General features: G+C 32.9%; 1 protein-coding gene and 1 long non-coding RNA gene across 2 annotated transcripts; both read right to left on the bottom strand.

Annotated features, from left to right (window-relative positions):
* Positions 1-36,229: 36,229 nt before the first annotated feature.
* On the bottom strand, positions 36,230-50,608 carry LOC134719839 (uncharacterized). Its single transcript, XR_010107719.1, has 3 exons — positions 50,508-50,608; positions 46,074-46,161; positions 36,230-36,623 (listed from the first exon to the last, which is right to left on the bottom strand). It is a non-coding gene; the product is annotated as an uncharacterized LOC134719839 (long non-coding RNA).
* Positions 50,609-57,977: 7,369 nt separating this feature from the next.
* On the bottom strand, positions 57,978-61,860 carry LOC134719127 (uncharacterized). The gene is made up of 2 exons (XM_063582096.1): positions 60,987-61,860; positions 57,978-58,398 (listed from the first exon to the last, which is right to left on the bottom strand). The coding sequence occupies exon 1, from the start codon at positions 61,588-61,590 to the stop codon at positions 60,997-60,999; it is 594 nt and encodes a 197-aa protein (XP_063438166.1). The 5' UTR covers positions 61,591-61,860; the 3' UTR covers positions 57,978-58,398; positions 60,987-60,996.
* Positions 61,861-72,089: the final 10,229 nt, after the last annotated feature.

The raw sequence follows: 72,089 nt of genomic DNA, 5'->3' as shown, positions 1-72,089 counted from the left end.
CCTCAACACCACTTGTGGTTGTACCAAGATTTTCATACTAGTAGTCATAAAAAGAGGTCAAAATAATAAGGATATCGAATAATGTGCAGAATAGAGAATACTGAGCAAAATTTATATAAAGATTATAGAAAAATTATTCAACCAAGTCAATAATACAGATAACAAGATAACCACAACCCTGTTATGTTCTTGATATCTCATTTTAGAGTAACAATGAATTCACGAGCATAGCGCAATCGTAAAGAAATTGAGACAAAAGGGTATGCATCAGCGGGATTTAAGACTCTCCCTTTATATATACACAAATAAAAATATTAGTCATGAACCAAATTAATAAGTAATTTGGGCCGTAAAATTACAAGCCCCAGATACAAAACAAAATAATAAAAAAAACGTAGACATGTATGCTTTTACACAAGCTCATGGTTTTCTCTGACTGTTTATGACGTCTTTGCACGAAATTCATTGGACGTTGGATGTGTACGTATTGATAATTTAGTCTTAGATGCGTGATTTTTGTATTAGATGTTGAAGACTTTGAACAGCTGCCACTTAACTGCGAGTATTCTCAGATCTGTACCTTGTGTCTTTTTGTTGTTGGGATGTGCAAGTACCCATCCACGTCCACTTGTATTTTTGTCCATCTGACGAGTTAATCCTTTTTCAACTGATTTGTATAGTTCGTTCTTATGTTGTGCTATTATATCACTGTCCCATGTTAGGGGGGGGGGGGGGGGCGGGATCCCGCTGACATGTTTAACCCGCCACATTCTGTATGTAAATGTATGTGCCTGTCCCAAATTAGGAGCCTGTATTTCAGTGGTCGTCGTTTGTTTAAGTGTTGCATAATTGTTTTTCGTTCATTTTTTTACATAAATGAGGCCGTTAGTTTTCTCGTTTGAATTGTTTTACGTTATCATTTCGGGGCCTTTTATAGCGGTATGGGCATTGCTCATTTTTGCAGGCCTTACGGTGACCTATGATTGTTAATTTCTATGTTATTTTGGTCTCGTTATGAGAGTTTTCTCATTGGCAATCATACCACATTTTTTTTTATATATATAAATTTATATTAACATCTTGTGATCAATTTTATTTGGCAATCGTCAATGGCAGTCAGCAGGGTTAAAGAACATCAGTTGTTTGACCTACTAGTCAAATGCGTTTTGTTTAAATATACTTTTTCACGCTTTTGTCTTTTGGAAAATGTTGTTTGTGCTGTTTTTAGACCCTTCTACAACGAAATTTGTTTGACATGCACACGTATAAAAATTGCGGTTTTTATCCAACGCAGTCATATGTTTGAACGTAGTTTTCAATTTAGACTCGTTTATATTTTTTGTTTTGGGCATGTATCATATTTTCCCTCCGGTTTATATGATCCGTTCATCCTATATATTGACTCTTAAAATTCAAGAGTTAATCTAAAAATGAGGGTACTTTCTCTAAAAAATGAGGGTACTTTTTATATGGCCTTCCAAATACCGTTTCGATCCCTAACATCACTGAAGAGACATTTATTGTCGAAATCCGGATATGGTGTACTAAAGAAATATTGACACCGAATGTTTGTGGCACAACATCCTGTCCACAAGTTAACAAATTTTTTTTTCCTGTGACGTATTAAATTTATATTAACATCTTGTGATCAATTTTATTTGGCAATCGTCAATGGCAGTCAGCAGGGTTAAAGAACATCAGTTGTTCGACCTACTAGTCAAATGCGTTTTGTTTAAATATACTTTTTCACGCTTTTGGTCTTTTGGAAAATGTTGTTTGTGCTGTTTTTAGACCCTTCTACAACGAAATTTGTTTGACATGCATACGTATAAAAATTGCGGTTTTTATCCAACGCAGTCATAGGTTTGAACGTAGTTTTCAATTTATACTCGTTTATATATATATATATATATATATATTATGCTTTTTTAATCTCCTGATGACTATTATATTTGTTGGATGATACAGTAACAAATGCACCTCATAGCGTTATAAAATATGGGGAAAAATATGCATATTCTTTTTACATTTCCATAATTGATTGTTGTCAGTCTTGCCAGTGGGTTACTCCTTGACAAAAAAAGTCTAGACACGCATCAGAAACTATCACAATGCTTAACACATTTTATACCTGTTCATAAATAACATTCAAAGATACTTCTAATTTCTAGTAAAAAAAAAGTCCCAATGAATTTCACTGTTTTTTCTTTGTATGAGTGACTTCATTATTCTTCAACAATAGCAAAAACAGACCGCCGGTGCATGAAAAAAAACAACTCCACCTGTCAATTTTTCTAATAAACATGATAAAACCAAAGACCAAAAAATTCTTAAAACTAGATTAGACACTTATTATGCTTACCTCACTAAATCTCATTACTATACTAACACAAAAACTGATAACTATTTCAAAATACGATGGCATGAATTTTCTTCCTGGTTTTGAAAGAACGATTCTTTTTATAGACATAAACGCGGCTGTCAAAGAGAGCACCCTTTTTTCAGAATAATCGTAAGTTTACGTTGACGTTACGTTTGCGATCACCTTTATGAAACACTCGTAGGTAAAATCTTACGCTGAACGTAAGTTTAATCGTAAACGTAAGTCGTACGATTCTATGTGAAACGATAGCCTGTAATTCAGTGGTTGTCGTTTGTTGATATGGCTTCATCATAAATTTGTTTTCCTTTCATTTTTGTGTACATGAACTCGGCCTGGATAATAATTAATTTCTCTTCGTAATTTCAGGGTCTTTTATAGTTTATTGTGAGGTACCGGATTTATTCATTGTTGAAGGACATACAGTGACCTGAATTTGTAATTTCTGTGTCATTTTGTCTCTTGTGGAGAGTTGTCCCATTTGCAATCAGACATGTACCACATCTTTTTTTTTTTAATAAAAAATGGGAAGGTTTAAATCTAACAGTTTTAAACTCAGTTTAAAGGGAAACTTCGCAAAAAAATCAAAAATTGATATTATGTCCATTCTGTATAAAAATGCTCAAATTTATAGATATTAAAGTTTTATTCCGCTAAATAAGAGATCACCATCAATTTTAAATTTTGAGTATCAGTTCTCTGCTCTCCGCCATCTTGTCACCTTCTCCGATGAAAAATCCCGATATGTCTATAAACCACAAAGGAACAAAACTACAGTAAAAGATGTAGTCGTAATTGCGTGTCGATATCTTGTCAATCGTACGGTTGTTTTATCTGACTGACTAACTTGATACGGAAAATGGTCTTATATTTTTAAATAACCATATAGTCTGTTATTTTTAAACTGATAATATTGTAATTAGTTAAAAAGTCAAACTTCAAATCATAAATAAGTGTTCCGTGGAAATTGATTTGGAAAATCTAATTCGTTCATAATTCTTTCAAGTAATAAACTTTATTTAAATAAATTCGGATCTTCCCTCATCTGATCACCAGCATGGCTATTAAAAGGTATTACTCCCAAAGGTATTGGAAGGGGTGTAAGGTGACACGTCCAGGTATTCAATAGATTTCCTGTCCAGCGGGCTTGCAAGTTATTGCATCGTTTCACTTCTGTAGGTATTGATCAGTGTACACGACCGTTACTTATAACTTTCCATTTTCAATTTTTGAACTATCAGGTGCATGTATAATATACATTTTTGTCCTGCGTGTCCGAAAGGGATATAATATACTAGTCATTACTGAACTCATACCCTTGTTTATAAATAACATTTCTGGTGTAAAGAATATTATTTATAAAAAAATTAAAAAAATAAATAATACAAAAAAAAAAATTGAAGAAATACAAATCTATTTACATATTTTTCAAGGGTTAATTTGGGAAAATGTAATATATACTCGTTGTCAATAGTTTAGGACAGATTGGAACATACCAGAATTATTGATTTAAAAAATGTGCGCACTTGTTGACGATTCGTGTATACATACGCCTGGGTAGAAAGTTACGGAACTATAGTCAGTAGCGCAATTTAAAATATGTATACATGTATACATTGAACATAAGAAAGAAACATACATTTTGTGTAAATTGTGGTAAAAGTTTTGTTAATAGACTAGTCCACGTATGCCAACAGTATGTAATCAACGAATTCGATAGACTATTGTATACCAAAAGAAGAAGAAGAAAAAAAAGAAACAATTTGATTTAAATACAGGTCAATTTATAACTTGCTTTGGTTCATCGAAGTTAAGAACATAGTAAACTCACAGATTTATATATCAATCAGATTGTTCTCGAATAAAGGACAAAATTCGTCATCATCACAATTGTTCCAACATTCATGTAAAATATATGCAACTGGACGTACACTAATAATCCCCAAGGGATGTAAATATTTTCTAGGAAAACTATTGAGTATCAATTTCGGGATTTATTTTCTTTCTTGATATTCAATGACAGCAATTTAAAGAATAAACTGCTTGTCGGATATTTGTCCGCTTTAGGGGTATTCTTGCAAGTTGAACAGACTTATAATAACATTCAAAAATAAGGAAAGATAACATTAAATTCGTTGTCTTTTAATTTTAAACATCGTTGGTCAAATGGTTATTTAAGTATATATATACGTTGGGAGACGACGATTATTATAGTAGTCTCATATTTTAATAAGGACGTTCCCGATTATGAATAAATTTGGTTGACGTTTTTCACACTTGAAAAGAATATCTATTCGTAATTTTTCGATTCCATTCCAATACAAAAGTATTTTTTCTTTATTCGTACATATTATATTCCGCTTCGGTAGAGTTATCTTCAGATAGTTTCATATATTAATTAATACATGGCTTTCAAAAGTCTAAATGTAAGTGTTCTCGTACATTTTTTCGCCTAATAAAGACAAATAAAAATGATTTAGTAAAGCTATTTCTAATTCCCCCTTTTTTATGAGACATAAATCAAGGACAAGACTTGTATATCATTTCATTCTGACATATGAATTAAGTTTCCCGTCTTTAACCGAAAATTGTGTATTTCTTAGTAAATTAACTTATTTGAATTCAAATAAATAATAGCACCAAATATAATTAAATAATTCCACGGCGACCAATTTTTATTTGTCACCAACTTGAATATGTATTTTTAATGTGTGTATTAAATGCTCCCACTGATCCGAATAGACAGTCACACCTGGCAAGGTGTGCCGTAGAGGCATGGTTAAATACTGAAGTGCAAATAACAATTTACCTTTCAACAAGCCATCTACGAGTATTGCCACAGAACCGTGAGTACACACATCGTATAAACCTAGTCATAGCAGAGATAGTAAAAGGTCAATAATAGTACACCAACAAATTGTCTTTACAGATTATTGTACTTTAATTTGTTCACCTTATCAGTCCGAAAATGCATTTATTTAAAATAAATTTATAACTTTTTGTGTTGTCTACAAAAATAATTCGAATATATACGTTTAACATAGATAATTTATCTCACGAATGAGTACAATTGAATGTCTTCTTATCTTCTTATTATCTGATGGTTATTAGATAAAGCATAAGTCATTGGCGCGCTTACGATTACGTTAAAATATGATAAAAAACCAAGACTTTTAATGATTGTATTTTAAATCCCGGCATGCAAAAATTAGGAGAAAACGTCACGACCTACAGGAAGTAGTTGATATTTTTTCATTAATTATTGAATTTCTCCTTTATTACTGCACATATAGCGATAAAACTTTGTGAATATTTATATTATGTCATAATGAACATATTTAAACCATAAGTAAAAAATCGTGAATTTTCCCTTTAAACTCATTGCAATTATTTGTGCTTGTCTTAAGTCAGAATTGGTGTGGTTATAAGTGTTTTTGTATTATTAAACCTTTTAGATTTAAAATTAGATGTTTGGACGGATGAAAATATCTGGAATTCCCAATAATGGTTCATACATATATGTAGTTACTTGTGCAATTAAAATTATGATTCATATACATGTGCATGGACATTTATATAGAACTTATTAATGCCCAAATAGCAAATATGAAGCTATTATAAATGGTCAACTTGCCTTCTTTTTACATCATATCTACATGTACATGTACATGATTGGATGACTAAATCCCCAAGATTGGTGAACCCTTATACTAGCTAGTCTGCTTACTTGATACTTATCGAGTAAATTTTTATCAAAGACCAGCTATGTGTAGCAAAATCATAATCTTTCAGAGACTGAAGCCCCATATTTATGTATGTACATGTACATGAAGGCATTTTATTTTGTTAAACGTACTTATCATTTAGACTAAAGTTTTAAATAATTTAAACTACTGTAAATTCAGAAATTACTTTGAACATTCATTATAATTGCAATTTTGTTTTTTTAGACTTAAACAGTATTTAAATGTTCAGTTCATGATTGTGAGAAAGATCATGTTTTAATTCATGTAAATATTTCAAAATACAAGTTTAAATTATTTACAACTCTGTCACATTTTTTCAAAATAATTTCTGAATTTACAGTAAACATTTTGCTAGGGAAGCAACAAATTTAATCAAATTCAAAGGGGGTGACATTGTTATGGCTGTTTGTCCAAGTCAGATTTTTTTCTGTGTAAAATTATTTTAAGTTTTCAATCAAATTATTATGTTTATCAAAATGAACACTACACAGGCTCGGATCCAGGGGGGGGGGGGGGGGGGGGGGGGGGGTTCAGGGGTTGGACCCCCCTTTTTTTTTGACGATCATTGCATTTGAATGGGGACATGTACATGATGTAGTTCACTGAACCCTCCCCCCTTTTGTCTTGGGTTAGGAACACACCCTTTTTTAATGGCTGGATCCGCCCCTGCAACATGTTACCTGTATAAGGCATGGGGAAAGAAAGATTCTGAATGTTTTTTTTGTCATCTATTTGACTGCAATATTTTTTTTTATCAAATATGGCATGTTTGGGATCAGAATTTTTTTAAAGAAAAAAAAACATGATTGTCAGAGGGAATAAGGATTAGATATACATGTATATCAGATATGAAGTTTAACAGTCACTACAATGTACACGCTCAGTCAAAAATATCCATACATGTAATATGATATGTTACACATATTTGAGAGATAAAAAAAAGGGGATTGTACATATACATTATAGCTACTGGTGAACATGCAACGCACATAAATTTTTTTCTTTCAGCCTGATTATCAATTTATATAGATATAGGAACATGTGGTGTAAGTGCCAATGAGACATATCTCCCTCCAAATAACAATTTTAAAAAAGGTAAACCATTATAGGTCAATGTGCGGCCTTCAACACAGAACATTGGCTCACACCGAACAACAAGCTATAAAGGTCCCCCAAATTATTAGTGTACATGTACATGTCATGCATGTAAAACCATTCAATAAAAGTGAAACACTTGAGTCCAGGGGGATGTTATCTTAAAGACATGTTTGGTTTAACCAAGGATAAGTCTTACTATACTATACAATTCCTTGGTTCAACTTATCAAGAATTTATAAAGTAAGACATCTTTGAATGAATGCAATGATTATATTTACCTGCTGTTAACTTTGTATTTACATCCCATATTCTGTTGTGCTGTTTTCCTGTTGGTATGACATTGATGTTTCTACAACTTTGGTTGACACATAAAACTTTCAAGACAGCAGCCAGGCCACATGAAAACATCAACAAACATACCAGGTATTTCTGACCATGCAATCATCATAACTGATACGGACATCAAACCTTTCTACTACAAATCTAATCCTCGGAAAGTCTACACCTGGGCAAGAGCCAACTGGGATGAAGTGAATAAAGATCTAGAATCACTATTATCACAGATAAGTAACAGTATCCAAAACAACCAAAATGTCAACGAAGCATGGCTGATGTTCAAGAAACACCTATTTGCCAGCCTTGATAAAAACATACCATCAAAAATAGTCAAGTCCAACAACAGACTACCATGGATAACACAAAAGATCAAAAAGATGCTGAAGAAAAAACAAAACTTGTATAACCAGGCCAAAAGAACAAAATCATGGACAAACTACCGCCATTTCCAAAAAACATGCAAAAGAGAAATTAGGAAAGCAGAAAACAATTATATTAACAACGCTATAATTGAAGGAATGAATAAGAACAACACAAAACCCTTCTGGAAGTATGTTAAGTCAAGGAAACAGGACAATATAGGGGTTGCACCACTAAAGAAACATGGACAGCTCATAAATGACAGTAAGGAGAAGGCGCAAATTCTACTGGAGCAATTTGCGTCTGTCTTCACAAAAGGAACAACTAAAACACTACCCAAAACAAACATCAGGGTAAAAGACTCCATACATCAAATTACCATCAGATCAGAAGGAGTTAAAAAGCTGCTACAGAGAGTAAACCCATCCAAAGCATCTGGTCCTGACAACATACCAAACAGAGTACTAAAACAATGCGCCGAACATCTGGCACCAATCATAACACTCATATTCCAGCTCTCACTAGACAGTGGTACACTACCAGAGGATTGGAGAAATGCAAACATCTCTAGCATATTTAAGAAAGGAGACCGACACGCGGCCGAAAACTACAGGCCAGTCTCATTGACATCAGTACCATGTAAACTTCTCGAGCACATCATATGCCGTCATATACTCAAACATCTGGAAAAGCATAATGTATTAACATCACTAAACCACGGCTTTAGATCTGGATATTCCTGTGAGACCCAACTTGCCATTACAATCCATGATATGCTACAATCCTACGATAAAGGAAACCAAGTAGATATTGCGATTCTGGATTTTTCAAAAGCGTTCGACACAGTACCTCATGATAGACTCTTGCACAAAATAGACCAATATGGGATTAGAGGAAATATCCACAAATGGCTAACTTCATTCCTAACCGAAAGAAAAATGCGAGTACAACTTGATGGAGAAAACTCGAGCAATGCTTCAGTTGAATCCGGAGTCCCCCAAGGAACGGTACTAGGACCCATCCTCTTTCTGTGTCATATAAATGATCTCCCAGATGCATACTCATCAGTACGACTATTTGCAGACGACTATTTGCTCTACCGGGAAATCAAAAACCAAAATGACCATAACAAACTACAAGAGGATCTCAAATCACTAGAAAAATGGGCCGACGACTGGGGTATGCGCTTCAACGCCAAAAAATGTTATATGCTTAGCCTGAAAAGTAAAAGTCAGCGTTTTTACAACCTCAACAACCACACGCTTGAACAAGTGTCATCCAACCCATACCTAGGACTACAAATACAAGAAGATCTTAAATGGAAAGAACAAATAACAAATACGTGTAACAAAGCCAGTTCTACCCTAGGCTTCCTTAGAAGGAACCTACAACACTGTCCTATGGAATGCCGTAAAACTGCATATATAGCTCTCATACGATCAATAATGGAGTATGGATCAATTATTTGGGACCCATATACCCAAAAAGACATCGACAAACTAGAATCCATACAAAAGAGAGGTGCAAGATTCATTACCAAAGACTACAAATCAAGAGAGGAAGGATGTATGACAAAAATGCTAAAAGAACTTCAGCTCCCGTCATTACAATCAAGACGCCAACAACAACGACTGATCTTCTTTTTCAAAGTGGTTGAGGGGAAGATACCAGCGCTTCCTCCCGACGATTTAATCCAATTTCATAGACCAAAGAGACAAATCAAAGCAACAACATATACTAACTTTGTAACAAAAAACATTATAGACCACCAAGTCCGTAACAACAAACGTGCGGTCATAGTTCCAACTAGTAAAACAGAACAGTACAAGAACTCTATTTTTGTGCGCACTGCAATAAACTGGAACCATCTGGAAGACTCAGTAGTGTGCGCCACTACTGCCGAGGAGTTTAAATCAGCACTCCTCAGCAAGCGCGACTAATTGTGCGCAGACCAACCCGTCACATAATAGCCGAAAGGAATCTGTGACGTACCCATCCTAATTACAGAAGTGGGAAATACAGATACAGATACATGTTGTTATATTTAAACAATTTTGTAAAGAGAGTGGAAGACCACATTGTTTACACGTAGCGAGATTATCTGCCAATACCCCAAGTTCTACAACCCTTCTTCCATTTGTCCAACTATTGTCTGATGTTATGTTTACATTGTTTTCATCTACGACTTCCTCATGCATAAAATTTGACAAGTCTGGTTGTTTATATGAAGATGAGGAATATGAAGTTGTATATGCATGATCTAGTAATACAGTGCGAGCCATTTGTCTGATGTTCTGACCCTTTCTTATTGACTCGATTTTCTGTTTCTGTTTACAAGACAGAAATCCCCGTCTAAACCTTCCCATTGAATAAAGATCTTATAAAAATAGCTACGATGTATATTAAAAGTAAATTAGATATAAAAGTTTGACGTAAAATGGTTAAAAAATGTTCAAATATACTGGTAAACGATCTGTTGACAGGTCTTCTGATGTCGTCTGGTGTCAATGTAAACACTTGCCAGAATTAGGCGAAATGCCACGTAAATATTATTGTCGTATATTCTGGATTAATTTGACATTTAAAATTGTTTTAAAATTAAACTTTCACTAAAAATAAGGTAAGATATAATATCTGATAACTTTGAGTCAAATACATTGTTTTAAATTTATGAAAAATAAAAAATATATTACGGCATTCGTTCTCAACTACGGTGTGCAAACTGTGTCAAAATAATGAGTAGCGAACATCCTTAATTACCTTGTATTCTATTTTGAGGTACTGCTTCCCCAAGGTTAAGGATTTCTGGATAGACTCTTGCCATGGTGCTCCCTTCCCCAGTTTTCCAAGTAATTCTGCAACTTTTTTTAGATCTTCAAATGCTTTGGCTCCATCAGCAGCATAGTTGTCCAACCCCTTCATGCACTTTCTAATGTTTGGTTCAACTGCCTCCATTATTCTCAAATAGGATCTTGAACTTTCTGTGGCATCAAAATGTGTGTCTTTACAATAGGATTCATATTGTTCAATAACACGGGTTCTTACACTGTTCAATATTATTTTTGGCACATGAAACACTTCCCCTGATGAAATCTTGAGATGTGTCTCTCCATATGGTGCATCTGTCATTATGGATGGACTCATAATGAAGTTCATGAAATGGCTTATCTGCTCATTTGTCAAACCCTCTCGACTATATGATGTTTTACTAACAGGTTGTCCAGTACCAATCATTGAAGAATGTTTTCTAGCTGTGGTGTACTTGTATTTTGACAAGTGAGGAATAAATTCCTAAATTGTGTTCAAGGAGTAATTTCCCCCAAACAGAGATAAAATCTGTCTTTGTGTTCCCCAATCTGTGGCTTGGTTATATGCAGCAGATAAAACTTCAAGCATATTATTGTCATCTGATTGTGTAATCTTTGTAGCACAGCATTTGATAAAGAAGACACTTGTCCAGGAGCAATAACATTCAAAACTTCTTGAAAGATTGAAGTTGCTGTATTTGTGTGATTTCTTCTAGTGCGCTCAGACGCTTCCTCCCAATTACCTTGTAGCTGGCTGACTGGATCTAGGCCACAAACAGTCAAAAAATAATCTAGGGCTTTTCTTTTTAAGTCATTTTCAGGCACAGACTCTTGGCTGTCAGGCCGCCAAACACTACCCTGAGATTCATCATCTGTAAAATCTGTCTGGGAAAATTCCTACAAAGAATATGTTTATATCAAATTTAATAAAAAAAATCTTGCACTGATTATAAATATTTTAAAAAATTAAGTGTTATAACATTTAGTGCTGAACTTAAAATTTGATCGAGGTATAGCTAATATACACATTTAATGAATTTATACCTATGAGAGTGTTAACAAGGTAATTTTCCATAATATTAATATTTCCAAGCAGGCAACTCTTTTTTTAAAAAGTTGATTTTAGAACTTGTCCGAGATATTGCTGATATTAACCTTTAGTACTAGTATAAATTACATACAAAAAACCTTACAAGAATTCCTCCTTTGGGAGCACTAACAAAACTGGACACCCAGTATTTCTATGTCCCCGCATAAGTGCAAGGAGGATTAAAAATAACATTAGATGTGAGTTTCCATCTGATGATATAAGCCTTTTTCAACTGATTTTTATAGTTCGTTCTTATGTTGTACTGTTACTGTGGATTCATTTATTTTCGTGGGTATCAATTTTCGTTGATAGAGAAAAAAAGACGTTTTGTGGTATACGTAAATTTGTGGATCGCTGATTACAAAAAAAATTCAGATAGTTTACGTAATTCATGATTTTCTTTTCGATTTAGGAGATCATATAACATCCTTGGTTTGAAAAAAAAAGAAGGAATCCATTGAAAACGTTTTGAATTGTCAAAATCCTCGTTCCGTCATTTTAGGTTAAAGTGTTCATTGAAAACTTTTATTGCAATAATGGACAAAGACAACTAATTATTTGTTTGTTGTACAATTTATAAATGCTTGTCAGAATTCTATAGGGCAATCAAAACTTTATGATTGAAAGTTCATTTCCCTAATCACGATATAATAAACAGTCCTATAAGTAAAAGGTATGAAAATAAATGTTCCTGTCATAAACAATATTACTTACGGGCAATATCCCCGTACTTAATCCTATTGATTTTCAATCACTATAAACCAAACTATGACACGGTAATTAACAATTTGCAGTTATTTTCCATGAACAGTTTTAATTAATTTTAAAAAGTAAATTATCACTGATTTTCGATATATTTATTATTGATTTGATTAAAATACTTGTATCTTCTTTCAATAAAAAACATGTGTTATGTTACAATGTTCATCGCTATTCAACACTATACTAGAACTGCATGACATAACCGAAAATACACATCCGACTTCATACATATTTATCGGGATTATACTTCGTTGAATTCTTAAATTCGTGGTTCGCTGTGACCCACGAAACCCAGGAAAATTGGTATACCACGAATAAAAATGAATCCACAGTATACCACTGTCCCAGGTTAGGGGAGGGTTGGGATCCTGCTAACATGTTTAACCCCCCCCCCCCCCCAAATTATTTATGTATGTGCCTGTCCCAAGTCAGGAGCCTGTAATTCAGTGGTTGTTGTTTGTTTATTTTTTTCTTGTTCATTTTTTTACATAAATATGGACATTAGTTTTATCGTTTGAATTGTTTTACATTGTCTTATCAAGGCCTTTTATAGCTGACTATGTGTTATGAGCTTTGCTCATGTTGAAGACTGTATGGTTACCTATAGTTGTTAATGTCTGTTTCATTTTAGTCTTTTGTGGATAATTTTCTCATTGGTAATCATACCACATCTTTCTTTTTTTATATTTCCATGGAAAACATATGTTGCCAAGAAGTGACAAGTTTCAACAGAAAGTTGAAAGGCAATGAAATAAATACACACACTATAACACAATGTTAAAGCTTTAAGCCATATATAAAGATTGTGCCCAATGTTATGTTTATGAGAAAAGTGTGAGAAAAGTTTTTGTGACTCCACCGATGAAGACACTGATGCAGGCAACATATAAATCACTAACAACGGATGATAGAGTAAATAAGTCATATATATCATCTTGAATTTAATGTAACAATATCAAAGTGTTTTAGTTTTAAACTTACTGTAATTTCAGTTGTCTCACTTTCTTTTACTGATTCATTTTCTACAAATTTGTCAAATTCTGCAAGGTAACCAGGACTGCTGCATTCCACTTTCTGATTGTTTTTCACATACATTTCATTCTATAAAAAAAGAGATTTGTTTTTATTTTATTTTATTCTTAAATTAAAAACAAATAGAAACAAGAATAACACAATGAGGGTAATTAAACCAGTCTTGTTCTTTCTTTTTTTGTATCACACCATTTTTAAATCTATAACCATGACAGTGGAATTTGCTAATATCAAACTTTACCTTCATTGTTCCATCAGTAACAATATGTTAAATTCAAAAAGCTTTTATGAAAAATATAAGCAACAGTTCAAAGGTTATCATTATACATAGACACTGGACCAGAGCTGCTGGCTTACCAACTAACCTGCCTGTGTGCCATACAATACATACAACCAAAATATCAATTACATGATCTTTTTTTGAAAATCTTGTTAAAAAAATAAAGATTCTATAAGATTTATTTTTTTATTATTACAAGATAATTGAATTAAAACGATGTTGATTACGATAGTAAATTGTACTAAGATGATTATTATGTTCCGCAAACATGTTGTTTACGTTTTTATGTACTTAATTCTAGCTATCGGGGATTCTTTTCGTACTTGTCAGGCCAGTTCCCCGTTACCCGTTCGTTCCCCCGTTAAGAACCCTTCGTTACCCCGTTAAGAACCATTCGTTACCCCGTTAAGAACCGTTCGTTACCCCGATAGCTTCTTCTGGTATATAAAGCTTGCACCCGTTTGTCGGGGGCTCTTCCTACTTTTGTCAGACCTACAGATATGTTGCCAGATTTTCGGTCAGTTGATAGCTGAAGTTTATCATATTTCTATCATGATTTTCATGTAGTTTAAGCAGTTTTACTGCAGTTTAGAACGTTTTGGACGTTTTCTGTTCATTATAAGTCTTTGTATTCTAAGACTTAGATCAGAATCAAAAATTAATTTAATATAATTGTACATGTACATATAAATAGCTGGTCTATTTATTCAGGCTAGATTTTATTTTCTAACCTGTTTCTTTAAGGTGAAAGGATTAAAGTTACATACCTTCCCCATTCCCACTCCCATTGTGTTAAGGACATTTTGTTAAGTATCCTGTTTGCTGAGTTTTCCAGCATTCAGAGAGAATATTTGTAAATCCTGAATATTTGTTAGGTTAGGAATTGTAAGAAGCTAGAATAATTAAACTGCTTTTTAAACAATCTCAATCTCAGCGATTGATGTGGAGCAGGATCTGCTTACCCTTCCGGAGCACCTGAGATCACCCCTAGTTTTTGGTGGGGTATGTGTTGTTTATTCTTTATGAGACTAAAGTAAATCTGAGAGTAAATCCTGACATGATTACAGAGTGAAAAGTAAGGCCCCACATGGGGGGTTCCCATAATCACATTTATCATTAACTATTTCTTAAACTTCAGAGCCTGTAAGAAAAAAATCATGTAATATTTGGTTTAGTAATCAAATAATCAATCACAAATGGCCAAATAATCACATTTATAATCAAAGGTTTGTTATTCATAGTTTGAATATTGGTTCATTAGACTTATTCTTTAAATAGATTGTTACCTGATCCAATCTGTATTAATTGGTGTCTTTGTTTCCACAGATAATGGGACTGACACAAAGCAATAGTTCCTTTCAAAAGAGGTTTCTTTCTTTTTTGTGTTTCTTTTCCCCTTGAACAATATTTCAGCATGCATAACTGACTGCTTCTCCATCCTAAGCCTAATCTGTACCTATGGTTTGGACAAATTGTGTATTGCTTTGTTGGTATATCAAACAATCCTCCACGATATTTTAATAAGTCAGCTTCATTATCATCTTTAAAGTTAATATGAAAACGTCTGCAGTGAGATTCAATGGATTTGTTGCATGATACATTGTATCAGTGTTACAATCAGCTTTAGCATTTGACTCACAAAATATATTATTTACACTAATAAATTCTCCAAAGCTACAGCATAAAGGATTTCAGCTGCAAAAAAATAGAATCATTTATCAATAAAGTTAGTAAAAAATCAATAGTGAACTATCGCTTTTTCAGCAAACATATCTAACACATGTCTTATATCAAAAGTTTAATTAATTTTCCAAAACCAAAAAAATATTTCTGACCTCAAAATTTAAATTACTGTAAAAGGTTTATTATCATAAATAACATACAAAAAATAAAATAATTCCCATGACCATATTTTTAAGTTATTGGATGGATAATTGTTTAAAAACAGTACAGTGGCAGGTTAAAGTAAATGCATATTCAGGAAAAGAAAATGATATTATGCATACTGTGGATTCATTTATTTTCGTGGGTATCAATTTTCGTGGTTTGAGGTACACTTACATATTCGTGGATATTTAAATTCGTGGTTTTGGCAAAGTCTACACTCATTCCTTTACAAAATTTGTATTTCGTTGAACATTTGAATTCGTGGTTCTCCTGTACCCACAAAATCCACTAAAATTGGTATCCAATGAATATTAATGAATCCACAGTATTCAGTGACTCTTATTTGCACAAAACTCTTAACATTGAAATGGACTTGTTGGAGCCAAAACTTTAAAATTGGGAAACTTAAGCAAGAATATAAAAAAAAACTTTTTCTGGTAATTCAAGCATCAAATTCAAATGTGAAGTTATATTGAATAACTGCCCCTCCCCCTTTTTGTATGTATGTGCCTGTACCAAGTCAAGAGCCATTAATTCAGTGGTTGTCGTTTGTTTATGTGTTACATATTTGTTTTTCGTTCATTTTTTTATATAAATATAAGGCCATTAGTTGTCTCATTTGAATTGTTTTACATTGTCATATAGGGGCCATATATAACTGACTAGTCACTATGTGGTATGTGCTTTGCTCATTGTTAAAGACCGTATGGTTACCTGTTATTGTAATTTCTGTTTCATGTTGGTCTCTTAAGGTGGTATGGGAGTCTAAAATAAAAATGATAGAATTTGTTCATACTTTGTCAAAATGTAGTTGTAGTATCTATTGATACATGATCAAAAATATTATAAAAATGATAGGTCACCGTGCATTTTCTCAAGCTACAGGTTGTGACAAAATGACAAATTTTGTATGGATTATACAGGAAAAAAACACCATTTTGTGAATAAAAACTAAACAAAATGATAGAATTGTAAAATAAATTAGGAAAAGATTGCTTTCACACAATGGTTTGAGAATACATGTATCAAAAGAAAAGAAAGGGGCACCGTACGTTTTTTCCGGCTAAAAGACAAAATAGGAAAATTTCCTATAGAGTCCTTCAGAAAATGCACTGTTATAGAGTTACCTCCCCTTAAAATGCCAATTTGAAAAATATTCAAAAACAACCAAAATTAATCTACACTTGTAAAAATATTAATATCTCTAAGTTATATTCTTATAAATTGGTTCTTTTAAATGAAAATTCACATTAAATTCTGCATTCCTGCATCAAATTTTGATAACTTGATAGAAAATATGGACCTTAGATTCTCTGTTTTTTACAATCCAAGATGGCGAAAGACACCCATACCACCTTAAAGAAAGTAATGCCTCATTGGCAATCATACCACATCTTCTTTTTTATACATATAGGACTCAAAGGTGTGATGGGGAAGTGCAATGGTGTTGCTGTTGTGTTTTGGTCTGACGTTTTCAAATACATCATTAAATAACACTTTCAAAAACAATTTTAAAAACTTCACCTTCTTGAAATACAACTAAAGGATTGGTAGGTAGGAATAGAAGATTTTTGATTAAGGAAAGAATTCAAATAAATGTTTTGTAAATAGATTAGACCATTGGTTTTCCGGTTTGAATTGTGTTCCACTGGTCATTTAGGGATCCTCATATTGCACGCTGTTTGGTGTGAGCTAATTCTCTGTGTCAAAGGCCGATCTATAATTGTTACTTTTTATACATTGTGACTTGGATGAAGCTAAATGATGAATTTACACAGACCTTCAAAACAAAAATTGTTTACTATTTATCTAAATATTCAAGTCAATATTTTTTGCGCCTGTCCCAAGTCAGACGCCTCTGGCCTTTGTTAGTCTTGTAATTATTTTAATTTTAGTTTCTTGTGTACAATTTGGAAATTAGTATGGCGTTCATTATCACTGAACTAGTACGCCTCTGGATGCGGGAATTTGAATTTCTCGCTACATTAAAGACCTGTTGGTGACCTTCTGCTGTTGTTTTTTCTATGGTCAGGTTTTTGTCTCTTTGACACATTCCCAATTTCCATTCTCAATTTCAAATATGCTCCATTTAACTTTTAAATAAAAATTGGTGTACTTTTTTTTACTTAATAATTCTGCGTCCAAATCAAATTAAAATTTTAAAGTTCATAATTTGACCCTAATAAAATATTTCATAGATTTCCCGAATGCATGACAAGCATGCTAAAACTACTGCACCATCAAATTAAATGGTGTTTTTTTTACATGATAGACTATTGCATTTTACATTTGTATATCTGATGGACACAGTCAGATTTAGGTTTAACTGATATTTTATGTTTACATATCCTTTTGAATATATATGCAGTATGCATAAATATGCAGCAACTTTTGATTTGATAAAAGAAGGACGTAATTTAAACATGTTGGCTCATTTAGAAATTGTGACGAACACTCAACATATAATAAACCATTGCAAGAACACTTCGAGTTTGACGGGTCTGTAGGTGATGTGTTTCAAGGGGAAATATTGTTCCTATATGTTGAACATCATAATAACATATATATATATATCACATTTTTTTTCAGTAGAAGTATAAAATGCAGAGGACCCTTTCAACTGCAGTCCAGCCCTTTTAATCAATTAACTTTTTTGTTTTAGTTCTAAATAATAACTTGTATGATGCCAACCCTACAGGAACGTACGCACACAGCTTATATTGCCAGTGTATAGTTTACACTTTGATTTGAAATTTCTGCCTCTGTTGTAACTTCATATATAATATTCAACATGTTCAAATATTAGATATACATATCAACGTGTGTTGTGTTTTATATTTATAAAAATGGCCAAATTATGGATGATTTTTTATAGGCATGTTCTGTTCTGTTCTGTTCAGGTAGATTCCTCCGTTACATATTGGAGCACTCCCACTTGGGGATATAATCGATAAATGGCATGTGTTGTGTTTTAAATTAAAAATTGCCAAATATAAATACTTTATTAAACAGTATACATGTAGTATGTGTTTTATGCCGTGTCCACAAATGAAGACAATGTTTAAAGACTGCAAACTGAATATACACTATGTACACTCCAAGTGGGATTGCAGTACCTGTTACATACAATATGTACCATAACACCTTTAGTGTCTCATTAAGTATTTTTACATGCTTTGTAAAGGGACAAACATTTGATATTCTAGGGGGAAGGAGAGAGAGGGGACAGAAATAAATAACTTATCCTGGAAAAAGCTGAAAATATTTTCAAATTCAAATATTTTATTGGACAAAGCACATATGATACAACGCGTATTCCAAGATATAAACACATTAAACATGACAATTTATGCAAATACAACATAAAGAAAACATTTGAAGTACCAATTATATATATAATATCACAGTATTACATAGTATTATACTTATGGTAGACCAACTGACATTAGATTATTATTACGAGCTTCAAAAGCTTGACTTAAATAACTACATATTTGTCTGGTGTTAACTAGATTTACTGGGTTAAGTAAATAGATCGTTGATTTAATATCATCATCATTATTAAGGTTTTTGAAAATAAAATAAGTAACTCAGCCCAGCTAAGGAAAAAATAAATAATATCAATAATCTTTTCTCTATAGATACTACAGGAAAACTCTGGATTAAGTTGTATAAGGAGCTGAAAATGGGAAAGCACTGAGATTTGGAGGGTTTTTCAGGGGCCCAGGCCCCCTTTTGAGGAAAAAAATTGGCCGATTGAATATAATAATATAGGGATTCATTGAAGCATGCAGGGTTTCTGCTGAGGTCGCCATTTTCGCAATTTGTGAAAAAATAATAATTGTGGCGATTAAAATTCGTCATTGGCGAAAGAATTTGGCGAAAGAAATATATAATGATTTATTTTCAGCCATCTTGTTTATTTACTTTTTCGGGTTTCTCTGACTTTACCAATCAGACAATACTCTGAATTCACCTTGAACTCGTTAAGATTTTGACAGAAAATCAATAATCAGCTGATTGCATTCATAGCTATCGACATCAAAGGACTAATTAATAAAGGTGTTGATTGTATGAACAACAAATGGAAGTTTTTAACGACCTTGACTGGCTATACAGCCCTTGCACGGTCGGTATGATTGTATGATATGATAAAATGATATGGTTAAATGACTTCTGTCACATGTCACAAAAGGGATTCATTAACCAATTTGCGACGCACATGTTTGGACAAATTTTTTACGCTTCCTCTCTCCTTCTTCTTTAATGATAGTCCAGAAAAGAAAATAGTTGTTATGACGAAAAATGTTCAAAAGCAAGAAAGGTCTCTGATTTAAAACTTTATCATTTAACTTTCATATAGAACATTGATTTGAGTGGGTACTTCAAAGTCATATCAGTGACACGTGTTTCAAGCATATAGTTTTACTTATTAACGATTGTCTAGAACTTGAAAGAAAACTGTCGACTCGTTATGATGAAATCTATTCAAAAGGTTGGCATGAGAGTAACCCTTCAATGTAACGGTGTCTTCCTCGAATGCCAACATTTTATGTGTGACCTATTCCTTGAATGCCAACAAAAATATTTCAATGGATGTTTATATAATAACAATAGGTGTTTTTAGAACTATCTAAATGTTTTTAAAAGTATAAAATAATTAATGAGCTTGATAAAATTGCAACATTTTATTACTTTTTGATAAGAAAAATGGTAGATTTTAAGGTTAAAATTATGAATTTTAAAGAAATAAATATATTAAAACGTTTTTACAATTCCTTGCTTCCTATTAAAAAAAAAGATAACTTGGGAATGGAAGTGTTTATTTACATAAGACTTTTCAGATTTTTTATCAAAGAAATTTGCATACAGATATATTTAAAAAAAAAAAAAGAATATTAAAGATTTATCATCAATATATCTGAACAATTGCAAACTGAACAAAATAAAACATAGTTATCTAACATGAGAATCAAAATTTCAAGAAATTCCATCAAGTAATATTAGAGAAATTACAGCACACAAAACTATATAAATGTTGAAAAAAAACCTTGAAGTCCAAAGAGAATTTGAACAAACTGGATTTCATGACAATATGCACATGTTCGTTGACTTTGTTGAATTTTAAGATGATCCATATTTATTTTTAAGTACAACTGAATGCAGTAACAGCAACACATGATTTTCGAAAACTTGAAAAACATGAACTTGTTTTAGCTACCTGTATTTACCTATCTGTTTAATTAGTATGATTGTTTTGATAAGCATTTATTTTTGTTGTGATAACTACTTGCACTTATTCCTTGAACGCCAACATAATTTTACAGGTAAATTGTCGGTAGATCAAAGGATGTTGGCATTCAAGGAATAAACCAATGTAACGACTACACCTCTTAGGCAGTCAGTGGGCCCCAACTTATGAAAGTTCCTGTATCAGTCACTGAAATGAATAGTTGCATGGCAAAAAAAAAAAAAAAAGCTGCTTATAGCAAAAGTGATATTATACACATCCAGAAAAAAATCTGCCCTGCATTTGTACTCATCTTGCGAGAAAATGTAAACGAGTCTGACTAAATAAATGGCCAAATGAATAATAAAACTTTAAAATTTCTACATCTTTTGGTATTTATTTTATAAAACTGTGTCTTCACCACAGGCACTTGTTTCTATCCATAGGAAGGTCGACTATCCATATTTATATGGTTAGTCGACCTTCCTATGGATAGAAACAAGTGCCTGTGGTCGACTATCCATATTTATATGGTTAGTCGACCTTCCTATGGATAGAAACAAGTGACTGTGGTCTTGACTTGAAGTAACATTTTTGTATTTGCAATATATATCTTTTTCAAGAATGTCAATTTCAGTTGAAAATGGCAGGACAATTTATGAGTGGGAACTTACTGTACTATTTTTATCTCAATGGAAATTGAAAAGTCATTTTTATCCTCCAGTAAACCCAGTAAGGCAGTATACATCCAGAAATTTTATGGCAAAACAGCTTGTGATTTGGACAGTGCTCATATTTTTTATTTGTACCTAGAAAAATGAATGGTTGCAGTGTGGTGGTTAACCCTTTCAGCGCCGAGACGTTGTTTTTTCACATGGTTATGTTGCCATACATATTTCAATGACGTTACTAAAATGATACGTAACGTAACGTTAACACATTACCTACAAGCACATACACAGTGTCCTCCTTAATCGATTAATTGGATATCTCATATATGGGGAGAAATGTCCCATACATTGTGTTTATCTCCGGCCACCTTTGAATTAACTTTAGTTCACGTAGGGAATGCGTATTTCCAGTGATTTTTGTTTAATTTTCAGGCTAGAATTCGAAGTTTATTTTTTTTTAATATTTATTCTTTTCTAGAATACTATTTTAAACACCCGATAATATGGAAATAAATGAAGATTCTTATAGCTAGATTGATATCATTAACAATGAAGATATATTGATGAAAATATAGCTCAATTTCTGTATTCTAATATAAAAAGGGTGGTAAACGGTTATTTTCGTGCAACATGTTTTGACATTTTTATTCCACGTGTAAATGTGAAAAAGGTTGTCGTTATTCATCGTAATTTGTGAAATCGGTTAAAAGATCAAGAAAGTTTTAATTGTTCGTTCATCGTCAAATGGCAATTTTATTTCGCCTTCTTTCGTGTAATTACCCCCTCTCTTTACTCCCCTCTATAAAGCATCACCAAATGTAAGATTTGATATCATTAAATGATTAAAAAAAAAAGAGCAGTGTTCTCAGTTTCTTCATACTTGGCACAGGTCTGTTTTTTCTTAAGCACCATCAATGAAGAGTTTGACTGAACATTTTGCAGATCTTTGCATATCACCACAAAATTAGGGATACCAGTATATAGCATTGTAATAATTCAACCATCATATAAGTCTCAACTTATTGAGTAATAAATTGTTCTGCAGCAAATATTTCATGAATTCACAACAATCACTTATCTTTTTTCTGACAATGTATATAAATCTAGATAAGTTTGCTTTAACATTACAATTGTGTGACTTATATTTCATTTTGATTTGCCGGTGTGGTTTTGAAGAATGTCACTTTTCTGACTAGACCAGAACATGTAGTTGTGAATATTTAGCATTCATTTTGCTTCTTTTTTTATATAGCCTAAAATTATTTATTTTTTTGATATTCAATAATTCAAGTCAATTAATGTTTTACATGTCAACAGCTTGCGAATTTTCATAATTTCACTAAATATTTATTTATGCAGCACTTGGTGTCTCAATTCAATGTATTAATATCTGTGGTTCAAACTGTCTTGACCTTTTTATATAGAGAAAGCCGATTTTTTCCAGATACTGTTTTTAAAATGTGTACAATTAAATGTACAGGTTTAAGAAATACTTTGCTGTGCTAAATACATGTCTGACTTAACCTCAATTATGTCATTAAATGGGGCCTGTCGGTAAAAAAATGTTTGTTGTTGCGATCGTTGACATCGAAAAATCTGATGTGAACCCCTTTTTCTCTGGTGTGATATCGGCAGAAAATGAGAAGAAACTATCTCATCGTATAGACATATTCTTTTGACAAGAGTTTATTTAGGGATTTCGTTAAAAAAGATATGTAGCCCTAAATACTTGAACTATTTTTCTTCATTGATTCCTACATAATCATGTATAGTGTCTAATTACTAGTACATGTACACAATTAGTTTGAAGTTTAATGAAATAAAAGAGGTAAATGTTGATACCAATAGTTTACTCAAATCATAATTACGGACGACGTACTTTCCCTTTTACTGTGATTAATTCTTCAAGTAATGAATTTGATTTTAATAAATGCACAAATATAATCACAAACTGGTAGACTTACACTAAAAGCCCTTCTCTCAATTTTGAAAAAGAGATCCATGCATGCCAGACTCAGCGAAAATAAGACTTTAATTTCAGTACACAAACAAATTTACAAAGATATATAGAGGTCAACTTACAGTCTGAGAAGAAGATAGTCGGACATATGCATTATATGATATTTCAAACACTAAAAGCAAAAGTATAAATTGGCTGCGAAAAAATTATTGGAGGCTACACATATTTGTTATACCATTCACTTCCTAAATTAAAATTTAGCAGTCTGATATTAACGAACACAACTGTTAGTCAATAAAAAAACCACTCAAATACTATCGAAAACAACGAATTGACTGGAACAATAAAACAACTCTCAGATATGAGTGGAAAACATTGCTGTTGACTGACACAGATAAATGGTTCCGGGTTAAAATGTAGTCATTCATATCCCATCCATAATTTGTAAGATTGAAGATTGCACTTGTGTGAAAATATGAAAATGTAGACGACCCTTTACTTTCAGATTGAAAAATTGATTTTTAAACCAAACGGAAACATTTAAAAACACTAGAATTACAAGAGATCATGCCTCATTATATATTTTTATCTCTTTTCCATAGCTCTATTCAATTATTTCTTAATGATTTTTAATCCTTTTCATATTTAGTCATACGAAGTTGCTAGATTGCAGTCTTGTTTAGTCTTTCTTAGTAACGAAAAAACCGATTCAAAATGACGACAATAGTGTAATAATTTTAATTGATCAGATGGACTGATCAACATGCTAACTTCTGTGTATAAACAAATTAAGTTCGTTTATCAATTGCGTGAGTGGGTTTGAATTGTCAGTACTACATGTAGTATTAGCTTGTATGTAATCTATATATATACATGTATATAGAATCATGCACTGTCAATCGTGTTTATATATTGTTTTATTCTTTAGCTGGTTGTCAAAATAAACAATTCAGAATTTTCTATTGGCACCAGTATCATTTTTGAAAGAGTTCGTTATAATAAGTCATGATAGCTGTACATGTATGTATGGTTACAAATGAGTCACTTATAGCCACCAAAGTCATCGGGACAAGGCTACGGGTCGTCGTACTGCCTTATACAATAGTTATGTACATATGATCTCTCCAAGTTTTTGGTTCGGTTGATGTTGCTCAGTCTTTAGTCATTTCTGTCTGTGTAAATTTAACTTGACTTGTGGTCAGTATTATTTTTTTGCCATGGCATTGACTTGTGAGTTGACTATCTCTTTAGTATCTTTTTCCTCTCTTTTTGTATGCACGATTGGTCACTATATAGTTCAATGTGAAACATTTCAAATGAGATGAGCATGACATGTTTAAGCTTTAAGCATTGCAGGATCGAAAAAAAACAAACATGAAAACAAAAGGTATGTGATAAGACAGCCACTTTGCCAAAGGCTTCTTCTTGGCTTTGGAACAACTCAGCATTTTTGTAGGCATTAATTCCCTCCTTTAATCTAGAACTGTTGGGTTCCAGTTTAATATTAGAACAGATAGAAAAAAAACTTTTAAAAAGAGCTTTGCTTGTCAAAATTAGACCAAGCACAAAAAAAAACAACACAGTAACAAAGGACAAAAATAAATCCAAAAATACTCAGTACATGTAAGTGATGGGTAAATCAAAACACGATGATCCACGATCTTAACTCAAAATTGAATATGTATTCTAATATTGAATTGACCACAAAGTGAGACACATGGACACATAAGGTGGAGTATGCAGATTGTATGCCATAATTAAGTATTAGAATGATAAATACAAAAATCCGGGTCCAGTTAATTTGGTTTTAGCACAAAATTATTTTACTTTGAGAAGACCGGCATTGTCAAAATTATTCATTATATGTTATAACTTTTATATTTGTTGTTTTTAAAACTAGTGAAGTCAAACCACGTTTAAGCCAACCTCAAATGGGTAAATTTGATGGGTAAAATAGTGCATTTAAAAAGAGATATATTTGCAGAGCTAACCTTCTAAATTTGAACAAACAGTTTTATTGAATAAATTTACAAACAACAAACTATTAAACAAATTGTCGAATGATTTTCGATCTGTAACACTTCACATTGTAAAAATCGGTAAAAACTCAATGGTTTTACTGCAAAACGTTTCCAGTAATATCAAGTACCTGCCACTTTTATACGCATAAACGTCACACACAGCATCAGTTTTGATGACGTCATTCAGATTAACGTTATTTTATAATTGGAGTATAGATTGTGTAAAAATTTGCATATCATATCAGAAAAAAATAGTTTTCAACCCCAAAATTCAATTTATAATTTGAGACTTTTATCAAGCATGTCAAGGATTTGTATACTATACAAATCCTTGCTTTTATGTATATATTCTTGAATAACAGAACAAAGTCAATTATTTTTCTTTAAACCTAATATGGTTTCGGCAGTCAAATGAAGTTTTTTATATACTTTTGTATGTTCTACTGAAAACCGACAAAAAATGAAAAATGTCGTTTTGGCGTGCTAGCGATAAACGACAAAAATGTCGTTTTGGCGCCGAAAGGGTTAATATTTTTCAAATTACCTGATTGTTGTGCCATAATTGTTGTTCATATTGTATGTACAGTATCTAATTGCTGCAAAAATCTTGTAAATCGTCTGCAATCCTCAAATCAATGTTGTTGTCTGCTGTACAGGAAGTGTGTAAGGGAGATAATCGAGTATCTCAGTTGTCAGGGGAAATAATCAAAACATGTTCCAACTGCAAATTTTCAGCTTTCCGTACGGTAACTGTCCTTTGAGTCATTTACTACCACATTTTCTTTTATTTGTTTTTCAACTAGCATGTCTGCTTGTTGTTAAATGTTTAACTTCAATGATAATATGTTGCGCTTTTGAAAAAACGAATGTTGAACATTAATTAAATTTATCGATCAAAAGGGGCAATAAATCTCACAAACCACTCAAATATCCTTTGACAAAATGTTATAATTATTATTTCTATAATTTTTCCTTGATTTATTAACATTTTCTTTAATTTTTAAGCGTTTATTACATTGTAAAATGTGTTTAATATGTCAAAGTACAAAACAGTCATTGGTTATATATATGGGTCCCAGGTATAAGGGTCCTAATACACACAATAAAAATGGATTTCAACAAAAAAAAATGTTTTTTTGCCTTATACACGATGGATGCATGAAAATATCACCATTTGAAGAAATTCTATTTTTTTCTATTTTCCATTTTTTTGCTGAAAAGCTCAATGATTCATGTCCCAACCTCTTTAAAAGTTTTGAATGCATAAAAAATGTAAAGTTCTGACTCTATCAATATGTGTTTTTCACAACTAAAATATAGGATGTACTTTACTTTAACTTACAAACCTACATTGTTATTATTTACGGCAGGGACTTTCTATAATAAGATATAGAAAGTCCCGCAGAGCTTTAAGGGCATACGAAACAGTTACAGGGGAGGTAATGGCGTTGCTAACGTAAAATGTTATTTTCGCGACGTCAAACTGAGACATATCGGGAAAAGATGCATTTTTCGACTGATTTTTATCATTCAAACTGATTTAATTTGAAAACGAGTTCATGGACCCCTATTTTTCAAAACGGCATTTTGTTTCATTTTGCAAGGAGATTATGTGACCCAAATTTTATAAAGCTGTAAATAGAGGATTTTTTTTAATTTTGATAAACATGCAGTAAACAATGACGTTTTTTCCCCAATTCATGAACATTTGATAAATTTCAGTTATTTCTGAATAAAAAATTTGCATATTTTTTAGGATATTTATAAAATACAGAAATTACTAATTATTTAACAAGAAACAAATTGTGTTTATCTTTTATAACAAAAAAGTTATGTCTTTCTTTCGAAAAAGAAAATACGGCCACAAATCTTAATTTTGAGCAAATATTCAAAATTTCGACCCCATTTTACTCAAAAAGTAGCACATGAAGGTATATTTTTTATTACATATTTGATTAAATCAGGTAAAAAATAGCCTATATGCAAATTTTCATGAACTTGTAAATACAGGATCAAAACTGTATCGTATGCCCTTAACCCTCTTGCTGCCAAAGGGACATTATATATGGCTTCTACACACAAATCGTGTTGATTGTGTAGAACGTCAAAGCCCATTGTAACGTCACAAGACTTAAGGGCACTGACAACGTCAAAAAAAAGGCGTCAAAAGGGCGATTTTGGCGGCAATGAAGCAAACTGAATAAAATGCTTTAAAAGTAAACTTAAACGAATGTCAAGAAATTATACAGGATCCGATCATAAGCTTGTTAGTACTATAATACCAACTTATTTAACGTGTTTACTAATTATCTGGTTCCTAATTATCTAGTTTGTCATTTTCATGTAAATTGTTGCATTCTTTTGAGAAATTTGTTTTACATTTTTTTTTTCGTACATCTATCATTCAGAATATCTCATATAAATCAAAAATCTTATCCGGCCTTATAAATAATCATGAAAACAGTAACTGTTATACTTGATTACGTTAAATATGTATACACGCTTTATTTAAAAGAACTGGGTAATTTATTTAGGGCTAAATACCTCGATTGAAATCTCCGTTAGGATTTTTTTTGTAAAAGTACACACATGTTAACCGATGTACTTGTATTGACATATACGATATATCAATATATTTTAAGCCTGTTTCATCATGGAAGCACTGCCTTAAATTTTTTTATTTTCATTCGAAATGGGGATGTTAAATTAGTAGTAGACACAATGATTTCTATTCCTATCATATATATATATCATAGATATCCTTTCCCAGTGTCAAACTCTTTTTTCTGGCATTCACCACAGATCTTTTACTTTGTAGGACTCATTGAGCAATAGATTTATTGTATATTGAATATTAGACGTCCTTAATATTACATGAAATATTTGCCACTGAACGTTGAGAAGAGAACAATTTATCAATTAACAGATTCAAAGATATTTCGTGTGTACTTCATCATAGTAAATCAAAATGAATTATTATTGATTCAGGTTCACTTGTAGACAATAGAAATTAATTTTAGAGAATTTCTCTCGGAGTCTCCTAGTTTTTACTGTTTTTTTTTATAATTCGTATTCTCTTAAATTTTGAACAATCAGTGGTGAACGAAATTATAATAAACAGTATAAAAAAATAAGCAAAATGAATATGGATAATAATTTTTATGTAAAAAATATTTCCTCGCCTACCGAAACAAGGATTGAAATCATGATAATTTTAATCTGACACGTTTGATACTTAACAACAAGGAGTAGTACATAGAATCATAAAACAGCTGCTCGGAGATTTTATATATTTTTATGAATTTGCACCTGCTTTGTTTATATTTTCATTTTCATTTAGTGCCGTTGTTTTGCCGTTTATAGAATGATTAAAGAAATTTTTACAGGATTCATACCAATTACCTAATAAAAAAACGAGAATAAATATTTTACTATTTTATAGGTGGTTAAGAATCATTTATGCATTTGACTTGACAAAGATAAAACAAAGTCGCCTTTAAAGCTAGTATAGAAATTGGTATATTATTTTCACTTTATTTTAAGACAAGAAAGAAAATATATATATATATATATATATTCCAATGTAAAAAGTCGTATTTTTAAATAATCTTGTATTAAAAACATCGTTTATGACATTCTCAGAGCATATTTTACTTCCGTAAAATTACTTGTACATCGTTTTCATAATTATGGTTACATTGATTGTTTAATGGGGGGTTGGACTTTATGGCGAAAATGGACTAGATCCACAAACCTCAATGTCAATTATGAATACTTATATTATACCGATAATGTTTTATGGATTGGAAATAGTAATCCCTAGAGGAAGATGTTTAGAAACTTTAAATATCCAATTTAAGAAGTTCTTGAAACAATTGTTATCTTTACCAAAATCAGTAGCAGATCCTGCTATATATATGATTTCTGGGATGTTATCTGTAGAAGCTCAAATGGATGTAAAAAATTTAACTTTTTATGGAAATATTACTAGACAAGGAAAAAAATCTATTGAATGGCAACTAGCGGAAAGGCAATTAAATGTTAAATCTATTAATAGTAATAGTTGGTTTAGTTTACTGAGGAAAATATTTTTGAAATATGAACTTAATGATCCTGCACAATACTTAGTTAATCCAATTAGTAAATACCAATGGAAAAGGGAAATAACTTCCAAAGTTCAAAAATTCTCGAGATTGAGAAGATACTGAATCAAGCAAAACTTTATACCAGTTTAAGATACTTATCAGGACAATGTCATCCAATTGCAAATACAAATACTATTGTGATGATTTTGTATCTATGGTTAAATTGTTTATATTGGTTACAGTTCAACAGAAGCCTTATTGTATATATTTGTATAATACTTTAATAAACATAGAAAAGAGTAAGATGTTTCGCGGGTAAACTTTGGGTCAGGTTCAATGTAAAGGGGTGTTCCTTAGGAAACTCAGATACGAGTAACGAGACACTTTGGTAGAACACCCCTCCTTCAATAATGGCACGGCTACCATTGGGGTATATAAGCAGGAGAGAATCCTAGCTCAGGGTCGATTGTTAGAAGTCTTTGAAGACATAAGACCACGGTACGTAGATATTTGAGATCGCTGTCTCTTATATATATATATTAGATATTGTGTAATTATTACTAAGTGTAATAAAGAACAGGTCGGTGCCTGTTATAAATACGGACTTGTATATTTACAAGCGGAACCGTATTGTACCGTATAGGACAAGTGAGTCTGTGTGACCACCTTGTAAAGTACATAATTGTACAAGAGGAACAAAGACAAGTGTGTAAACTTGTAGGGTACATTATTGTACCAGGAGGACAAGTTTGTTCCTGACCCAGGACAAATTTGTAATAGTACAAATTTGTACCAGTTGTGTATATATAAAGTAGAATTGTATAGATAGTTTATTAGAGATTGCAAAGAGCAGTTGTACATATTTTGGTTCATTGACGTATATATTTGAATAAAGATTATTTGTTATACATTTTGTAAATAGAGCAATTTTGGATCCAGTATCAAACTGGTAACGTACTCATTCTAGAATAGAAACAGACACGTTTACCCTGTGTACACGTTACATAATTTGGTGGCAGCGGTGGGATCCAAATTGTTCATTTTTAAATCCATAGTGAAAGATTATATATCCAAATTTGATCATCTTATTAACTTATATCTTAACTGTCTTGTGAGAATTTACTGTTCACTTTTGCACAGATCATTTTTGTTCAAACTGTTTACTTTTGCACAGATCAAAATTGTCCTGTTAATGTATTAAATTTCCCACGGTTAAATTACGATTATTATTTACATTAGGGATTAATGATCGATAGTGGTACAGGCAAAATTTTGATTGACATTTATTACGTTGTACATTTATGACATTGTGTTGATATTATTATATTGTGAATGCATTAATATATCGCAAATTAAAGTACAAAAATGTCTTTTGACGACGAATTGACAAAACAAATTGAAGGTATGGAAGAGACAAGGTATAGAAACAGTTTTGTTTCGTCTACACCTAAAGATCAGGGTGTTCGTCCAAAAGATTCTTTTATAAAAAGAAATGATTCGGGTCTGGGATCAAGATGGTCCTCATTGTCAAGGAAGGGAGATAATGAAAAAGTTGATTTACCAACATTCAACAACCCGAATATGCACAAAACTGTTAAATTTTCCCAAATTGATTTAAAGGAAGGGGACACTTTGCCTATACCCATAGATAATAGTTACATTAGGGAAAAAGACAAAACTGACAAATCAAAGTACCGACATACTGGTAACACAAATAATTCTGGTGTGAAAATTAAACCATGTCAATATAACGGTAGCACATCATGGACGGACTATTTGTCCCATTTTGAAATGTGTGCACTTGTAAATAATTGGTCGGAAAACCAAAAAGGGTTATATTTGGCGGTATCGCTAATGGGACAAGCACAGGCTGTACTTGGAGATTTACCAAGTGAGAAAAGACAAAACTTTTCCGATCTAGTCAGCGCACTTGAAGAGCGATTCGCGCCTTCTAGTCAAACTGAGTTATACAGAGTTCAGTTTAAGGAAAGACGTAAAAAAGCCAGCGAATCTCTTCCCGAATTAGGCCAGTCAATTCGGAGATTGTCCAATTTGGCATATCCTACTGCCCCATTGGACGTACGTGAAACTCTCGGGAAAGAGCAGTTTATTGACGCGCTCGTTGATTCGGAAATGCGACTGAGAATAAAACAATCGCGACCGAAAGGTTTAAATGATGCCGTGAGACTTGCCGTTGAACTAGAGGCTTACAATAAAGCGGAAAATAACGTGAGAGAGGGACGAGGTTATTTACGGCAAACTAATAACGATGACGAATTAAGTAGGGGAGAAAAGATTACAAATAGTGACTCGCCAAACAAAGACATAGCATCATGGATGCAAACAATGGAGAAAAGTCTAAGTACACTCACGACTGAAATGGCAAAATTAAAATCAAGTGGTACAAAAGTGGGACCTTCTTATAATAAAACGAGATACACCCAAAGTAAGAGGACAAATAAGGATTGTTACAATTGTGGCAAATTTGGTCATTTAGCAAGGGATTGTCGCCTACCCCGAAGAAATAAGAACAATTATAATAGAAATAAGGGGGATGGGACTGTCAAAACATTAATGAAAACTAGAAAACAAAATAACCGTAAGACAAATGAAGGTGCGGTTACAACAGCATCGGAAGATGCTGGTATGTATGTCAAACTAAACCTAGGAGACATTGAAACCAATTTTGTGGTTGATACAGGAGCAACTTTGACATTGGTATCTTCCAAGTTATATGATATGTTGACATTCCCAATTAGAATTTGATAAAATCAAATAAAATACCCAGTCCCTTTTAAAACAATAAGATATTTCCAATTAAAATTTAGATAAAAACAGTAAAATATCTCAAATTTAAAATTTGATAAAAACAATTAAAATACCCATTTCCCCTTAAAAGCATGTTACAGAGCTTCACATGCAGACTGAGCCCCTCACTCTCAGTTTGTATCAGTAAAAACAGTAAAATACCCCAAATTAAAATTTGGATAAAAACAATTAAAATACCCATTTCCCCTTAAAAGCATGTTACAGAGCTTCACATGCAGACTGAGCCCCCTCACTCTCAGTTTGTATCAGTAAAAACAGTAAAATACCCCAAATTAATATTTGGATAAAAACAATGTAAATACCCATTTCCCCTTAAAAGCATGTTACAGAGCTTCACATGCAGACTGAGCCCCCTCACTCTCAGTTTGTATCAGTAAAAACAGTAAAATACCCCAAATTAAAATTTGGATAAAAACAATTAAAATACCCATTTCCCCTTAAAAGCATGTTACAGAGCTTCACATGCAGACTGAGCCCCCTCACTCTCAGTTTGTATCAGTAAAAACAGTAAAATACCCCAAATTAATATTTGGATAAAAACAATGTAAATACCCATTTCCCCTTAAAAGCATGTTACAGAGCTTCACATGCAGACTGAGCCCCCTCACTCTCAGTTTGTATCAGTAAAAACAGTAAAATACCCCAATTTAAAATTTGGATAAAAACAATTAAAATACCCATTTCCCCTTAAAAGCATGTTACAGAGCTTCACATGCAGACTGAGCCCCCTCACTCTCAGTTTGTATCAGTAAAAACAGTAAAATACCCCAAATTAATATTTGGATAAAAACAATTAAAATACCCATTTCCCCTTAAAAGCATGTTACAGAGCTTCACATGCAGACTGAGCCCCCTCACTCTCAGTTTGTATCAGTAAAAACGGTAAAATTCCCCAAATTAAAATTTGGATAAAAACAATTAAAATACCCATTTCCACTTAAAAGCATGTTACAGAGCTTCACATGCAGACTGAGCCCCCTCACTCTCAGTTTGTATCAGTAAAAACAGTAAAATACCCCAAATTAAAATTTGGGTAAAAACAATTAAAATACCCATTCCCCCTTAAAAGCATGTTACAGAGCTTCACGGCATGCAGACTGAGCCCCCTCACTCTCAGTTTGTATCAGTAAAAACAGTAAAATACCCCGAATTAAAATTTGGATAAAAACAATTAAAATACCCATTTCCCCTTAAAAGCATGTTACAGAGCTTCACATGCAGACTGAGCTCCCTCACTCTCAGTTTGTATCAGTAAAAACAGTAAAATACCCCAAATTAATATTTGGATAAAAACAATTAAAATACCCACTTCCCCTTAAAAGCATGTTACAGGGCTTCACATGCAGACTGAGCCCCCTCACTCTCAGTTTGTATCAGTAAAAACAGTAAAATACCCCAAATTAAAATTTGGATAAAAACAATTAAAATACCCACTTCCCCTTAAAAGCATGTTACAGAGCTTCACATGCAGACTGAGCCCCCTCACTCTCAGTTTGTATTGTAAAAACATGTTACAGAGCTTAACATGCAGACTGAGCCCCCTCACTCTCAGTTTGTACCGTAAAAGCAAATATGTTTTGACTGAGCCTCCTCACTCTCAGTCGAACTGAGCCTCCTCACTCTCAGTTTGTATCAGTAAGAATGGATACTTGATACGTATGGTAGGGGACGTTACTATACCCAGAGCAGAGGTATAGTATCTGTGAACCCTAAACACAGATGGAGACTTAACTTCCCATACGTGTACACAAGTATCTAATGCTAACTGATACATAATGTTGTCATGTTTTTCATTTTCAGTCACTGAAAATAATTTTTAAATATAACAACTAAAAGAATAACAAAATCCTTGAATCCAAGTTGCCTGTGTTAAGAAGCGAAATAACTTTTCTATACAATATATCTAATTTTAGGATTGAATAAGATGTTGCATTCTGGTAAACACAGTGTGACAGCAACTCAACTATAGAGTAAAACAAGAAAGTTTCAAAATACAGGGGAGGGTTGAGATCTCACAAACATGTTTAACCCCGCTGCATTTTTGGGCCTGTCTTAAGTCAGGAGCCTCTGGTCTTTGTTAGTCTTGTATCATTTTAATTTTAGTTTCTTGTGTACAATTTGGAAATAAGTATGGCGTTCATTATCACTGAACTAGTATATATTTGTTTAGGGGCCAGCTGAAGGATGCCTCTGGGTGCGTGAATTTCTCGCTGCATTGAAGACCAGTTGGTGACCTTCTGCTGTTGTTTTTTTCTATGATCAGGTTGTTGTCTCTGACACATTCCCCATTTCCATTCTCAATTTTATTTAATCATTATCTTTACAAATTATGACTTGGATGGTGAATTGCCTCATTGAAACTCATACCACATACTCATATCTATCTAACAATGAATTGTTATAAGTTTATTATATGGCAAGCTGTTTTACTATTTATTCCAATTTCAAGATATCTCATATAATTAATAAGATATCTTAAATATAATGTACTCATAAAATAAATAAGATATCTCATATAGCAAATACAATATCTTATATAATCTGTTTTTCTAAGATATCTTATATAATATAGAAGATATTAGATATCTTATATAGTTTATAAGATATCCTATGTAGTATATAAGATATAGTACATATACTTTATCTTCTTAAGTTTATTAGATATCTTATAATAAATTTGAGAATGGAAATGGGGAATGTGTCAAAGAGACAACAACCCGACCAAAATAAAAAAACACAACAGCAGAAGGTCACCAACAGGTCTTCAATGTAGTGAGAAATTCCCGCACCCGGAGGCGTCCTTCAGCTGGCCCCTAAACAAATATATACTAGTTCAGTGATAATGAACGCCATACTAATTTCCAAATTGTACACAAGAAACTAAAATTTAAATAATACAAGACTAACAAAGGCCAGAGGCTCCTGACTTGGGACAGGCGCAAAAATGCGGCGGGGTTAAACATGTTTGTGAGATCTCAACCCCCCCCCCCACCCCCCTATACCTCTAACCAATGTAGAAAAGTAAACGGATTACAATAAGTAACATATTTTATATAAGATATCTTATAAACTATATATGATATCTCATAAGCTTTATGTGATATCTCATAAACTATGTATGATATTGCATGAACTATATAACATATCTAATGAATTATATAAAATATCTAATGAACTATATAAGATATCTTTTTAAACTATTTGATATATCTTATAAACTATATAAAATATCTTATAAAGTTAATGAGATATCGTAAGTTAATGCTTTTCTTTATTAGATATCTTATAAATTATATAAGATATCTTTCATAATATAGAAGATATCATAGATATCTTATAAATTGTATAAGACATCTTATATATTATAGGAGATATCATATATAATTTATAAGATATCTTATAAAGTACATAAGATACCTTATATACAATACGTTTATATAGTAATCTCTCTTTCGTATGGAATCCATGATACACTATAAGGTATTCATTATCTTTGATCATTGGCATTTATTTAAGGATAGTTGTCTCATTTGAAATCCTACCATTTATCATTTTCTTTTAATATGGCTGAGAGATAAATGTAGTTTTCTGTGTAAATAACCAGTGCATTGAGTTGTACGTTCAGGCAAAAAATAAACTTGTAAATTTCAAGAATTAGTATATAAGAATTTATTTTGTAATAAGTTTCAAGAAAGAAAATAAGAAATGAGCAAAAATTTTCCAATTCATACTCAGAATTTACTGTCTTAAACAAATTCTACTGAAATCTGAAGGCGGCAGTACAAGTTCTTCAAGTCTTTAAACATGTCAAATATATACACATGTTTGCCACAGCCAATTATTTGCCTTGTAAGTCTTCATATGAAAAATACCACATTTGGGTCATACAAATGCTAGTCCAGATAAAATCCATGTCGTCTTTAAATTATTTGATAAATGTCTCATTTCTGTTTAGGCTTCACTTCTAATACAACTGAATTTATTCAAAGATGACGTGCTGACAACTCCTCTTCAATTATAATAGCTTGTTCTGAACTTCTCTCAACATACTGAAAAGTAAAAATAACATTTATTATTCCTAAAGTATGCTTGACCTAAAATGGTTTAACTTTATAAATTGTTATTTGGATGGAGAGTCGTCTCATTGGCACTCATACCACACATTTTGTTTGAGTTTAATCAGCCATTCATATGAAAAGTTTAATTTGATAAATTTTGAATTGGTAATTTTTTATAAAAAAAAGATGTGGTATGATTGCCAATGAGACAACTCTCAACAAGAGACCAAATGACCAGAAATTAACAACTGTAGTATAAGCCACAGTATGGCCTTCAACAATAAGCAAAGCCCATACGACATGGTCAGCTATAAAAGGCTTCAAAATTTCCATTGTAAAATAATTCAAACGAGAAAAACTAATGCCCTAATAAAAGTACAAAATAAGGAACAATGACTGAAGGTACACGGCTAAACAATCTCCATGGAATGAGATGTGACACTGCTAATACAACTGCATACCAATTACCATTGACTCATTATAAGTCGTTCCCTTTAAACAAACCTAAAAACAAACATTAACTTGTAAACTATGTTAAAGTTTCAAAGTCAATGAACCATGATCAGGGGTGGGGCTACATTTGTATATATATAATCTCCATGGAAATGATACTTTCAAATGCTAAAACATTTGCATACCAAATATCATTGACTTAACATTAGCAGTTCATCTTAAACTAATCTAATCACAAACTAATACATGTAAACTAAGCAAAAGTTTCAAAGTCAATAGACCATGACTGAGGGGGCGTGCCAAATATTCTCCATGGAATTGAGATGTGCTAATGCTTATACAACTGAAAACCAATTAACATTGGCCTACCACTAATGGTTCCCATTGAACTAACCTAATCACAAACAAATACATGTTAATTTTCAAAGTCTATAGACCATGACTGAGGGGGCAGAGTCAAAAAATCTCCATGAAAATGAAATATGCCAATTGCCTATACAACTGCATACCAAATATCATTGACCTACCACTAGTGGTTCCCCATAAATTGACCTATTCACAACCTAATACAAGGTGGAAACAGCATACCTATGTCTCGCTTTTTGACTCAGTCAAGGCGAGACAAAAAAACAAATATGTGAGACAGCAAAAAATAACTACCACTGAATTACAGTCTCCTGACTAAGGACAGACACATTCATACATATTGTGGTGAGGTTAGACATGTTAGTGAGAAGCACCTAACAGTCCCCAATCTGGGAAAGTTGTGTCAATGTCAGATAAATCCAAAAGGGGAATAAGAGGATGGGGAAGGGGGACCAAAAGGTAAAAATGTGTGTACACAGAGGTGGATTAAAAGGGGCCCTATTTTCTGGGGAGATTTTTGTTGATTATATAGGGAATCACTGTCCCTTGACAGGAGCGGGTCCCCTCTTAGGCATTCAATGGGCCCCCATTGATGAACATTTCTGGATCTATCACTCGTTCATAGGAACTAGACAAAATGAAAAAACAGTGTCTCGCCTACTTTTGCTGTTAGTCCCAGGTTCAACAAAGTACGTTAGGTAAAAATCCAAGCTCAGTTATGTTAAAAACTTGAACTGCAGACTATATGTAATGTTATCTAGAAGAACAAGAGTGCACACGCTGATATGTCTCGCCTTCTTTACTAATCATTGATATTATGTTGATAGTCCTAAGTATCGCCTTCTTTACTAATCATTGATATTATGTTGATAGTCCTAAGTATAGAGCTTTATTAAAAACTGTCACATAAACTTAACATTAACCAAGATAACTAAACAAAGACCAATGAACCATGAAAATGAGGTCAATGTCAGATGAACCATGCCAGGCAGACATGAACAGCTAACAATGCTTCCATACAACAAATATACCCTATCATATTTTAAGAAAAATATGCCTAATTACAAAACCTTAACACTGAGCAATAAACCATGAAAATGAGGTTGAGGTCAAATAAAACCTGTGCGACTGACATATAGATCATAAAATATTTCCATACACCAAATATAGTTGACCTATGGCATATAGTATTAGATAACAAGACCAAAACTCAAACACTTAACTTTGACCACAACCATGAAAATGAGGTCAAGGTCAGATGACACCTGCCAGTTGGACATGTACACCTTACAGTCCTTCCACACACGGAATATACTAGCCCTATTGCTTACAAGAGTGCACACACTGAAATGTTTCGCCTTCTTAACTAATCCTTGATACTAGGCAATATAGGAAAGGTGTACTGACATAAGGCAGAATGGTGGATTAATGTTTGCACCCTCATTGTCAAGAATCAGTCCGGTCGACATTGCGCATGCGTGAATTCAGATACCCTACATGGATACAATCGTTATATAGAAGTTGTATGGAAAATAATCTTTAACAGACGATATTCGATTTTCTTCTCAGTTCTTTTCTTCACTGTTGAGATCACCACAATCCTTAATGTGTCTTCTTTTTAATGATATAAATTATTTTAAATTAATGTTTAAACTTAATGCAACAAATTTAGATTTTTCTTAAAAGGATGTCAAATGGCTTACATTTGCCGTTATTCTTGCAGAAAATGTCATTTTTAGGAAAAGTGGTCAGTTTTGAAAAAATAAATAAAATACTTTTACTGATGACATTCCTTACCTGTTGAGACCAAGAGAAAGATGAAAAGTTATAGTTTAAAGAGGTGTAGTTTATTTTTAAATTGGTTAATGTCTACTTGCACCAAATTTGATTTAAAAGTAGGCGATTTTAAGTTTTTATTCTATCAATTTCTATTTGACAACAGGATACATTGTTTGTGTAAACAGATAGCAGCCTGTTACACAATCTTATTTATACAGTCACGCTGAGACATAATAATTCATGTGATATAGTTTAAACGACGTTTTGTATTGACTATGTTTAGGGCTGAAGGAATTACAAAACACTAAATAATATGAAATTCACGTTTTTATAATTGAAGTTAATTTTAATCAAAGTTTTTGTTTGTGTCTGTTTTCACGTGCTTATAACCGATATTAAATAAAGTATGAGGATGCAATCGTAATCTAAACGCATTGTATTCAAAAGATGCACGTACAGCTGAGTGTTTTATCAATACACAATCACTTTTTTTTTAATTAATGGGATTAAATTGCTTCTATTCATATTTGGTAATAAAAAAAAAGAAGTTCAGCAGTAGCTGTATGATTGCATATTGTCAATGAGACAACTCCTCCAGTGACTATAGTTGCATTTTAACTGGTCCTTTTGGCTCTTTTTCGTAACAATACTTGTATAACCTTTTTAATGCTATTTTTATCACGATTTCAATACACAATCTTAAAGGAGAACAATTCTGTTTCGTCGCGATTTAACAGTGCATAAATCAGCATATAGAATGCATCTGAATTCGACTACTTGATACGGCAAGTTAAAATCAGATAACAGATCTTTCATCAAAACTAAGTTTCTGTTATTAATTTCCTAAAACCAAGGATTTGTATAGTGTAACTATACAAATCCTTGCTAAAACTAAATATACGAATAATGTGTGCCCACAATACATTAGAAAGTTAACACCTTTCAAGACACGTTTTACCATGATGATATAAAATAAAGAAACTTGTTGGTGACTTAAATAATCGAAACTAACATATATCTCTAAATACAACAGTATTCTTGTATAAATTGAAAATAAACTACTGTTTATAGAATTGCTTTGTCATTTTATTTGATCCCAAGCTCTTCAACTGAATTAAAATTCGTTGAACCGAAACAATATTAAATAAAAAGTCAATAATTTCATAAAAAACCCGATAACGATTGTTAGCTTTGAACAGGTACTTGCATGACAATTAACATGTCAGCTTCAGGCTATATACCTGTGGATATATGGTGGAAACGATGCTGGAAGCTTGTACTATTTGATTGAAACCAGGAAAGGGTCAATAAATATGACATTTCCGAGATTTCATTTTCAGACATAACTTTATTTAATTTTATAATTTTAACGGGATGACCTACTCTCCACCCACGAAATTCACAGGCTACTACTATATAGGGTTCTGTAAACTTTAATTGAATAATTTGGCTATCATAATGTATGAAACACTTTCTTTTCCTTCATAAATGATTTAAACAGAGCCATAGATATATGTAAACTACTTATTTATATCTCTGTTTAACTTAGAAGTTAATACGATAATTTACAAAATAAGACGAGGTGGTATGATTGGCAATGAGAATGGAAACGAAAAATGTGTAAAAAAGATAGACAACAATCCGACCAAAGAGCAAAAAACGGCCCAAATCCACAAATTGGTCTTAAATGCAACACAAGAATATTCCGCGTGCGCTAGTTTGCCCCTATACACAAAATTGTTAACTATATTTCAGCAAAAAGAACGCCACACCAAACTCCGTAACATAAATGAACCAAAGTTTAAAAAAAAAAAAAAACTTGCACGCACGCACACACACAAGACTAACAAAGGCCAGATGTTCCTTACTTGGGACAAGCACAAAAATGCGGTGGGTTAAACGTGCTATATAACAGATCTCATGTTAAATGTCGAAACAATGAAAATAGGGGGAAACCCAATTTAACGAACTGGTATATGCTTAATCAATAACACCAAGAAAATAAATATTTCAGACAGCAAGAAACGACAACCACATAGTTACAAGTAATTTGTTCCTGGCTTTATAAAACGGAACTAGAAACCGTGATATTCAGTGGGGTTAAAATGTTTGTGAGTGCTCAAATATATATGTGGTATGAAAGCACAACACACGACAAAACTGTTGAAATTAGTAGAAAAGGCTTCCTTGTCAGATTGGTATGAAACTTATGTACAGAATACAAAAGATCTAAAGTACCGATTTGAAGATAAATTATCCACCAGTACACATCCAAAAAAATATTTAAAAAAAACAAAGAGATGTGGTATGATTGCTAATAAGACAACTATCCTCCAAAGTTCAAATGAAGTGGACGTATTTAATTATAGGCAACCGTACGGCCTTCAACAATGAGAAACACATACCTTTTAATCGGCTATAAAAGGCCCCAACATAAAAAAAATATAAAATTATTCAATTGAGAAGACTACATTCATAACAAAACAATTTACGAAAAGAAATATGACCGACATTAACCAACAACACTTTATTTTACTCGAGGAATTGTGTTAATATCCGCACTCAAAGTATACTGTTAAATTTAATAATTTTGAACTGTCGATGAATGTTTGAAATTAAATAAAATGAAAGACATTTCGAATTCTTGAGGTACCAGTTATAGATATAGGAAGATGTGGTATGAGTGCCAATGAGACAACTCTCCATCCAAGTCACAATTTGTATAAATAAACCTTTATAGGTCAAGGTACGGTGTTCAACACGGAGCTTAGTCTCACACCGAACAGCAAGCTATAAAGGGCCACAAAAATTACTAGTGTAAAACCAACGGTCTAATATATATATAAAAAAATAGAAACACTTGTGAATCACATAAACAAACGACAACTACTGCACATCAGATTATATGAATAAAAAAAGAATCGTAAGACAACAGCCTTTCAGCCAATTACATGTGAAATAGTTGTACTAAAATTTCAATTACATTTCAGTCAGTTTGATGCTGAATTCATTTTAAAAAATAATATCTATTTTTATTTATATGCATCTTAGGCCGTGTTCACATTGACCTAAACTCGGTGTTGTGTTAGTGTAACTCACACATAAACTAAACATCATTACGTTCTCATTGATAAAACTCAATGTTTACATGTAGTGTTAATCATGTTTTGTCTACATGCAGTCGATAGTCGATGTAGGCCTTGTGTAGGTTAAGTGTACACAACACTAGGCATTTAGAACTTTAATTTTCCCATGTATATTTAAAAAAGAAGCGATTTATATATAGAATTGATACTTATAACACTTATTAAGTTATTAATAAAGTTCTTTGCAGAAATATTTGTCTAAACTTGATATATTTATTTGTTATATTTTTTTTACGTAGCCTTATTAACCCCTTATCAAGACTCATCCATCATCATTGCCGAACACATAATTCATTTGAAAAGGTCTTCCCGAATCGACTGGACGTACGCACTGACAGAAATATTTGCCACTGGTCTTTACTCAAACAACGATTCACTCATAAATGCATTACTGAAAAAGGGTGAGGCTAATTGTTTGTTTGTGCAGTGTCTCAAGTCCGTTAAAATACAGTTAGAAAAAACCATAACCCCCTCCTTTTGCTAAATACTCCTTGGAGAAAAAATACCATTTAAAACAAACAGAAAAGATAGAAATGTAGTGATCCTTAACATCATAATTCTATTTCTTCGTCTGGTCTGTAAGCTAGCTGATGCAGTCTACGTTTTTAATGCGTAATCGAGACACCTTTAAACTACTGCAAATCATCCAAAATGACTTTCGTAAAGGAGCAACCACTTTATTTAAAAAAAGGGGTTAAAAAAAGGGGGGAGGGGGTCTGAGTCAGAATTTTTTCTCGGGCGAAAGTTTTTTTTTTCTTTTTTCTATGGTACCAATTCAATATTTGACACTATAATGTATGGGCAAACTTTGGATTCAGAATATTTGTGCATTCTAATCATCTGTATGACCCGATTTAAAAAAAATCAAATTGTGGTAAAATCACCCCCCCCCCCCCCCCCCCCCCCTGTTTTTTAAAGTCAAATTGCCGTTCCCTAACTGCTACAAAAGTTGTTTGAAAATTTGAATTTTGTTCTACTTAATGAACATTTAAATGACATATAGTTTACAAGTGTGAACAAAACTTATGTACAGGTAGCTAAACAAGGTGTATAGATGTGAACAAATTTAATGTGAAACTAGTGTGCATTACATTAAACCAAATGTAAACATGTTTACTGTACACAGCGTTTGGTGTGAACACGGCCTTACATTTACCAATTGAGATCAAACATCGTGAGACGTTTTAACTAGGACTTATAATCTTCTTTAGAAGTCCCGGGTTTCAACATAGATCGAAGATCTCTCCGGCCTTCAATCAATTTAACAAACTGCAACAAAATACAGAAAACATGATTCGAAATTATCTTAAAGATAACATCTGGTATTGGTTTTCACTGAAATTATCTTTACAAAACAGCGGGTGTTCGACCCCTCAATTGTGCGTCTTATCGCACATGTCAAATTTTCAAGTAACCTCATGTGGAGCGAGGATGGGTTATCGTCCTTGTCGATACAATTAATTGTTATCAAATTGAGTTATCTCCCTTAAACCGGACAGATTCTTGGCAATGATTTATATAGATATGGTAACCGGCAGTTGAGTTGACCGGCGGTTGTGTTAACCGGCGGTTGAGTTAACCGGTGAAAAATCCCAGTATGGTTACAATTATCTATATTTAGCTAATGTTCATGTTACAGTAAACTTTTTAACATGTTACGGTAAACATTTTTACATGTTACGGTAAACATTTTTACACTATACGGTAAACATGTGACCTGATGATATAACCATATTTGGGCTTTAGCATTGGATAAAGGGTGTTTTAATAATTTAAGAAGTACATGGTAATCATTTAGTCTTGATCTTTGGCTTATGATCCACCTAAATATCAAGTCTTGGAATAGTATTTCATGGTTGTTATGTGATCTTGATTTTTGGCTTATGATACACCTAAATATCAAGTCTTGAAATAGTACTGCTGATGACACAATGTAGGAACACTATGTCTACCTATGGGTCAAAAGTCACAGGCCTGGACAAAAGTTTATTACATTGCAATCAGAATAGTAGGTATGTGATGTGCCAGATAAATGAAGACAGGTTAAATTCCCTGTCATGTGCATTGGAAGTCATTTTCATATCGTTCAATTTTAAAAAAATATCCTATCAATTTAAAATATATGTTGTATTTTCAATTAGATATCTTATTTAATTTGAAATTAATAACATATTAGATATATCATACATTTAAAACATATTTTTTAAAGTAAATATTTGCATACTTTGTAAACCTCAAATTAAAATAAGATATGACATAATATAACAAGAATGTGTGTCAAAAACTACCTAGACCAAAAACCTGAACTTTGCACTATCATTTTCTATTTTCAGTGGACTGTGAAATTAAGGTCAAAACTTTAATTTTGTAATAAAACTAGAAGGATCATACCATGGGGAACATGTGTACTAAGTTTCAAGTTGATTAGACTTCAACTTCATCAAAAATTTGTAAGGGTTCCGCGGAACCCAGTGTCTCGCCTTCTTTTGCTGTAAATGGCAGGCTCAACAAAAATGAGGGAAAAAAATCAATAAAAATATTCCTCTTGATACTATCTTTTGAATGTAAGAAGCTTCTGTACAAGTTTGGTAAAAATCAAGGATAGTTAATGAATCTAATAAACGTTTTGAAAACTTTAACTGCAGACTGTATGTAATGTTAACTGGAAGAAAATCTAAGTCCATTTAAAAGTAAAATACAGAAAAAATGGAGTTATCTTTTTACAAAATTTACTTCTGGATACTATCTTATGATTATAAATTATGAATGTAATGTAATATTTCCCTGCCGAAAAAATTAAGTCCATTTAAAAGTCAAAATGAAAGTAAAATATGGAAAAAATGGATTTATTTTTTAACAAAATTTACTTCTGGATACTATCTTATGATCATAAACAAGTGTCTGTCCTAAGTTTGATTCCAACCAAGGATATTTTAAGAAAGTTATTAAAATTCAAAAAACTTTAACCACAGAGTGAATGTAACGTTTCCCTGCAGAAAAAAACTCAGTTCATTTATAAGTAAGATACAAAATTTACTTCTGGATACTATCTTATGATCATAAACAAAATTCTGTCCAAGTTTGGTAGAAATCCAGTATAGTTTAAGAAAGTTATTAAAATTTCTAAAACTTTAACCACAGAGTGAATATTTGTCGACGCTGTGGACACCAATGTCGACGGAATGTAGGATCGCTTAGTCTCGCTTTTTCGACTAAAGTCGAAGGCTCAACAAAAAGTACCTTGACCAAAAACTTAAGTAACCTGTCAGAAAGCGGGACGGACGGACGAATGGACAGGTGAACAAATGGATACACAGACCAGAAAACATAATGCCCCTCTACTATCCTAATTGGGACATAAAAAACATAATGCCCCTCTACTATCCTATGTGGGACATAAAAAACATAATGCCCCTCTACTAGCATAGGTGGGGCATAAAAAAACTACATTTTTTTATTTAAATTGCAAGTCACAATTTATAAAGTCATAGGCGAATCAAGGGGGGGAGGGTTCCGTGTTTTGGGAAAAATTTGGTTGATTATATAGGAAACCACTGAAGCATTCTGTGTTATGTGTGGCGTCATATCATTTTCATATTGACCATCAATATATGATTTAAAAGAAACATAGCGTGATGTCAGTACTATTGATTTATATAATTTTCAAGTCGAGACAATAAACAGAATGCAAACCTACCTTGTATGAGGTACAAATGTCCTGTATAAACAAAACTCTGGAAACCTTGTGGTACTACATCATGTACAATCTTAGTCTGGTTCGATATCTGCAATAAAAACATAATCATGACTGTTGCTGCTAAAAGTTAAATTTGTTTATACAGTTTTAAACCGAGATATATTATGTAATTTGTCTAACAAAATGATTGTGTGCTAATATTTTTTTTAATGATTACGATGTTTAAAGTTTTTATCCCCCCCCCCACCCCACCCCTCCAAACAAAAATGGGCGAACGAACTCAGGGTGAATGGACCCTATACCAGAAATATTGGAACATGACTTCAAACATTTTTCCACAATTGATGTAATTGATTCACAAAACTTGGCAAATTGATAATTATTCCTGACATGTTTCACCTTCAAAATATCTAGAATCTTTCCTTTTGAGGGTTACACTAATGACTGGACCGAATGACAGGACCAAATGAAAAATGCTAATAACTTTTTCGTTTCTTGAAGGATTGATCTCAAATTTGAAACATAATAAGGTTTCATCATTTGATATATAGATTTAAGAAAAAATAAATAAAAAAATTGTAAGAAACTTTAGAAAACGTGACATTACCAAATTCTGATAATGACAGGACCAACATCGAGAATGACAGGACCAAATAAAAATGCTAATAACTTTTTTATTTTTCAAAGAAATTATCTCAGATTTGAAATATAAAATGATATGTCATATTTTGACACCAAAATGTTATAAAAAATGTAAATTTATTTTCAAAAACTTTCAAAAACGTGTATGACCAACTCTGATAATCTGTAAATGACATGACCAACTTTGACAATGACAGGACCAAGTAAAAATGCTAATAATTTTTTTCATTTTTCAAAAGAATTATCTCAGATTTGAAACGTAAAATGATATGTCACATTTTAAAATATTTATGTTATAAAAAGTATAGATTTATTTTCAAAAACTTTCAAAAACGTAACATGACCATCGCTGACTGACAGGACCAACCTCGACAATGACCGAACCCTTCGAACCAGATGAAATTGCTAATTTCTCTTTTATTTCTCAAAATATTTCTATGAAATTTAAAATATGTGAAGAATAGATTATACCATTTTATACATACATATTTAGAAAAAGGTATAAAATGCTTGCTGAACTGTGACCTGGTTAACGTTGTCAATGACAAGACAATCATCGCAATTAATGACAGGACAACTTAAAAATGCTAATTATGCATAACATTTGTCAGAATATTCCTCTCAAATTTGAATAATGACAATTTAGACCATTTTGCACATCATATAAGAAAACTATAGAAAAAAAACGTATTGAAAGCTTGTGGTTGTGTGACCTGACCAACATCAGCTATGATCTGGCCGATGATAAATCATAATTTCTTTCTTATTTTACTGAAATTGTTCAATTTTGATCCATAATTAATAAGATATATCTTATAAATTCAGGAAAATATATTCTATGGTGGTTAAATATCTTGACCTAGCTACTAAACGTATGTTGACGGAGAGTCACAGGACAAAAAGACACGAGTGCTCACTATATTTAAGAAAGTCTTTTAAGGTAGCACAATACAAAGATTTTATAACTCCAACTACCAAGTTTTAAAATGCTGTAACTTTCTTAAAATTGCTTGAAAATTTATAAAGGTGGTAGTTTTGGATAGCTAACAGATTACTCTTTCAAATAAATGCAATGTTAGCATTATGCAACAATTATGTAACCAATTATAATGTTAACGGTGTCTAAAATATTTTTCACCACATTTCCACTTTCAAATGAAATTAGCTTCTGCATAGGTATCCCTAGAGGCTTGATTTTATTATATGTTGTTCCTATGGTCATTATCTACAAAAGGGTGTCTCAGATTTCAGATAGAATGTATAGAACAAATTTTGCACCTAATTAAACATTATCTTCTTTTATGTGGTTAGGATGTTTCACTAATTGGAGATTTATGAGAGAAAAGAATACAATAGAGACAATCTGAGACACCCTTTTGAAGCCCATGATGTGTTGATTAAGATTTCGTTAAAATTTTCTGTATAGTTAAAGAGATGAAAGAGCTAAATTCATTCAAGTGACCTTACCCAGATTTTGCCACTAATTACATAATAATTGATTACATAATGATTGCATAATAAAAATATTACATTCATTTAAAAGATTAATCTTTTATCTATCTATATGTACCTCTTTTATTATTTTCTATGCATTCATAAGAAAGTTACAGCATTTCAAATGTTAGTGATTGGAAGTAAAAAAATCTTTGTATTGTGCTACCTTAAGAGATCTTTCAAGAAATATTTATATGTTATAATATCTGCTGTTGTTGAAATATTTATATGTTATATTATCTGCTGTTGTGTTTTTTCTATGGTCAGGTTGTTGTCTCTTTGACACATTCCCCATTTCCATTCTCAATTTTATATAATCAGTTTTTAGTTTAAGAGATAGTTCATTAAACTATAGATTAATTAAGATTTATTGAATAATCATCATAATATTTCTTGACATCATGAAGCCCAATTTAAGCCACTTTGGAAAGGTATCAAACTTTTTAAAGAAGTCCGTGAAAATGTTTGATTCAGTTACATAAATTTTATGAAAATATTTAAAACTACCAAGAAATCATGCATGCAAGAGTCGGGCATACTTCAAGACATGTTTATTTATTTATTTATTATGAGGGGGGAAATTATCAAGATATACCCTGCATATACTCAAGCATACATGGAAATAATTATTTACTGTTCTGAAAATATTAATAAAACAACGACATGAACTATTATGTGATTTTTATTACTGTCATCACAATCTTTATTGAATTTATCAACTTATTTATGGCTTATGTCACACCTTTTGTTTGCTACCTTATAATTGTTTTCAGACGTGTCAGATTATGACCGGTAATTAATATACAAAGTATTCTGAATAAATGAATGAATGAATGGTCTTTATTCTCATAAACCAAATACATAGTTACATAAATAAACATATAGTTGTACTAACCAGTAGGACAGACTTTCACAGAAATATATAAATCTACAAAGTTTCTCAAGCTCAACAATTTACCAATAAAAAGTTCAAATAACGCGTTGGGCGTTCGCAGACCTAACGTTTTCCCCAAGTTATGTTTTCCCCTTATTTTCTTAAAACTTATTCATTCAATCTCAATGTGTGCTCTTTTTTTTTATTATTATTATAAATTTCAACCAGGATTTCTATAGAAAAACTTTAGTCATTTCACGTTTTCGCAAAATTGATGTTTTAAAAGATGAGATCTTATTATATTTTAAATCTGACATAATTTCTTTTCAAAATTAAAAATAGTGAATAGCATATTTATTTGGTCCTATCTATCTATCTTCATATTTCCGCACTCAGTCACAACTTTGACTATTACGTGTCGAGGTCACATTACAGCAAACGTTTAACATTTTTTTCCTATATTATTCCTATCTTTATCTATAAAATGCTTAAATCTGATTATATCTCAAATTTCCGAGAATTTTTTTTTAGAAATAAAAAGTAATTAGCAATTTCACCTGGTCCTGTCAATGTCGAGGTTGGTTATGTAAGTCAGCGATCGTCATGCCACGTTTAAACTTTTTATATTTTCTATAACATTTTTGTTTCAAAATATGACATATCATTTTATATTTCAAATCTGAGAGAATTCCTTTGAAAAATAAAAAAAGTTATTAGCATTTTGATTTGGTCCTGTCATTGTCGATGTTGGTCATGTCATTATCAGAGTTCGTCATGTCACGTTTTCTAAAGTTTCTTACATTTTTTTTCATTTTTTTTCTTTAATCTATTTATCAAAGATGAAATCTTATTATATTTCAAATTTCAGAAAAATATTTTGAGAAACAAAAGAGAAATTAGCAATTTCATCTGGTCCGGTCATTGTCCAAGATGGTCCTCTCAGCCAGCGATGGTCATGTCACGTTTTTGAAAGTTTTTGAAAATAAATTTACATTTTTTATAACATTTTGGTGTCAAAATATGACATATCATTTTATATTTCAAATCTGAGATAATTTCTTTGAAAAATAAAAAAGTTATTAGCATTTTTATTTGGTCCTGTCATTCTCGATGTTGGTCCTGTCATTGTCAGAATTTGGCAATGTCACGTTTTCTAAAGTTTCTTACAATTTTTTTATTTATTTTTTCTTAAATCTATATATCAAATGATGAAACCTTATTATGTTTCAAATTTGAGATCAATCCTTCAAGAAACGAAAAAGTTATTAGCATTTTTCATTTGGTCCTGTCATTCGGTCCTGTCATTCGGTCCAGTCATTAGTGTAACCCTCATTTTGACCATTTTATGCAATAAAATCATATTAGTTATATATATGTTGAAATATGACATATTACAAATGTATAACATGTTATAGAAAACTTACCTTTTTTATTTATAAAATTAAAGATGTCCATTAAATATGAGTACAAACTATATCATCACCCCTCAGTTCAAGATATAAGCAAATTCTAACCAAGACAATAGAATTTCCCTCCAAAAAAGACATGTGACTTATTGAACCAATCGTTATAAAGAAGAGAGAGTTGTGATACCCCAAACTTGTAAAACCTAAACAGTTATAACAAACCTAACTCATTGGTCCATGAAGACAATCACTAGTGCATGACTTGAAACTACTCAATAAGCAACTTAGAATTAAAAATATTAACTCATCAGATATACTATCTAGCATGTTTAGAATATTGTTATAAAAATAATTAATAATTAATAATTGTTAACCTCAGCTAGTCTGTCTATAAGTTTATTCACTGGAAGTTTTGCCAGTTTCATGAAATATGGGGCAATCATTATCTGATTCAATTTTTTTTTTATCTGCATCTGTATCTGCAGAAATATTGCATACAAGTGTTATGTTTTACCAAAAGATTACATCCCAGCTCCTTTGTTCTAACAGGGGTAATCTGAGACGGATCACCCCTCCCAGACCACCCCAGTTTGAGTTTCTATGTTGTGCATGCTTTCCTTTGTTCTGTAACATTTTGGCAGGAATGTCAAATCCACTATAAAACTTAATTAATTATACGGAGAAGAATAGATCTAACAAATTCATGTCGAAAAAATCCAGTGTATATGGACTATATGCTGGGATTCGAACTCATGCAAGACCTTTGGCATATCAAGCCACAACACATATACCACTACACGGTACCAGGACGACTGGATACGAACTAATAATTAACAAACTTAAGGAAGCAATATTTTTTAAAGTGGGCGGAGTTGGCAGACCTTAATTCATTGGGGTTTAAACATTTTTCGTTAATAAGTTCAGTTTTCAGACTGATTCTTCAATTTGATTTACACTTCAAAAGTGGGGCGGGTAGGGCGTAGCGAGTTATTTAACAGTGTGCACATTTTTTATTTCATTTCAAATGGACAGAAAAAATATTACAATAATTTCTTTTAATTATAACGTAGAAAACAATGAAACACGTTGATGATGTTACGGTCACATGACTAAATTATGTATATGGGCTGATAACAAAATAACGTCAGCCAATCAAAAGACATATGTTACATCCAAAATTAAATTATTAGTACATGTATCTTAAAAACACTGCAGCTGCTAATAAAGTAAATTGGACAAGTTAAAATAGAGGTCTATTCATTTTGTTTTCTTTTCTTTTATAGAATAGAATAGAATAGAATATCTTTTATTTCCATAAGAGGTACCCTCAAGGGGCATAGTGCATATAGATATAGGAAGATGTGGTGTGAGTGCCAATGAGACAACTCTCCATCCAAATAACAATTTAAAAATTTAACCATTATAGGTTAAAGTACGGCCTTCATATACATTCATGACAATATATAGTTACAAACAATTACAAATACAATAAAGCAAAACAACAAAACAGTATGCTTTAAAAAGTTAGACATTTTAAATATTACTTACAGTATCCCAGTGTTATCTATAATACTAAAATTACGAGGTCCAATTTGTCAGCCGTCATCACGCAAAAACGACGAATTAAAGAATTCAACTTTATATATAACTAATATAGTACAAAGGTGTAGATTAAAAATTACACCACTCAAGGCCCTTTTGTTTTCCACGTAATTAATATTGCCAATAATTAAGAAGTTCCGGATCGAGTCCAATACCGATACCAATAGTATTATTCATCTGTTACCTATTACCTTATCTGTACGTTTCGCATTTGACAGGCGCACCACCAAACGGTGTATTCAGGATATGCTATATATATATATATACACGGGTCATAATCACAGGGTTGACACCTTTTGTTTTCCAAATAATTAATATTACCAATAATTGATAAGTTCCAGTTAGACGGGTTCAAACAGAACGATTTGAAAGCATAGATAACTGTGATAACTATCTTATAATCGGCATGACTTTATCAGATGACAATACTATTTACAAAAATAAGTCTTGCGCATAGTTATATACTTTAATTCAGTCACGGACCCGCGATATCACGGGTGTGTTCTAGTATTATAAATGTTTACTCAAGGCAGGTGTTTTCTTTTATGGCACTGGCTACGGTTACATGGAAATGTAACAATAATAAAAATATTATTGTTACATTGGAGACTAATTGCCGGAATGCAAAGTTGGGTGAGGAACTGATTAATTGCGAGTGTAACAATAATTATTGAGGCTACGGTTACATTGCGTTATTGTTACATGAAAAAAAAACGGCAATGTACGATGGGACTAGTAATATGTACTAAATATAAAATAAAAGTAGGTATTTTATATTTATAATACATACAATTTTTACATACAAATTCTTTATTTATTTTTATTTACAATGACAGTTTCTACATATCCAGTAAGTGGGTTTTGGTGCATTTTAAAGTCCGACACATTTTTTTTTTATAAAACCTCTCCAAACAATATTTGTATATAGGTATATAGATAAGATTTAAAAAAAGGGAAAACAGTTACCTTTGGTTTAGGCTCCATCTGATTTTGAAACTAAATAACGTCCTCAATGAATACATGTATACAGAAGTTCACAGTTAGCAAACTTTGCTTTTGGTATATCATTTTTTCAGTACTGCGTTTGTATAGTTGTATAAAATGTGTGTCTTGTTATTAAATCAGTTTCGTTTCAAACCAATCCAAAGTTTTAAATGTTTCACCAAAAAATAAATTGGTAATATGAATCTCTTCATCCTTTGTTCAAGGTATAATGACAGTTATGAGAGTAGGTGTGCAGTTAAATACTGAGAAAGGGACAGCCCGACTCGGTTCCCAACAACAAACCATTGAACTATAATTTTCGCCTTTGACACTACTTTATTATCAGAAGTAAAATTGAGAATGGATATGGGGAATGTGTCAACTTAAAAGCGACAACAACCCGACTATAGAGCATACAACAGCCGAAGGCCACAATGGGTCTTCAATGTAGCGAGAAACTCCCGCACCCAGAGACGTCCTTCAGCAAGCCCCTTGACAAATATGTATACCAGTTCAGTGATAATGGACGCTACGATAAACTCCGAATTATACACAAGAAACTAAAATTAAAAATCATACAAGACTAACAAAGGCCAGAGGCTCCTGATTCGGGACAGTATCTTAAAGAACATAAAAACCATTAATACGAAAAACTATTCAAACACAATTTGTTGAATAATAATATTTATTATTTGTCAGTATCACAAGTATTATTTGGTACATATGAAAGAATTAAGCAACAAAACTATAGAAGATTGGAATTTAATAAATCAAGCGTACATTGCTGTTTTTCATGTAACAATAACGCAATGTAACCGTAGCCTCAATATTTATTGTTAAATTCGTAATTAATCGGTTCCTTACCCAACTTTGCATTCCGGCAATTAGTCTACAATGTAACAATACTATTTTTATTATTGTTACATTTCCATGTAACCGTAGCCAGTGCCTTCTTTTATAGTAGTATTAACCATACAAATGCAAATACTAGCATGCAGTACCAGCAAGCTCTCCCTGTATAAATTTCTTTTCATGCCTTGTTTATCCAAAGTTCTGTTCGCGTTGGGTCGGCTTCGTTTTCTGTTTGTTCTCTGTCCAAAGTGCCGAACTAGTAGTGGGAGATAACTCTATACAAGTAGCACTTCCAGAGTGGAGTGGGGATCAGGATGGGGTACGGCATCACTTTTTATAAGTTTGAACAGTGGCGGATTCAAAGGGGGCGTAGAGCCTAGATTTACGCAGAATCCGGGTCCCTTTCACATTCGCCAGTGGCGGATCCAGAACTTTTCCTCAGGGGGGCAGGCTGACTGACCTAAAAGGGGGGGGGCACTCCAGTCATGCTTCCGTGATTCCCTATATAATCAACCAAATTTTTCCCACGAAAGGGGGGTCCAGGCCCCCTGGATCCGCCTATGTTCGCACCCAATTTTTATTGGTTTTGTGTTGAATAACTTTGTAATAAAGTTTTGGCAAGTGTATTCTTATAAGTATAACTTAATTGTTGTCATTGTCTCAAAATAAAGTGAGACAACATTTTTGTTTGTGTTGAATAAATCTTAATTATATTTTGGATAGTGTATTGTTAAAAAAAAATTAATCCTTTCTAAATAAAGTGGAATTCTGTCAATGTTTTATTTTGTGTCGAAAAACTCTTAATCATGTTTTGGTTAGTGTATTGGCATAACTTTGTTTCATTGACGTGTTTCAAACTGAAGTGAGATTCTGACTACGTTTTTTTGTGTGTTGAATCAGAGACATATTAATATACAATATTATTATGTCTCTGGTTGAATAAATTTTATCATGTTTTGGTCATAATAGTGTATTGCTATATTTCATTGTTTCATTGTTTCAGATCAAAGGATCAATATTTACAGTCGTCTACGACTCCTGACCATTATTGGAAGATGATGATGATGAAAGCAGAGACATATATACACATGTGATGAAAGGGGCCAAGCTGTTAAAACAATTATCTTTTGTGTTTTTCATTTAAAATCTTCAATGTTTCACTCATACCAAACTATAATACATTCAGTATTTACACCAAAGCAATTTAAAACAACAATCATGATTTTCAAATTATTCAACTGGGATTTGAATTAAAATTGGGCGCGAACGTGTAGAGTGCGAACGGACCTTGGGTGCGAATGTGCGAGGTGCGAACGAGAGGGTGCGAAAGTGTATTGGGCGCGAACGGACCTGATACCGCGTACGCCCCCCTTTTTTGTTCGGATTTCAAACTAGACATTGTGAACTTTGCCATTTCCCGTGTACTCTTTATTTTATTTTTATGCGACAATTCTTTTACTATAAAGATATTTTTCGCTGGAGGAGACTATATATATATATTTACTTCCTTTTAACCTGTACATACTCGGCAAGAACAGATTTATGATTTGAATGTATTCCGATTTTATGGATTTTTAAATGGGCTTAGCACAGAGAAATCAAGACAAATCAAATGGCTATCCCAATTTTTCGGGTTTAATACCATTCCTTCCCCCAAACTGAAATCGATGGCTGCTTCACGTTTGACTCTATGTCAGACATTCTTTCTGATGACAGTATATATCGCGGGACGGCTACAGTGCAGGCGATTTGTTGTCACGATATCGCAGTAGCATGGGTTCGAATCCCGGCGATGGAAGAACAAAAAAATTGCGAAAGCAAATTTACAGGTCTAACATTGTTAGGTTGATGTTTAGACGAGTTGTATATATATATATAAACGAGTCTAAATTTTATATATATATATATAAAACACGTGTCTCATGTCTATCTCTAGATTAGCCTTCCGTGACAAGGTAACACTACGACTATTGAAGTTATATTTTTATATAGCGGATGTGTTCGAGTGGTCTAGAGCGCTGGACATGAGGCTAAGCGATTGGTGCTGTAGTGTATCAAAGGTGTGAGTTCGAATCCCGCTGAGGGACAAACAAAAAATTGTCAGTAGAAAATCTAAATCTAACACTGTGAGGAGTAATTTTCAGACTTATATATATACATGTATTACTACAAGGATTTGTAAAGTTAGATCTATACAAATCCTTGATTACTATAATCTACGAACTATAAGTACAACTAAATGCTAATTATTTGAATATATTCCGATTTATGGATTTGAATGCTGTAAATAGATTTTTACTTCGTCATCTTAAAATTGAGAAATGAAATGAGGAATGTGTTAAAGCGACAACAACCCGACCATAGAGCAGACAACAGCCGAAGGCCACCGATGGGTCTGCAATGTAGCGAGAAACTCCCGCACCCGGAGGCGGTCTTCAGCTGGCCCCTTAAAAAATATGTATACTAGTACAGTGATAATGGACATCATACTAAACTCCGAATTATACACAAGAAACAACAAGAGGCTGTCACAACGACAGCAAACCGGATTAATTAACATTTATTTGTGTCCTGGAAATATCACAAGAACCATTTCTGATGATTGGTGAAGGTGAAAATCGTCATTATTGAACTTGACCTCCATTAAGTCATCAGTAATAACATATTAAAATTTGGGAAGCTTTGGTAGAACAGTTCATGCGTAAATGCACGGACACGACTGGAAACGCCATTTTACGATATTTCAAGAACCATAACTACTGAACCGTAAAAGTCAAAATCATCATTATTAAACCTGACCTCTATTTTGTCATCCGTAGCAACATATAAAAATTTGAAAAGCTTTGGTTGAATTGTTCATGAGAAAATGCACGGACAAGACTGGAAACACCATTTTTCAATCTTTCAAGAACCATAACTCCTGAACGGTAAAAGTCAAAATCGTCATCATTGAACTTGACCTCCATTTTGTCACCAGTGACAACATATTAAAATTTGGGAAGCTTTGGTAGAACAGTTCATGCGTAAATGCACGGACACGACTGGAAACGCCATTTTACGATATTTCAAGAACCATAACTACTGAACCGTAAAAGTCAAAATCATCATTATTAAACCTGACCTCTATTTTGTCATCAGTAGCAACATATAAAAATTTGAAAAGCTTTGGTTGAATGGTTCATGAGAAAATGCACGGACAAGACTGGAAACACCATTTTTCAATCTTTCAAGAACCAGAACTCCTGAACGGTAAAAGACAAAATCGCCATTATTGAACTTGACCTTCATTTAGTTGTCACTAACAACATATTAAAATTATACAATTTGGTTCACAAATTTGAATTTTGTGAACGGAGTTACACTTACCTGATAGGTTTACATAATTGGATATTCTCTCCGGTATTTGGTCTTATCTCGCTCAAGCGCTTAGCTGATCTTTTAAAAATCATCTACATCTATATCAGTTAAGCGCTTAGAACCTCAGTTTTCTCCGGCGAAAATCCAGCTGAATTCACCAAAAGAAATTACTGAGGGGAGGAGGTGGGTAGTATATCAGGTAAGTGTAACTCCGTTCACAAAATTCAAATTTGTGAACCAAATTATATAATTTTATATTCACTACGTTACACTTACCTGATAGGTTTACATAATTGGATACATCCAGAGTTCAAAGCAGTGCTTTGTTCTGTGGTTGGTAGTAATTTCTTGTTCAATTTATATATATACACTGTTCATTTTTAAAACAATAAAATCACTCCTCCTCTTCTCCATTTAAAATTCATCTATTATTTACACTATAATGAATATTCTGTTTTTCTATCATTCAAACACTTTGTAGTCTATATTCATCATCTAAAATTCCATCGCATCTCGTCGGAAATGAGGATTTCAATATCTATATATTATATACATGAATGTACAATATTTTTTTAAAGTTTATTTTTATATATTTTTTCTTTCTTTTTTCTTATTCAACGATTAAGATAAAACGCTTGGTTCTAGATTTCTCAAATAGAATTTCGTGAAAGTAGACTCTCTACTCCAGTCTGCTGCTTCCATGATGGATTTCATAGATGAACCATTAAATAGGGCCCATGAAGGACCAATAGCTCTTGTACTATGCGCCTTGACAGACTTGTTTTTGTCATTATATGCCATTTGGATGGTTTGGACAATCCAATTCGAAATTGTCTGACTAGAGACCGGGTTGTGCGGACTATTTACACTTAAAAACAGTTTACTGTTACTTCTGTCACAATTACGGAAGTTATCCGTCATTTTCAAATAATAAAACAATGACCTTTTCGGATTCAATAATTTGTTGTCCTTAAAACTTGGGACAAATATTTTTGAACCATTATGTCCAGGACGATCCTGCTTTGAAAGGCCTTCTCTAATGAAAATCACACCAGTACTATGTACACTAATATTACCATCTCCTATTCTCAATGCTTGAAGATCACTACAGCGTCTGAAAGTAGTAATAGCAAATAAGAAAATAGTTTTCCAAGTAACATATTTTAAAACACTGTTTTTCATTGGTTCAAATGGACTTTTTTGTAACATGTCTAAAACTTTCAAAAGATCACATTCCGGTAAAAGTTTAATTTTAGGTGGTCTTGAATTGAATACACCTTTTAAAAGTCTTATTATGTATGGATGTTGGCCTACAGGAATTTTTTCTATAGGCGGTAAGACTGTAGATAACATGGACCTATATCCAGCTATTGTTCTATATTGAAGTCCCTTAGTAAACAGACCTGTCAAAAAATCTGCTACCTCTGTCAAAGAGGCAGTATAGGGATCAATTTCCCTTTCATTACACCAGCTACAGAATTTTTTGAATTTGCCAGAATAATCTTTTTGCGTTCCTGCCCTCCATGAGGCAGACAATAATTGTCTAGTGTCCTTAGAAAAGCCTCTCTTTTTAAAGAGTCTGTTGATAGAGGACATACAGTTAGATTGAATATTTCTGGATTTGGATGATAAATCCGTGATTCCGGCTGGTGTAAAAGATTGTTTCCGATTGGAATTTTTAAAGGGTAATCTACTAGTAATTTCAACAGGTCTGGGTACCAAGGTCTTCTTGGCCAATGTGGTGCTATTAGAAGAATTTGACACCTGTACTGGGACATGTGTTGTAGAATTTTTGGTATTAGGCATATTGGGGGATATGCATACCCGAACAGATTCTGCCATGGAATTGACAGTGCGTCTAGAGCATAAGCTTGATTGTGAGGAAACCACGTGCAAAAAATCTGAGTTTGTTTGTTGTGGATTGATGCAAACAGATCTATTTTTGGTGACCCTAGCTTTAGGAATATTTTTTGTACTACAGATTTTTCTAGTGTCCATTCTGTGTGTCTTATTTTGTTTCTCGACAATAAATCCGCTAGAATGTTTGCTTTGCCCGCAATGTGGGCTACTTTCAATTGAATCTGATGATCGATTGCCAAATTCCATAATTCCCAAGTTTTTAGACATAGAATCATTGATTTTGTCCCCCCTTGACGATTGATGTATTGTACCACTGTTGAGTTGTCGCAACGTATTAATACATTTTTCCCCCTCAATTGGGATAAGAAGTGTTTTATCGTTCTTATCACTGCTTCCATTTCTAAGCAGTTGATATGGAGTTTTTTCTCTGAAAGGTTCCAGGTTCCTTGTGCTATCTGAGTCCCCGTGTGACCTCCCCAACCCACTGATGTTGAGGCATCCGTTGTCTTAGTGGCATGGGTTTCCCAATGTTTCAATGATCTCCCCTTTTTATGTTGGTTTGATCTAACCACCATTTTAGATGGCTTCTTAGATGTGCCGTTATTGGGACTTTGAACTCCAGATCCTGAGAAACTGGTTTCCAAAATTTTAACAGATGTATTTGAACAGGTCTCATGTGTAATCTTGCATTGGGAATTATTTCTAAGCAGGATGACATTATCCCTAGAAGGTGAAGAAAATCTCTGGCTATTACTTGATTTTGAAGGATCATTGCCTGGGATGAAGCTATTAATTTTGACGTTCTTTCCTCTGTTGGCAAAACGATCCCCAGATTCAAGAGAAACATTGCCCCTAAGTACCGTATAGAGGGTTATTTTCGCGGGTCTAAAATTTCGCGATTTTCATTGAATAAGGTATACGAAAAATTTTGGCGGTTATTATTTTGGCGGATTCAACATTTTTAACATTACCTTTGCATGTACACTTTTAAATTGGCGGAATTTATTTTGGCGATTTTGTTCTATCCGCGAAAATAAGCGAAAATTACACCCCGCGAAAATAACCCGCTATACGGTATGTTATCTGTTGTGATGGATCCAAAGTGGACTTTTTAAAGTTTATTATGAATCCTAGTTCGACAAGGAGATTGAGTACTAATTCTCGATCTAATATTAATTGACTTTTTTCCTGATTCAGAAGGAACCAATCGTCTAGATAGACAACCAGTCTTATGACCTTAAATGGGCAGCTACTACTGCCACAATTTTTGTAAAAACTCTTGGGGCTGAGGTTGGACCGAAAGGTAGAGCCTTGAACTGAAGAGCTCTCCCGTTTTTTTAGACAAAACCTCAGATATTTCTTGTGTGTTTTGTAAATTGGGACATGTAAATATGCGTCCTTTAAGTCCAGACTGATTCCCCAATCTCCTTGTTTCACCAGATTGAGAACCGTAGAAAGGGAATCCATTTTGAAATGCTGTTTTCGGAGATACTTGTTGAGGGGTTTTAAATTTATTACTGGTCTCATGTCCCCTGTTTTCTTGGGGACAAGAAAAAATGTGCTGTAAAAACCGTTTTCTATTTCGTTTAGAGGTACATATTCTACAGCTTCTTTTTGTACTAACTCTCTTACTTCTGTATCTAAAATATCTAGATCTTTTGCAGATACACAGGTGTATTTTATTCCTGTGTTCTTTGGAATCTCTAAGAATTCCAGTTTGTAACCCTCTTTTATTACAGAAAGCACCCATTGATCGTCTGTTATTTGTTCCCATTTTTTCAGAAAATAAATTAGACGTCCCCCAACAGGTATCTCCGGATGACAAGCCATGATATTGCTTACCTTTAAATAGTCATTTTCTTTGTTGGTTTTTTCCCTGGTTGCCCCATGAGGGACGAAAATTAGTTCCTGCTTTCTCGAACTTATTTTCACTCTTGTCAGGTCTTGAAACAGTGCTAGTTCTCTGAAAAGAACGCTGAGTACTTGGAGTTGATTTAAAACTGTTCTGATTAACATTTTGTTTTACACGTTTTGCTTGCCAATCATTAGAAGCAGTGTTTTTTCTTTTACCTAGAAAAGATGTAGGTTTATTTCCAATATGTAACTCAGGAAGCAATTCCTTAAGTTGTTTGTCTTTTTCTATCCTATCTTTCAAGGTTTGTTCAAACTTGTCACCGAACACTCCACTGCTTGAAAGTGGTAAAGAAATTAAAGAATTTTTAAGTTCCTTTATGTCATTTAACCCAGTATCTTCCATTACTAGTTTTCTTCTAATAAGGTGATGAAATGCACCTGCTCTTGCAACCTGATCAACACTTTTTGTTGACATAGCAAAGATATCACGTACTTGTTGTACTGCCCTATCCATATTCACCTCTTTGTCTAATAATGTTTCTAATAATGTACCTAATGCCTGTTGCATGTAAGACGATGAAACAATACCCATTTTAGCAGCAGCTTGTCCTTGATAAGCCAATTTTTCTACTGATTTTAGAAAAGGTGTATATAAAGTCTTTTTCTTATTAGAAACTGTAAAAGCTTTTTGACCATGTTTTTTAACTAGTAGGTCTGATGTAAAGCTATCTAGACTAGGTATATCTAAATGTTTTTCAGAACTTTCATGAACTGGGAAACACAATTTATATTGCTCATTGTATGCAGTTATCTTTTCTGGTTTTTCACAATGCCATGATCCAGAAAGAATGTCAATCTGACTTTTGTCTAAAACAAGGCCAACTGACTTAGAAATGATTTAGTTTTGGCGTCGTCACCAAATAACTGATTAAGATTGTCAATACCAGAGTCTGTTTCCTCAGTTTCTTGACACTTTAAATATTTACTGAACCTAGCTACAGTATTATGGTTTTCATTGTCACTTCTCATTGAAGTCCCATCTTCTTCATCTGAGAATAACCCAATGTTAAGTCTCTCTGAACGGCCTGGTGCCAGAGACATAACATCTCCATGTAAATTTTCCTCTGCCTCATTATCTGTAGGCAAATTTACATCAGGAGTTTGTGTTTCTTGTAAAGGTCTGCGCGCTCCCGAAGAGCCGCTATCCTGTTGATTACAAGTAGAAACATTTTGTACCTGCTCACCCGAAGTGCCAGGGTTTTGACTAGTTTCCATAAAATTACATATTTTATCTAACCTTGAATCAAATTGGGCAAACTTGCTTTCCCATTTCTGTTCTAAGGCGTCTAGCTGGTCGTCCTTTTTCTTAGTAGACCTGCTTTTGCTCTTCTTAGAGGAAGACGAAGAACGAGTACGAGCCGCCATCTTTGTCGTTTCGTTTGCGTCAGTTGACAAACTGGGACGTTCCTGCAAAACGTCGTCCTCGCTATTTGAACCGTTCATAGCGACTTCTGCCATAATATTACTTATTTAATACTTCTTAACTCATAAACTAATTATTTCAATGTATTTTCTCAGAGCGAAAACACGACCGGCTGGATTTTCGCCGGAAAGAAGACTGAGGTTCTAAGCGCTTAACTGATATAGATGTAGATGATTTTTAAAAGATCAGCTAAGCGCTTGAGCGAGATAAGACCAAATACCGGAGAGAATATCCAATTATGTAAACCTATCAGGTAAGTGTAACGTAGTGAATATAAAATTTTAAAGTTTTGGTTGATCGGTTCATGAGTTAATGCACGGACAACATTTGATTGCCGCCCGCCCAACCGCCCGCCCGCCCGCCGAGCATCCCCAAATCAATAACCGACATTTTTGTCACAAAAATCCGGTTAAAAATTAAAAATCATACAAGACTAATAAAGGCTCCTGACTTGGGGCAGGAGCAAAATTGCGGCAGGGTTATCCGAGTGCTTTTATTTTAGGTTTTTACTTCTTGATTTTAAAGTATGTAAATAGAAAGCTTTTATGATTGACAATTCATAACATTTGTACAACTGGCTAACTGGCTAACGGAAGGGGTCTTTAATGATAAATAAAAATAACATGTCTGGGATAGAGAGTTGTCTCTTTGGCACTCATACCACCTCTTCTTATATTTTTTCACCTGTAATTTACCTTAACTTTACCTGTAAAATAATCGGCGCAAATGAAGAAAAAAAATCGGCGCAAATGCAAAACGTCGCCTCGAATGCCAACAATTTTAATTTAATTTTAATAGTACAATTAATTTGATAACTTCCAAGCTGGAAACTCGAATGAAACACTTTTCAAAGTTTAATTGTAAGAGAATCCATATTTGTTCAAGCTGTAAAAGCAAACTATGATTGTCAACAACTTGAAAACTTGAACTAGAGTTAGCTACCTGCAAATTACCCAGGCTGTTTAATTAGTATGATTGTTTTGATAAGCATGCACTTTTGTTGTGGTAACTTCTTGCACCTATTCCTTGAGGGACCATTCCTTGAACGGCACGGGACGTTTGCGCTTTTTCATAGGACATTTGCGCTTTTCTATTTGGACACTTGCGCTTCAAATCATAGGACATTTGCGCTTTTTACATAAGACATTTGCGCTTTTGCAATATTTGGTTTTTATGACTATTCTAACCTGGCAGAGTTAAAGTCATATTTTCCTTTATGGTTTTAAACATTCAAATCACTTCATATCACATTCATGTCATAGCACTTTGACATATATTTAAAGATAATATAAAGCTAAAAGTAAATATTTTAAAGATATTAAATCACGTATAGCCATCACAGATCAGTTTTCGCTTGATGTCCAAAGAGTGAACAAAGTTAGCCCTTGTTATCTGTATTGACTGGTATTGCGCCAACATTTCAAATAAATAACTAAGTTTCTCTTTCTCAATTCTTGCATGACTGGTGTGCCGATCATCATAAGAACCAATCTTAATGTAATTCGCCGACTGTTGTTAAATGATACTCTTCAAATATATATTTAAAAATAAATTGGATGAGTTGAGTAGAACTGTTCATTATAGTGGACATGGAAGGATTCTGGAACATTTCACCGTGTAGAACGCCACATGCGGGGTGTCGGCTATGTTTGACATGGGGTGGCAAATCCGAAGCGAGAAAAAACTATCAAAATAAGTTCAAGTATCAAAATTTCTTTGTTACGAATTCTTAGTACCATATAATGTATTGCACGGAAGGAACTGAAACATAATTTAGATTCTGCAAGCAGAATCAGTCGTTTTCAGTGCTCTGTTTCCTGAAACACCTCGCTTTAGTTTTCCGTGTGGCAGATTTTGGGGCTTCATTTGCAAATTTCTGGATAAAAACTACTTTAGACGACTTCCACCCGTATCATTTATATAGAATTTAATTCCTATCATGGAATTTAACCAAATACCAGCTTCTTACTTAAAATTAATTTGGTTTAAAACTAGTTCTTCACCAAAATACATAATGCCGCCCGGGGTGTCAGAATTTGCGTCTCAAGGAGTAGAGGCTTTTAATAAAAATCGAATAGATTTGCATATAAATCGGTCTTTATCTGATACTTTTTAGTTCAAATACATCTACTGAAAACACATTACAAGAAGGTACTTCATTTTGCCTGTTTTTTTAGTCTTATAAGACATGTACTTTTGATTTCATGAAAAGTAAAAAAATATTTTGTTTTAAAGCTGGAAAATGATTTCTTTTCCTTTTCAGTTACCATCATGGTCACAAAAAAAGTCACGGCTGTTGCCCAATGCACCAAAACATGGAAGAAAAATCACAGTGCAGACCTCCATACAAAAACAATGCCCGTAGCCACCAATAGTCAAATTCCATCAAAGTTCATCACCAGATTCCTCGTGCATGTCGCATAAAACAATCACTCCAACACGAACTCGATTACTCTCTCAAATGAAACACTCATCGGCATCGTAAACAGCAAATGATTATACAGCTTCAATGAGACCTAAAGACTCTTCTTAACGATTTCACCACATAGTTTCAAAATCTTTAAAAAACTTAATCTGGCTGCTGATTTTCTATCTTTTATCCAAATGATAAAAGCGAATGAATTTTCAATGACAGTATGTTAAAAAGAATACTAGAAATGGGGTATCGGGAAACAACAAAGTGGTTTTGGAAAACTATCTACATATTTTATCACAGTATTTTTTTATATTGTGTGAGAGCGGAATGGCCGATTCCCAAGACGCAAGAATTAATTTTGCAGTTCCAAGCAAAAAGATACTATCAGACTTTATCGCCATGGCCTGACCTTGATATCCCAAATTCCAATCTCTGCTATAGATATCTTGGTTCCAACGTTGAAAAAAATCATTGTTTCCCGATACTGCATTTCCGACTTTTTTCTTTTTGACATAAATCTGGCCGTCTTCGGGAAAAGAAGAATAGAAATATTGTCTATAGGACATTTATTTTCTTTTACATATGGATAAAAAAAACAGTATGTGGTTTAAGCGGCGTGCACGAGTGCTTTTTAGAGGAACAAGAAAATGAAGTTTTATGTAGTTTGACTATTGGTGGCTTCAGGCAAATCTTTAATGAAGGTCTGCTCCGTGGTTTTCCTCCATGTTTCGGTGCATTGACCGTGGCTGAGATTTTTTTCTGACCATGATGGTAACTGAAAAGGAAAATAAATCATTTTCCAGCTTTAAAACAAAATATTTTGAGTCATTTTTACTTTTTATGAAATCAAAAGCACAATAAAACTGAGAATGAAAATGGGGAATGTGTCAAAGAGACAACTACCCGACCAAATAAAAAAACAACAGCAGAAGGTCACCAACAGGTCTTCAATGTAGCAAGAAATTCCCGCACCCGGAGGCGTCCTTCAGCTGGCCCCTAAACAAATATATACTAGTTCAGTGATAATGAACGGCATACTAATTTCCAAAGTGTACACAAGAAACTAAAATTAAAATAATACAAGACTAACAAAGGCCAGAGGCTCCTGACTTGGGACAGGCGCAAAAACGCGACGGGGTTAAACATGTTTGTGAGATTTCAAGCCTTTTAAAAAACACGCAAAATAAAGAACCTTCACGTTGTAATGTGTTTTCATGATATAGTAGATGTTTTTGAACTAAAAAGTATCAGATTTATATGCAAATCTATTCAATTTTTATTAAAAGCCTCTTCCCCTTGAGACGCAAAATCAGACACCCCTAGCGACACTATATATTTTATATAGAACTAGTTTTAAACCCAATTAATTTTAAGTAAGAAACTGGTATTTGGTTAAATTCAATGATAGGAATTAAATTCTATATAAACGATACGGGTGGAAGTCTTCTAAAGTAGTTTTTTATCCCAAAATTTGCATATGAAGCCCCAAAATATGCAACACAGAAAACTAGGGCGAGGTGTTTGAGGAAACGGAGCACTGAAAACGACTGATTCTGCTTGCATGATCTAAATTATGTTTCAGTTCCTTGCGTGCAATACATTATATGGTACTAAGAATTTGTAAAAAAGAACTTTTGATACATGAACTTACTTTGAAAGTTTTTCCTCGCTTCGAAATTGCCACCCCGTGTCAAACATAGCCGACACCCCGCATGTGGCGTTCTACACGGTGCATTTGTCTTACTAAAATGAATTGATAAATACATGTTTAAGTTAAATCTATTTGCAGGTAGACTACTTTAAGGAAAAAGCGCAAATGTCCGGTCAATTTATTACAGGTGAATCGAAATTAAAAGCGCAAATGTCCTATTGTTTTACAGGTAAAAAAGCGCAAACGTCCTGTGCCTTTCTTGAACGCCAAAATAATTTTACAGGTAAATTGTCGGTTGATCAATAGATGTTGGCATTCAAGGAATAAACATCCACATTGTGTGTCCTGTTATTACCTTAGGGTGAAGCCACATCTAATGTTGTTCCTATCAAGAACAATGAATTATACTGTTAGAAAGGAAATAATATTTCATGTTTTTATAAATAAAAAAATAAAAAAAAAATAAAAAGAAAACAATATATGGGCCCCAAGGTAGAACCACGTCCTCGTTGTGGGGTCTGCAAAAAAGGAAGCAAATGAATCAAAAGATTATATTCTATTATGCCCACTCGATCTATATCGCCATTCATTATTCATACTTTGACTTTGCTGAAAACAGATACTAGTACATACATTATCTTATACATATTCTTCATATTTGATAAAAAAAAAAAGAAGCTCAATCGCTTTCTTCCTGACAAATGTTTTATTTCTTCTTGGTTGATTTGAAAACCCTCACTTCCCTTAATTTTGTTGGGTGAAATATACCAACCAAATATTTGGATAAAAATTGCTTGTTTGTCTTTTTTAACTCGTGAATGTCGTATTTTATATTTTATCATATAGTCCGGCCTATATCTTGTATGCAACACGAAATTTGTGAGGTTATGATAAACTTATAACTTAATACATGCGGGAATTTTCCATGTCTATTTTTTACTTGGTAAGTCCCATACACATCAAATTTATCAGAATATAGCTTTCGATCCATACTACTAGTATAATTTAATGATAGACAATAATATAGAGAATACAGTCTCGGGGTCTCGGGGGGGGGGGGGGGGGGGCGCACTTCCTATGTAATGACTGGTAGGGATGAGCCGCTGGAATAGGTCACTATTTCATGCTTCATGATATATGGAAAGGGTGAGAAATTCAGATTAAATATATCAATAGGTTGATATTATCCCTTGCTGGATATATATTCTAAGTATCTGAAACTAATCAAAAGTTCGTATTTAATTTTGATGCGGTTAAACCACTGTCGTAAATGCATCAGCTATTTGTCAAACAAATTAAACTCTATTTATTCAATGTGGTATTTCCACTGCGGTTAGATATACATAAAAAATGTAGATGCAATAAATCCAATCATTTTGACATTTCCACCTAATTAACATTGAAAGGTTTGCATACATGAAACATTTGAAGAAATTCAATAGCATAGTGTCAGCGTCCTTCAAGATAGAACGGCAAATCAGTTAAAAGTGACACTATCTGAAGTGTTAGTACTACATTTTTCTGACAAAACATATTTTATTGTCTTTTCAATTTGAAATTTCTTCATAATTAAAGTTATAAAAGGGGCAAATAGCACTGGCAAATAGAGGAGTGAAGAATTTATTGAAAAGCAAGGTGTGATTATTGCGACTGTGTTGCTTCTAAACAAAAACGTAAAATGAGCAGGACCTCAAAATTTTTGTAAACTCTAATGTACAAGAAGATGAAAAATACCAAATATATCTATAGGTCTGTTTTTTGTTTATTAATATATGACAAGGTATATATTTTTGATAAACAAAATATATGAAAAGGGTGGGGTACTTGATGTCTCAGCTGCTCACCCCTACCAAAAAAAGGTTGAAGTGGCCTCCCGAGAATACAGTATCGAAAATATCCAACCCTTACACTTTACAGCAACTACAAATTATACATGCACCATGCCAGGAATCCTGTAAAAAGTGCATATTATACTTTTTAGCCCCAAAAAGGTATAAAAAAATGTTCGCCTCGCTCCGCTCGGACAAAGTTTAAAACTTCGACCCCACTTTCCAAATTCCTGGATCTGGCCCTAGTAGTTATTAACTTTTGACAGACAAATGGCGTGTCGGAATATCGGGCGACCCCCATATTTTGCATTGAACCCCCTTTTATGGACGTTAAATTAAAAACAAGAATGTGTCCTCAGAACACGAATGCCCCACTCGCACTTTCATTTTCTATGTTCAGTGGACCGAGACATTTGGATAAAAACTCTAATTTGGCATTAAAATTAGAAAAATCATATCATAGGGAACATGTGTACTAAGTTTGAAGTTAATTGGACTTCAACTTCATCAAAAACTACCTTGACCAAAAACTTTAACCTGAAGCGGGACAGACGGACGAACGGAAGGACGAACGGACGCACAGACCAGAAAACATAATGCCCCTCTACTATCGTAGGTGGGGCATAAAAAATCCCCCATCCTTAAACCCCTACTATTCACCTTTTAATTTTAAAATTCAAGTTGTTATAACTCCTTTTCGTAGTAATTATACTTCAATGAGTGGTTTGTATGTATTATACCAGAGACATACAATACAATTATATGTCTCTGATTATACTTGCTTGAAAAGAAGTTTTGAAAATTTTATTTACAATGCATTCAACCGGTTCAATACAACATCCATAATAGTTATCAAAGGTACCAGGATTATAATATTTTAGTACGCCAGACCAAGGATTTGTATAGTTAGATCTTAACTATACAAATCCTTGGCCAGACGTAACTCGAATAATTCAAGCCCTTTCCGTGTCCGATTTTCTCCCACACGAGGTTAATGTAGCCATCGCAGATCAGCGGAATATAACGACTGAATTATTCAGGTTACGCCAGACGCGAATTATAAGACTCATCAGTGACGCTCATATCAAAATATTTATAAGCCAAACTAGTAAAAAGTTGAAATGCTTTGAAGCGAGCATTGAAGATCCGAAATTCTCAAAATTTGTGCCAAATACGTTTAAGGAAATCTATGCCTGGGATAAGAAAATCCTTAGTTTTTCGAAAAATGACCACATTATTGATATGCATGTCAACACCGGAGTGTTGACCACTGGGCTGGTGATACCCTCGGGGACGAAACGTCCACCAGCAGTGGCATCGACCCAGTGGTGTAAATAGTTTTTATTTACAATGTGTTCAGCCGGTTCAATGCAAAATCCATAAAATTATAAAGATTTTATTTACAAATGCATTCAGCTGGTTCAATGCAACATCCATAAAATTAAAGATTTTATTAACAATGCATTCAGCCGGTTCAATGCATCATCCATAAAATTAGAGATTTTATTTACAATGCATTCAGCTGGTTCAATGCAATTAAAGGAAGCATCGTCATTGTCTAAAGCACGTTCTTTGTCAGTAACAATGTTTTGAAATACGCTAAGAAGTCCGTGCAAATTATTGTATATCCCATTAACAAACAAGAGGCTCTCAAGAGCCTGAATCGCTCACCTTAATTTTTTTGGTTAAATCTCTCATCAATGATTATTTTGGCTTTTCAATTTATTTAAATGTTCTTTGAATCGTCCTATTTTCTTCAAAAGCAAAAAAAAAAATTTCTATTTTAGCCATAGGAGCTTTGTTTCTTGACATACAAGGAAATAAAATATAAAATTTATACTAGATACTATGAAACTCATTTAGCCTAAGTTTGGCTGAAATTGATACAGCAGTTTCAAAGGAGAAGATTTTTAAAAGTAAGTCAACATGATGAACAAATTGTGAAAAAGTCTTTAAAGGGCAATAACTCCTTAAGGGGTCAATTGACAATTTTGGTCCAATTGACTTATTTGTAGATCTTACTTTGATCAACATTTTTGATATCAACAGTTTATCTGTATCTATAATAATATTCAAGATAATAACCAAAAACTGCAAAATTTCTTTAAAATCATCAATTCAGGGGCATTATACCTGAAAAAAAAAACAGTTACCCAATTCGGCTGAAAATTTCAGGACATGTAGACCTTGACCTAATAAATACTTTAACTTCTTGTCTTATTTGCTCTAAATGCTGGAGTTTTTGAGATATAAACCAAAAACTGCATTTTACCCTGTGTTCTATTTTTAGCCACGACGGCCATGTTTTTTTGACGAAATAGAAAATAAAACTCAAACTTTATTTTATACACCCTACTGATCATTCAGTTGAAATTTGGTTGAGTAGTTTTAGAGGAGAAGATTTTTTTAAAGTTAGCAAATATGATGAACAAATTGTGAAAAAATGTCATTAAAGGACAATAACCCCTTAAGGGGTCAATTGACAATTTTGGTCATATTAATTTATTTGTAGATCTTACTTTGCTGATCATTTTTGCTGTTTACAGTTTATCCTTCTCTAAAATAATATTCAAGATAATGACCAAAAACTGCAAAATTTCCTTAAAATTACCAATTAAGTGGCAGCAACCCAACAATGGGTTGTTTGATTCATCTGAAAATTTCAGGGCTGATAGATCTTGACCTAATGAACATTTTACTCCAGTCAGATTTGCTTTAAATGCTTTCGTTTTTGATATAAGCCAAAAACTGCATTTGACCCCTATGTTCTATTTTTAGCAATGGCGACCATGTTTGTTGATAGATCAAAACTTCTGATACAATTTATAAACTAGATACCCTAAGAAACATTCAGTTAAATTTGGAAGTATTTGGCTTAGTAGTTTCAGAGAAGAAGATTCTTGAAATAGTTTACGACGACAGACGACGACGGACGCCAAGTGATGGCATAAGCTCACATGGCCCTTTGGGCCAGGTGAGCTAAAAACGCTGCACATGTTGTAGAAGTTTACCAAGTTTACAGGAATAATTTTAGAAGAGTTCTTATTCTGCCATGTCAAGCATGTATTTAAAAGAGCCTGAGATAATTTTAGAAAAGGGTGGAGACTCAAGTAAAAAGAAATATAAACAAGGCGTTTCTTAAACATTTAAATAATTTGAACTTTTGCAAAGGCTATATTTATAATGGCAAATGGTCACTGAATATTAGTGCAAATGGTATTTTAATTAGTCCAAATGCTACATTTATGATGGCAAATGCTAAAACTTTTAGTGCAAATGCTTTACTTATAAGTCCAGGCAAATGCTACATTTGTGATGGCAAATGCACAATTATATACTTTTGAGTCTTTTGATATGTAAGTATACAACATTTGCTACAAAAAAGGTAAAATATCTTTTGCTATAATATTTACAGACTTTGCGGTATTTATTATAGCATTTATTTTTCTTTCATTTGTAACATACTAATATATAGATCTGCACCTTATCTTATTTTAATTTGAACTTTTTACATGCCTGTTAATGGAACAAATTATAGCCCGTTCGTCTGTCCATGGTGGGACATCAACTAAAAAATGCTTCAACGAATTTGCATAATTTGTGAATTTTTAATATCTATTGATGTTAGCTCCCTTTTGTTTTTTATAAATATTACTGTAACTTAATTTTCAAATTTTCAAGAACCATAACTCTTGATCGGTAAAAGTGAAAA

The sequence above is a fragment of the Mytilus trossulus genome, chromosome 5 (assembly GCF_036588685.1).
Source record: "Mytilus trossulus isolate FHL-02 chromosome 5, PNRI_Mtr1.1.1.hap1, whole genome shotgun sequence".
In the NCBI taxonomy this organism is placed as follows: domain Eukaryota; kingdom Metazoa; phylum Mollusca; class Bivalvia; order Mytilida; family Mytilidae; genus Mytilus; species Mytilus trossulus.
Note: the sequence above shows the minus strand (reverse complement) of the source record. Positions and strands in the feature narration are given on the sequence as shown.

Bases quoted from the DNA above. Each gene is read 5' to 3' on its own strand.
- LOC134719127 (XM_063582096.1), bottom strand. From the start codon at position 61,590: ATGGGTATTGTTTCATCGTCTTACATGCAACAGGCATTAGGTACATTA.